This window comes from Lactuca sativa, chromosome 5 (genome assembly GCF_002870075.4).
Source record: "Lactuca sativa cultivar Salinas chromosome 5, Lsat_Salinas_v11, whole genome shotgun sequence".
Lineage (NCBI taxonomy): Eukaryota > Viridiplantae > Streptophyta > Magnoliopsida > Asterales > Asteraceae > Lactuca > Lactuca sativa.
The window spans coordinates 71,635,714-71,703,386 of NC_056627.2; the positions used below are offsets into that span (position 1 = coordinate 71,635,714).

Here is a 67,673-nt window from a genome sequence, read left to right on the forward strand (position 1 = left end):
GATTCACCAACTTCCACCACGAAAACCGAAATATTTAAGTATTAGGTTTTTGATTGGTTCTTAGAAATTACTAGATTCTTTGAGATTCAATGAACTTTTCAAAGGCATGTTTCAATCTCGAGTGTGCCCTCCAAGTTTTGTGACTGGGACGCCGAGGATCACAAAACGAGGTGTGAAGTAACCATGCAAATCACTTGGTACCGTTAAAGTTTATCACTCAATCGATGTGCCGGTAAACCACACGCACTCCATCGATACTATAATAAACCTTAAGTCACCCTTTACATACCTTGTTAAGTCCAAGTTAGTGTGCCGGTTAACCACACACGCTCCACCAACGACTTAAACAAAGTGTAAAGTGTAATTTCATGGATTAGCACCTTATTCACATTTTTCCTAAAGTAACTAAGATTGGAAATTTAATTAAAACATTTAGTTACATTATAATATTCATCATACTTTGAATGAGAATTTATAAGTCCTTGTCTTACCCGTTCGGCTAACGACCCTCCACCAGTGAAGCAAGCGGTGGGTGAGAGTGGACACCCATTAAGTTGCCATTTTATAGGCAACAACCTTATACCCACCTTATAGACCGGCTTTGTGAATGAGGCGTACTAGCGGTAAGACGACTTTGTTCTTATACATACATATATATATATATACATATATATATATATATATATATATATATATATATATATATATAATTATTAAATTATAATAATATAAGTATAAGGGTTGAATTTTAACTTTTAAAATTCTATGGGTTGGAACTAAAGTTTTAACTTGACTTTACTTGTTCCAAAACTTGAGGGCAAGTTTTGTAAACTTTCAAAACTTTTCATATCTTGTAACTTATGAGTTTAATAGAGTAATAAAATGAAGACTCTTCACTTTTCTAACTCTTGTGTTCTTTTAATGGTTTTTCAATCCAAGAGACTTTTGGTTTTCCATAACTTGAGGACAAGTTATGGACTCCATGAAATCACATTATGATCAAGAATTAATCTACCACATAGGTTACAAATAATTCCTATGATCATCTAAACATCATAAGAACAGGATCATGAACATGAAGACTTTCATATATCAAAATCACACTTAATCTTTGTAATTTTGATAACTAGTTGTTGTAAATGAGTTAGAAAAGACATTACACCTTCTAAAACAAGTTTTCAAGTACCAAAACAGTTTAGGGTAATGTTTCTAATCCATTTCCAGCAACTAAAGTCGAAAAACTGCACTCTGTCGACCCTACTCGCCGAGTGCATGAACCTACTCGGCGAGTAGGTTGAAGATACAAGTGGACTCGGCGAGTCCCCCCATGGACTCGGCGAGTCCAGCAGTCAGACAGCAAGATTTCGACTTTTTCAAGCATATTGCAACAAGTATCAAACAAACAAGCCTAGGCTCTGATACCACTGATGGGTTTTGAGCATTCTAACACTTCCTAAGTGTACATGCAACCCTAATAAACCTTGGATCTATGTTTGTCTAAGATACATGCAAATAATTATTTTTCCAAGGCTTATATCCTAACTAGCATGGCATGGGGAACTTGAATCAAATAAAGCTAGTAGAAACACTTACCTTGTAGTTGTAGTTGATTGCTTGGAGTTTTAGAGCCTAGCACCAATAGTGTGGATGCCTCAAATGAAAGTCACAAATCACCACAAACTTGGAACTTTGAGAGAATAGTCACACTTCTCTTGAAATCGGCCCTCACCTCAACATGTGTCAACTAGTAATGATTTCAAGAGCCAAAGCCTCCTTTATATAGTGTGGTGGATTAGGGTTACACCCATGTAAACCCTAATACCCATGTCTCTTCATTTCCATGAGATCCATGGGTTAAAGCTCCATGGAGTGTCCATGGACTTCTCCATCGAAGCCTAGCCCATTCCAAATAAGCATAAGCCCACACTATATAAATATAGAAGCCCATATTTAATTAGTAATATCTTTGATCACTAAATTAATCCTAGATTAATTATAGATCACTACTAATTCAATAACATGATCTTATATTAATATATTAGAACTTATAATATATTAATAAATCATAACTTGTACTATTCTCAAATATTATCCATAAATTGTTCGGGTGAAGTGCAACCCAAATGGACCATGCCGGGTCGGGTCAAGTACATACCAAATATAGTTATGGACTTAGACACTATATCCAACAGATTCGTCAAATTTTGTTACATTTTAGTGCCAGTTGGCTCCTCTGCACGAATGTTGCTTGCTTTGTGCTTTGTAGAACTCATGCGTGATCTGGGTTAGCCATTAAGTGATTATGTCAAGTCGCATGTGAAAAAGGTTGAATAGTCTCGGAGTCACGGATTTGGCCCTACTGTGCAACTCTTGTCTAAGTCCAACCATTGTAGGGATGAGTCTGTTACTCGAAGGATTATTTGTGCTTTGTTACATGTGATTGTATTCATGTAATGGCTACTTGAAGTTGTGAAGAATTCTTTAAAAGCTGATGGTAGATAAGTATGCAACCTTAGGATAGCCTAAGGAGTATTTTAGTGTAGTTATTCTGATGTGGGCAGGTTCTAGGGGGTATTTTTTGAGTAGGTCTTATAGGACCCGAGATAATTCTTGCGGAAAGCATGGATATGTGTAGAAGGTAGTATTGGGCCCGCAATATCTTGTGTATGTTATTCATTCCTTGGTCAAGTATGGTGGTACCTGGTTGGGCCATTTGGGTTATGTTTTGGTTTCACCACCAGTGATTGGTGGTGTATGTTCTAAGTGAGGGAGAATTAGGAATTCCCAAATTAAGTGTCAGTCATTGAGGAAAATTGTCAGCTCGCAGTTCGGATTACTGCTATCAGATTTGTTAGGCAGATGTTGACCGGTGAACCCTTTCCAGAAGCGGGTATGTTTACCTCCAGGTGGGTTTTTGGTCCTCTGATTTAGGTGTCAAGGTATTCTAGACCATTGGTCGTTGCATTCATTAATCAGCAGGAATTCTCCAAAGGATTCAAGTGGTGACAGTTAAAGATCAAGGAATATGTATCCTACCCTCCAGTGTAGTATTTTATGTTCCATTAGTCCTTGGGTATGTTTACCTACAATGATGAAGTGGAATTCTGATTCGTAGTAGACTCAGGTTTTGGTAACTTATAGGGTCATCTTGGAGGTCTTCTCGAGCTAGTGGTGTAGTGAAGGAATCCGCTATGTCTCAAACAAGTATAGGGTCATGTTTGACCAATCATGAGGATGTTTTTTGTATTGATTAAGGTGGCCTTTTGATTATCTCTGGTGTTTATTTTTCTCTTCGGATAAGAGTATGGATTTCTTAAGTATGTGTATGGGGGTTCTACGTAGGAGCTGGGTAAGAGAGCGTTGGAGCACATGGCTCAAATTATGTGAATGGTCCTTTTTAGGTTATAGTTTTCAAATTGGACCAAGAGTGTGACCGTTATCCAATCTGCGGATCGTGTGCGACTTTGTTTTCGTAATGTTTTGCTTGGTAGCCATTTTGTGGTGGTCAGTTGGCATTGTAAAGGAGTTGATTAGGTCCCTTCTAGGAAATGGATTAAAGTGGGTATCTTCAGGCCCGGAGTGTTAGGCGAATGATACGATGACGACAGTGTCGATAGGTTATTGGGAGGATTCCAGTCATGGGCTAAGGGTGAAGGAGGGCATACCAGACTCATGCTGTGAACTCAGAGGCAATCTGTACCTATGTTGACGACCTTGTAGTGTTATTCAAGTCATAGGCTGTGGGCCTAATGATCATGATGGTTCATTTCTACTGCTTGTAGTGCTTTCAGTATGAACACATTAACAGGGGTCGGGCGAGTCATAAATCTTTTGGATAGATAAGGGAAACATTAAGGATTGAGGGAAGCATCAGTCGGGTATCAGAAAGTCTCGGTGGGTTGTATGCATTACAATTCAAGTTATTTGCAAGTTGTTGTTAGATTTGTGATTCTCAAGTTGGAAATTGCTTATGCATTCATATATCATAAAGTTCTTGATGATTGTATTGAGTGGATGCCCAGGTGGGGGTGCACTGGAGTCGTTAAGGGTTGGATGTATCAAAAAAGTTCATGGTTTTATTGACGTTGCTCGTCGAAGAAGTGGTTGGTAATGGCATAGCAAATATTCAAGGGATGTTAATATTTTGGTTCATCATATGGTTTGGTTTTAGGTTAAGTTCGCAGTCGTTGTGTTTTGAGGATCATGCTTCATGGTTCTGGTAGTGCCCTAGTTATGGACTGGGGGTAGATTTAAATGGATATTCATAAGTTTTAGGGAAGGTTCCGTGAGGAAGCATCATGGGTAGCGATATTTGAATATGCTTTTGGTGGAAACTCGTGTTGGGAATTGCAAGTTGGTCCATGCAAGGTCCGTATCCATAGTGCAGAGGGTTAAGAAATCTGTATGTTAAAGGCATTAGTAGGAGGTTTCAGAATTTAGCTTATGTTTCTACGCTCCGGGATGGCTCCATCTTCATAATAACAAGCAAGTGATGAGGTTTCGGGCTCTTAGCAGTAGCGTATCGGCTCGACAGTTGAGGAAATCTGTATTTTGTATCTCTTGTGTGTTTATGGAATTGTTATCATCAAAGTTTGAATGGAATGTGCGACGGATAAGTGTCATGGTTTTAGCAATCAATTCAGTTTGGGAGGTCTGTCATGGAGTCAGACCAATTCGATACCCAAGTTCGAATATATAAGTTTGGGTCTTTACATGGGATTATGGGTTGTTCTCCTTCAGGTTGGCAGTTTCTGTTTGGGTTTGATTGTTTTGGGTAGCTCAACCCGGTGAGTTGAGGAATGTTTTGGCCGCAGGATTTAATGCAGCAACTCGACGAGTTGAGGAGCCTCAACTCGGCGAGTTGACAACTAGGAAGGAAAACCTAATTTTTAGGGTGTTGCATCCTATTTAAATGCCTTAAATCCCTTGGTTGTCCTCCTTATCAACCTCATTGTTATCAAAACCCTAAAACGAGTTGTAGCCTCCATTTTCAAGCATTTCAGCCTTGGAAGGAAGTTTGGTGTCCATTTTGTGCATTACAAAGGAGTTAGAAGATCTTCAAGTTTCTAAGCTTGGACGAGAGGCCTTGAATCCAAAATCATTATCCATTTTTCAATGATTTTGAGGTATCAAGTTCTTATACTGATGGATAGATGTTTAGATATTTCTTTTTGGGTTAATTGTTACGTTTAAGTTATGAGGTTGATGGATGTTGGGATTAGGACATCCCAAAGCCATACTCTTTTAGATCTGGGGTTTTCATGGAAACTTTTGGCATAAAGGTGCCAACTTTATGGATTCAAGGGCTTCATGCATTCTTTAAGTCCCTTATTAAGCCCTTTTTGAGCATTTGAGCCTCTCCTAGTCATGCATGAGCATAAAGTTGGAAACTTTACATGGTCTTACAGCCCCAGGGTATCAGATCTGCAATTTGGGGCTTTATCTTTGAGTATTAAGTGGTTAATGGTTAATCCCTCATTCTTTTAAGTTTAGGGTTTCGGCTTGGACCCATTTCGGTGGTTCCTAGCTATAAAGTTGGAAACATCACAATTCTAAATCTCATAATTGGTCGTGATTTGAGTTGTGAAGCTCTTAGAGTCAATAATGTCAGCTGAATGTATTAAGATGTGGGTTTTTGGAGAACTCAACCAGTTTATAGATAAACTCAGCGAGTTGGCTCATTTTTCCCCGACTTTGCAGTTAAATGGTAAAACACGACGTGTTGAAGGAACAACTCGGCGAGTTGGGTCAACTTGGGCTGTTGGCCTTTTGACATTTTGACTTTTGTCTTTGACCAAGTTGTCCTAAGGGGTACTTGAGGTAATCAGAAGTGTAATGAAGAAAATTATGGGCTTAAGATAAGACCCATAACGGGTCGGGCCCAATTTCGAAAATCGAGCCATTAGTGGGCCTTTGTGGATCTTTTGGTTTTCGACCTTTTGGTTAATGGAATTGGGCTTCAGTTTTAGTTCATGTTGGGTCAGGGGTAAAATGGTCATTTTACCCCATGTATGGATGGTGGGCCTATGAATGAAACCAAATTGCTAATTGGGTGTTATTTTGATCTGATAGATCGGAGGTGTCGTCGAGTCAGCAACTAATGATTCTTGCAGTGAGCTTCATTATTCGAGGTGAGTTTTCCTCACTATACTTATGGGTCGAAGGCACCAAGGCCGACCCTTTGGATTCGATATCCTAGTATGTATGCTCTTTTTTCAGTATTGATTTGTTAGATAGGTATCCTGGTTAATAAGATGATGTTATAAGTAGTGATCTATAGATCTGCCGATTTGCATGTAGACTGTTTATACGTTTATCTCATATATGTCAACATGTTGTGTTGGGTTGAGGTTGTATTGCTCCGTGTTGTAGCCAACAAACCCAGGAGCATTCCAGATACGATTTGAGGACCGGGTGGTAAGCCAGACTCATACTGAGGGCTTGAGGGTATTCCATCCCGAGGATAACTAGACCCGTTGTGTATTTGCATTCCAACCTGAGGGTTGATTGGGCCTGGGGTATTCGAATCCGATGGTTGATTGGACCCGATCTGATAGTATGGATTGTGGTGAGACTGGACTGCTTTGTATGCCAATTAATAGGCTTAGGGTATTCCAACCCAATGATTGAATGGACCCAACACATTTGGTATTCCAACCTGAGGGTTGATTGGACCAAACCACTTATGATACGAGGGTATTCCATCCTGGGGATGACTAGGCCCATTGTAGACATGCCTGGTATTCCAGCCCGACGCTGATTGGACTAGGCATGAGTATTTGAGCATGTTGTTATTTGTATACGGTATCTGTTTGGATGTTGGTACTTTGGAGGAACTCACTAAGCTTCGTGCTTAGAGTTTTGGTTTATGGTTTCAGGCACTTAATTAGATCTTGTCAGGGTGAAGGTGTGACCGTACACATCCTTGTGTTTTTGGATTTATGATTTCTGGGATACTTTGATAATGTCAAGTTTTGAAAGCTATGTTGAGAACGATTCTAGTTTTAAATAATGTTTTGGAAACAATGGGTTTTGCGAACACTTCTATAGAAAAATGGTTGTTTTGAAAATTTTTAATTTTATGAAATTTTTGGATGTTACATGGGCCACCACATTCATGGGATTGACGAAGGTTGCAGCCCGATTTGGGACCAGTTGTAATGTAAGACTATGGTTGGTCTGGTAGCATTCACCTAGAGCGGAATGGATTATCTTACGTTCATGTGTTGGTCAGTTATATCACCCCATGAGGACTATTGGAACCATGATGGTGAGAAGGATAGGATAGCTTTTATCAAATAGACTCTAGGATGGAGTCTCATTGTACGGTCGGGTGAGTGGCTATCAGCTTCAACAACTGGTTGGAAATCCTGTACTTCTGTAAAAATGGTGGGTCAGTACGAGACCAGGGAGAAATCAGCTCAAATAAAAAATATGAATGTACATCATTATGATTAGACTTAGATGTTTGTATGACACTAATGATCGAGACTTGTGGTGGGAGCCACCTTTGTTTTCAAGTGAAGGGTTCAGTAGAAATGGATGGTCAGGAATTTTGTTTTCTAGTTGTAAGCAAGATAACGTAGAGTCTGTAACGCCCATAGATTCGGGCTAGTCAACTTAAAGACAATGAGCATTAAAAATGAATTTTTGATAAAAGGTTATCTAGAGTAAACGATCTTAACCAAGTTATAGTATATGTCTCAAGGGCTCCATACATATAAAGAAAACCAAAATCCGAGTTACAACGAAGAAGTTATGACATGTGGAAGTTTCGCGACAAAGTCGGCACGACGCTGTGTGACGTGAAATGTGATTTGACGATAAATTTCTTTTTAGCCTTATAGATCTAAACGATATTCATAGCATACATTAAATCGAGAGCGTGCATAAAAAGAACGTCCAAATCTGACTTCATATGAGAAAGTTATGAATTTTCTAAGATTTTGGATAGTAGTGTGCAGCCCGGAGTACGAATTTTAGATCGAGCGAATTTTCGCCGACACAACCTAAATGAGAATTGAAGATCTCATTAATTGGATTTCAACGATAAAAAGACAGTCAAAAATGAAGTCCGAATGTAGAAGTTATGAATTCTACACGGTCGTTTAGCAGTGTAATCTTCTCATACTGTTAAATTTAAAATCGGTCGTGAATTAGCCGATGATATCTAAACAAAAGTTGTAGATCATGTTCCCACCTACACGTGGATATAAAGAACGTCAAAAATGGAGTTCGTATGTGAAAGTTACGGGGTGTAGAAGTTAGCAGGGTGATGCAGCGAAATGGATGACGTAGTGCAATCTGAGCCATTGCTTTCTCAATACCAGATTACGAAACATGGCACCAACTCGATGAGTTAGGGGTTAAAAACTTGACGATTTGGGCCAGAAACTCAACGAGTTCACCCCTTTTTTAGCCTATAAATACCACTTGAAGTAAGCCCCGGAGCCCTAGAAGGCTCCGAGAAAAAGTGTTTTTCGGTGTAGAAACTCTGCCCCCGTAGAGCCCGGTTTTCCAGCAAACCTCCCGGTTTCGTCGAAGCGAAGCGTTGTCCAAGTTGGAATCACCACCTTATAAAGTGAGTGAATAGTTAGTTTTATCATACACATAGATATGAAGTATTTTTTATAATTTACATGCTATGTGTGCATATTATCTGTTTATTTGAGATATATGCTAGCTGAAATATTTAAACTTGGTTTTTAAGATCTAAGTTGTATATGTATTTATACTTTGAGATCTATGTTGGATGAAAGATCTAAACTTTTTTCTTTTCAGATCTGAACTTTCTCTTTAGATCTAAACCGTATATGTATTTTAAACCTTGATATCTACGTTGGATGAAAGATTGAAACTTGGTTTTTCAGATCTAAGTTGTATATGTATTTTATACTTTGAGATCTATGTTGGATGAAAGATCTAAACTTCTTTCTTTTCAGATCTAAACTTTTTCTTCAGAACTAAACTGTATATGTATTTTAAACCTTGATATCTATGTTGGATGAAAGATTTAAACTTTGTTTTTCAAATCTAAGCTGTATATGTATTTTATACTTTGAGATCTATGTTAGATGAAATATCTAAACTTCTTTCTTTTCAGATCTGAATTTTTTTCCATATCTAAACTGTATATACGTATTTTATACCTTGATATCTATGCTTGATGAAACATTTAAACTTTGATTTTCAAATCTAAGTTGTATATGTATATCTTCAGATCTATCCTGGATGAAAGATTTAGACTTTATATCAGATCTGAACTGTATTTTTTTATCTATGAATATGTAAGGTAGAACATGGGAAGATAAGTGATGCGGGATGAAAGATGGTATAGATGAATATTGGCAGCTGCGCCACAACCTGTAGATGTTTTTTTGAAATACGATATACTCTAAACATCTTAGCTGTTGTGCCTATAGGATAATAGCGACATTTGTGCCTAATAGAAAACATCATAATCCTGGCAGCTGCGCCCAATAGATGTTATTGGCAGCTACGCCTAGTTGAGAACAACACAATCCTGGCAGGTGCGCCTAAAGGATAATATTGGCAGTTGTGCCTAATAGATGACATTAGCAGTAATGGACTTCATGTGTATTCCCTAGGATAAACCTTAGGAATGAATGAATGAAGGATAACTGATTCTTAGGTAGATCCTTAAGAATAAAGAAGATAGTGAGGACGGGTAATTGGGTTGATTGTTGATGATTAAACATAATAATTATATTATTATGAGTTGAAAAACAGATGTGCTCACTAGGTTTCCTAACCTGACCCACTCATTTTATTTGTGTCACAGGTTTCGATACGAAGTCGAATTACACTGACAGATTAGAGAAGATTCAAATCACTAGTGTAAATGAATGTAAAGTCTGTTTATGCTTATGTGTCTGTATTAACGATGATATCCCAATGTTTTAAAATGAATAAAAAATACATTTCTTCGGAAATGGTTTGATAACATATTTATCATGTTTCTTAGGAACAATTTCCGCAACATATTTCTTTAAAAGATACCCTAATTTTCAAAATAAAGCATAAACGGTCTTTTCTGGCCATGAAAATCGGGATGTCACAGCTGGTATCAAAGCATTAGTTTAAGCGAACTAGGAATTGGTAGGCTTTCTAAACTTAAACTTAGAATGCTAAGCGATGATTGTGAGATGAGTATCTTCTAAAATTTAGACATGATCTCTAGTTTATTTTCGGAAAGATGTCTAAAATGCTTTTATGTGCTAAATGCTTTATGTTATAGCTATAGAGATGCCTTATATGCTATCATTTGATCGGATCTATGGTTTGTTGCCGACCGGATCTGGAAATTTTATGTGTTTAAATTTTTAAATGTTTAATTACAATATTAGATCTAGCATGTAAGTTTTCAGAGTGATAAGGAGAATTTAAACGTCTATCATAAATAAAGATCTAAATACACCTACTTTTGTGTATAGATCGACATGGAAAGAACCCGAAGTGGAGTCAGAAACATAGATGGGAACATGAATCAGCATCCTCAACCCTAAAGGATTGAGCAGGCGCCAATAGTAGAAGCTACACCTGAGCCAGTCACAATGGCTGGAGTACAAGCCATGATTCGAACTATGATGGCCAAACAGAGGGAAGAAATGAGGCAACTATTACTGAATAGCTGGGATGAACCTTCGATGCATGTTGAACAACCCGAGATGATCGTTGAACAGTTAGAGGAAGGAAATTACAGTCACATTGTGCATCAAGCTGGACCCTAAGGAGCAAGGAGTAATGACCCAGAGATGGGGAATCAATAGTGATGGGTGTATGTATAAGAACTTTTTCGGTGCCAAGCCACCAAGTATTTCTGGAAGCCTGAAACCAGTAGAGATTATGGATTGGATCTCCGAAATGGAAATGGTATTTGAAAGCTGCAACTGTAGCGACAAGCAGAAAACCGTCTTTGTGGTCAGACAACTACAAACCAAAGTATTAAGCTGGTGGAAATTATTGGAAAATATGATGCCACGAGGAGAAGCCTTGAAGATGTCTCCGGAAGCATTCATGAAGTAGTTAAAAGTGCAGTACTGCTCGGAAATCGATGTGATAGATCTAAACAATGAGTTCCAGAACTTGAAGAAGGCGAGAATGAGCATTGATGACTATGCTACTGCATTAACCTAAAAGATGAAGCAGTTTCCAAACTTGGTGTCGATTGAACTCGCCTAGATAGAGAAGTTTGCTAACGGGTTGCCGTCAGGCCCAACTGTCAAAATCGCAAGCACGTTGAAGGCAATCGTTAGAGCAGCAAAAAATGTTGACACCCAGTTAAGGGAAAGGGGTCTGGAGAGAGCCGAGGTTAGTGAGAAAAGGAAGTTCGATGGATCGTAAAAATCCAAAAAGAAGATCAATTATGGTTCAAGGTCCGAAGGAGGAAGAGGTGAGGCAAGATGGTGCGATAAGTGCAAGAAGAAACACGTAGGAAAATGTGGCGCGGAGGTGACATGTTTCAAATGTGGAAAGTCCAGGCATTAAACCAATGAGTGTACATTCAATAAAAGGGTGTGTTACGAATTTAATGAAGAAGGGAACTACAAGCAAGACCGCCCAAAAAGGGAAGGAGCTGCAAGGCCAAATGTACCACCAAATCCAAAGGCAAGGGCATTCCAGATGATTCTTAATGAAGGAGGCAAGGATGCAAGGGATCAAGAGTGAGGATCCATATATCCAAATATCAGGATATGAAGCAGCCATGCAGAAAGTATCTTGTAGTGTAGCCTATTAGGGGCATAACGTAGGTTAAACTTGAACATATGTGTAATCGTTTCAAGAAGTCATATAAAACTTTGTATTGTTATCTGGTGTGTTAGTTGTTATGTGATTTTCTTGTATGGTGACTTTGAAAACTGCAAGACAATACTTGGGGAAAGTATGAGAAGGTGTGAATGGTAGTAGAGGCCTATACTACCGGAAGCACATGACTCACACTTGGATCCGGGATAGTCACAAGGTTACCAAGGCACTAGTAATTGATTCTGTTTTGTTCATATATGTTGTTACCATCGCTCTGGTAATAACTAAGTAGATGATTGTTAATATTCCCCTAGTGGTCATATCAAATCGAGTCCATCTAAGATGAGTATGTTACGTGGCTCAGAGAACCAAGATCGATGTAGCATCTGACATAAGCTAGGCGATTAAAGTAAATGATAATCAAAGTGATCAATACAAGTTATACATGCTAGAATGTGATTATATTGCATTAGAACATGAATGAAGGAAACTTCCATTGTGGAATCTGACTCAAATAAACCTGAGTTTGAGCATTACATCATACGCTGAGAGGTCATTAGAACATGACCCGTCAGTCCATTATAGTAATCGCAGGAAAGAACTTATCTTAATCATGTAAGAAGAAAAAGGAGTTTTCAATGAGAACCAAGATTGTGACTCAAAGGTTACAACTGAAAGTCCGACATAATACACGGAGCATCCGCAGGATTGAGCACCGCCTGCGGTCGAGAAGTCCAAGAGTTAGATACTCGTTCGAAGGAACAAATAAGTTTTGATTATTAACCAGGATGAAGAGATAACATAAGGAGTCGTTATACAAGCCCTTTCTCATTGATGATTCTAGGACATAATTATCCTAAGGGGGAGATAATTGTAACACCCGCAGATTCAGGCTAGTCAATTTAAAGACAATGAGCATTAAAATGAAGTTTTGATAGAAGTTTATTTAGATTAGATAATCTTAACCAAGTTATTGTATATGTCCCAATCGTTCCGTACATATAACGAACGCCGAAATCCGAGTTAGAACAAAGAAGTTATGACATGTCGAAGCTTCGCGAAAAAACCGACACGACGCTGTGTGACATAAACATTGAGTTTACGATAAAGTTATTTTTAGCCTTAGTTATATAAATGAAAGTCATACTATACGTTAAACCGAGAGCGTGCATAAAAAGAACGTCCAAATCTGACTTCGTATGAGGAAGTTATGAATTTTCTAAGATTTGGCATAAAAATGTGTAGCCCGGGGTTCGAATTTTAGACCGAGTCATTTTTACCCGACACAACCTAAATGAGAATTGAAGATCTCATTAATAGGAGTTCAACGATAAAGAGACAGTCGAAAACGGAGTCCGTATGTAGAAGTTAGGAATTCTACACGGCCGTTTAGCAGTGTAATCTTCTCATACTGTTAAATTTAAAATCGGTCGATAATTAGCCAATGATGTCTAAACATACGTTGTAGCGTATGTTTCCACCTACGTGTGGATATAAAAAACGTCAAAAATGGAGCTCCTATACGAAAGTTACGGGGTGTAGAAATCGGCAGGGTGCTACAGCGAAATGGGTGACGTGGCACAATCTGAGCCATTGTTTTCTCATCACCAGATTACAAAACATGGCACCAACGCGATGAGTTTGACCAGCAACTCGACGAGTTGCGGGTCAGAAAATCGACGAGTTGGGCCAGAAATTCGACGAGTTCACCCCTTTTTAGGCCAATAAATATTACTCAAGAGTTCCTTCATTCTTCATACCAAAATCCACTTCTTCTTCTCTCTACTCATTCTCTAAACCTCCCAAAACACCCCCAAAAGCCTAGGAAAATTCCCTAGAAATTGAAGAAAGCCCAAGAGTGCCAGAAGGCTCCGAGAAAAAGAGTTTTTCACTTCTGAAACTCTGCCCCCGCAGAGCCCGGTTTTCCAGCAAGCCTCCCGGTTTCGTCGAAGCGAAGCACTGTCCAAGTCAGAATCACCACCTTATCAAGTGAGTGCATAGTTACTTTCATCTTACACATAGATATGAAGTATTTTATACAATTTACGTGCTATGTGTGCATATTATCTATTTACTTAAGATCTGTGGTAGATGAAAGATTTAAACTTGGTTTTTTCAGATCTAAGCTGTATATGTATTTTATACTTTGAGATTTTTGTTGGATGAAAGATCTAAACTTCTTTCTTTTCAAATATGAACTTTTACTTCAGATCTAAACTGTATGTATGTATTTTAAACCTTGATATCTACGCTGGATGAAAGATTTAAACTTGGATTTTCAAATCCAAGCTTTATATGTATTTTATACATTGAGATCTATGTTGGATGAAAGATCTAAACTTCTTTCTTTTCATATCTGAACTTTTTCTTCAGATCTAAACTATATATGTATTTTATGCCTTAATATCTACATGGACGAAAGATTTAAACTTTGTTTTTCAGATCCAAGTTGTATATGTATATATATATATTTAGATCTATCCTGGATGAAATATTTGGACATTATTTCAGATCTAAACTGTATTTTTTTATCTACGAATATGTTGGGTAGAACATGGGTAGATAAGTGATGAGGATTGAAAGATGATATAGACAATATTGGCAGCTATGTCACAACCTATAGATGTTTTTTTGAAATACGATGTACTCTAAATATCCTAGCAGTTGTGCCTATAGGATAATATCGACAGTTGCGCCTAATAGAGAACATCATAATCCTGGCAGTTGCGCCTAATAGATGATATTGGCAGTTACGCCTAGTTGTGAACAACACAATCCTGATAGCTGCGCTTAAAGGATAATTTTGGCAGTTGTGCCTAATAGATGACATTAGCAGTAATGGACTTCACGCGTATTCCCTAAGATAAACCTTAGGAATGAATGAATGAAGGATAACTGATTCTTAGGTAGATCCTTAAAATTAAAGAAGATAATGGGGATGGGTAACTGGGTTGATTGTTGATGATTAAACATAATAATTATATTATTATGGGTTGAAAACCCTATGTGCTCACCAGGTTTCCCAACCTGACCCACTCAGTTTATTTGTATCACAGGTTTCGATACAAAGTCGTTTTACACTGAGAGATTAGAGACGATTCAAATCACTAGTGTAATTGAATGTAAGGTATGTTTATGCTTATGTTTCTGTATTGACGATGACATCCGAATGTTTTCAAATGAATAAAAAATACATTTATTCGGAAATGGTTTGATAACATATTTATCATGTTTTCTAGGAACAATTTCCGCAACATATTTCTTTAAAAGATACCCGATTTTCAAAATAAAGCATAAACAAATCGGTCTTTTCTGGCCATGAAAATAGGGATGTCACAGAGTTGGAAAGGTTTCATTCAATTCGGTTTATGAAGTGGAGTCATATTGACAGTGTTTCGGAATGGTTTTGTTTGTCGGGAAGTCAGAAAAGGTATTTGATTTCCAAATTTCGGACAGAGTAGTGATGGTTACTCTTCATTTGTTAAAGATAGTAGGTCATGGATTCATTCTTCGTTAGGGAATGTGATCTCTTCTAAGAATGAGGATTTGATAACAGTAATATAATAAAGTCGATTGATGAGGAAGACTGGACAACCCTAATTGTTATCCAGGAAGTTCTAGTAGGGTTGTCGTGTATGGCATATTATGTTGTAAGGAATGATTTCGAGGATGCAATCTAATTTAAGTGGAGGAGAGTTGTAACACCTGAGTCCCGAATTGGTTAAACTTACTTTTATCAAGGAACAAAGATGAAGTTTTGTAGGAAACATTGTGCCACGATGTGGTGTTGGGATGCCCATGACGTGGCATTGATTATAAGGAACGCATGTTTTATGTGGATCGCCATGACATGACAAAGGGTTTCACGGTGTGGCAACTATTCTGGCCCAATCCCATGATTTTTTGGGGTTTGATTCATATTTAAACCCCTCTAAGTCATTTCTAGAGTTTATTTCCCGTCTCCAACACCCTTATACTTCAGAGAAACTCTAGTTCTCCTTCCCTTGGTCTTGTCGCCTTTTTGTAGCATTGTTGGCTTGGAGAAGAAGAGAAGAAGGAGAAGAAGGTACTCCATTGGTGGAGCTTGCAAGAAACCAACATCATTAACATCTCATATTGCTTCTGGACCTTTGTAAGTGTCAAAGGCTCAAAATTTATGGCTTGGAGTGGTTAGATTTAAGATATTGTCCCATTTTGTTCATGTTTAAGCAAGTTTGAAAGGAATGAACACATAAAGTTGGCAACTTTATGAGTCTCGTGCGTTCCATGAGCAATATATGTTGTAGATCTAGACTTCGGTTGGACTTCTTATTATTTGCTTGAGTTTTGGTCTTTTTAGCTCATTTTGACCTAAAATGGATTCTATAAATATGTTGGACATACATGTCCATAAATCCTTCATCTTTATGTTAGATCTGGTAATGGAAATGCTTGTGGAGTGGTTGGGTTGAGGACTTTTCAGATTAAGGGCTTAATGGTTAAGACATTATGGTAGGGATGAGCAAAAGGACTGGGGAACCGGCCGGAACCGGAACCGAAACCGGAACCGGTACTGGAACCGGCACCCGATGGAACCGGTCGGGCCGGGACGTATACTATAATTTCGTGATTTTTTGGAACCGGGACCCGGTAAGAACCGGCCGTTGGAACCGGCCCAAAACCGAGAACCGGACCGGATAAAAAAACCCCATGCATTTGGCTTTGTCGCTTGAACTTCTGCCTTACACTTCGGACGTAACAAAAAAAAAACACAATCGACCAAAAAAACGATCGTCGATCCCAACTCCCAAAGTCACGAAGATAAGAACTTCTGCCTTACACTTTGGGCATCATTTACTCCTACTCGAATCTACCGAAAGCAGCAACAGGTTCATTTAATGATGACTATCACTGTTAACTATTAAGTCTATTATTTGGGTTTTCAAATAAGCATTCGAGAAAGACAAAGTTAAAATTAATAGAAAAATACGCAGGTTATACCATTACTCTCACAGATATCGTATAACTACTGCTGATCAACAAATTTGGCCCAAATTATTTGGGTTCTCTCAAAATATCGTTTCAAAAGAAGATATATCTCAGTTTTAGACATTTGAAAATAAGAAGTGTTATAAATTATTTAGAATCGAAAGTAGCCGTAAATAGTTTATATAATAAATAGAATATGAACTAAACGTTGTAAACTTTGTATATGAAAGACATGTAATATACTTCTAGTAATAGTTGTTAAGTGATACTTCTATAAAAATGAAAACGAATTGATATGACATGGATATAAAGTTAAAAACTAGTCCAGGGATGAGTGGTAGTGGTACCATTATTATACCGTAATAGTGATTTGAAAAGTCACTAAAACCTTTATTTATGTTGAAGTTAGATGTTTGATTATTAAAATGTTGATTATTTACTAGTATTTAAATATCCATTTCTTCACAAACAACCAATAAATCGCAAAGTAATTTAGTCATTGGATACATCAAAATTTAGCCGGGTCCAAAATCGAAAACCGGCAAAAACCGGACCCGGAACCGGAACCGGTAGAACCGCCGGGCCGGTTCGGTTCTTCATTTTGGCCGAAGCCGGTTCCCCGGTCCGGTTCGGTTCCGGCCGGTTCCGGCCGGTTCGGTTCTTTTGCTCATCCCTACATTATGGTATGTGGCTTCATTTGGACCTAGGGTTGGAGATCTTGATCTTTTTGTGTGTCTTAATAAATAATGATGGAAACTTTATCCTCTTAGACCATAGAATGGACCAGATCTGAGCTTTGGAGCTCTTGGAATCGAAGAAAGCAGTTTAATCCATTGAGCTGCTAGAATCCCAGCACCCACAACATGGCCATAAATCGCCACGGTGTGACGATTGGGAAGTTACCTTTTGTTCGATCGTATAATGGCCACGACATGGCCAAGGAGGGCCACCACGTGGTGGTTGACTGAAGTCGATGTTGACCGTTGACTTTTGGCATGGGTTGACTTTTGGTCAAATTTCTACTTTTAGAAGATAGGCATAAGGTTTGCCTTGCTTGGATTGTTAGGAGGTGTTTAGCACCCATCTTTTAGTGTTGAGAGATATTTGTTGTGGTTGGTGCAAATTTGAGCTGGGTTTTAGTCGGTCCTGTGATTCAAGTGAGTCTACTCACTATACTTGTGGGTCGAAGACATCAATGCTAGCCCACTGGATTACATATATGGGAAGACCAAGTGGTGTCCCTTGGAAAATGCATGTAAGACCTAGAGGTGGCACTTGTCAAATTATATGCAAGACCAAGGTCTAGACCCTCGCACTTATATGTAGGATGCTAGTTGTCTTTGTGATACTTACATGGAAGAACACGGTGGCTCTTGGCACTTGACCTAGGTTTTGGCCCCGGATTAGCAAGGAAAGACCATGATATGGCTCATGGCATGAAAGTAACTGTATGACTATGGTTGACACATAACAATCTCTATTATATGTACTATATGGGGTATTTTGGGGAACTCACTAAGCTTTGTGCTTATGGTTTCATGTTTATGGTTTCAGGTACTTTAGGTTTTAAAAGGAAGGGCCCAACATGATTGCACAGCATCCCCAAAGTTTCTGCATTGGCTACTTATGCTTTTTTCTCTGATTTTTAAATGTTATAATCACTCTGATTGGTTTTTGAACAACTCATTTGTATGGGTTATTGTTTTAAAAATGGAAATGTTACTATGAATTTTTGGGTCGTTGAAAATAGTATATTATGAAATATTAATAAGTAATATTTGAAGTGTGAACTAATTAAAGACTATTAATGTGGTTTTAGGTGTTCACAGAGCTGAGAATCCATCTTAACCACTTCAGTAGCATATTTTGTGTTTTTCTGCTTCAGGTGAGTTTTCTCACTATACTTTGTATTGCAGTATGTGTCCTTGTGTGTAGGATGTTGTTATACTATAGTGTTCTATTAGACTGGTTGATCTTCTATCATTACATGTGTTTGTTTGTTTTTTTTTATGTATATCTAGACATAATATGTTTGAGTTGAGGTGGTACTGCTTTATGTTGTAAGCCAAAAAAAATTAGGCGCAATTCAGTCATAAGCTGAAGGACCGGGAGGGGCAATCTAGTCTTATGTTGTGGGTTTGGGAGCCAGCCAGTAATGAGCTGAGGTCCCGAGAAGGGCCAATCCTATCTTATGTTGTGGGCTCGGGGGCAATCGAGTCTTATGTTGTGGGCCCAATGTGCATGCATTGTATGTGTATTGTTTTATGAGTATTTTGGGGAACTAACTAAGCTTTGACTTACAGTTGTGGATTCAAAAGTTTTTCAGGTACTTATCAGATTGCAAAGGCAAGACTATACACTCGCACATCAACAGTTTTATGATTCGAGATTCCATTATTCTCCTTATAGCTTTGATTTTGAATTATGGTTTATAACCAAATGGTTTGACTTTAATGTAACCTTATAAAATTGAGTGTTTATTCTATTTTAAAAATGAAACAAATGATTCTGAAATTAGATTATGTTTTATGTAATTTTACGTTAGACTTTGTATGACATATAACTTTATAAGACTTTTATATTTTATTTGTAATGCATGTTGTATTATTAATTTTTTGATGTTTGGATTAGTTTTTCTACAATTAATGTTTCGTATCAGTTTTTGATATCTCGTATTTGTTTTTCTATATGTAAAAGGACCTGTTTTAAAATAACATATTAGCGGCGACACTTTTATAAGGAATGTATGTATTAGTGACACTTTAGAGGGAACGTATGTACCAGGGTCGAAAAGTAGTATAGTGGCGACCAAATTATTAGCAACGGAAAATTATATTAATTATTATTCTGTAACTAATAACGGTGATTTTTCGTTGTTATTATCTTACCGTTTTATCTACGCCTCCAAGGTGCTGTTTGTTTTTTGAAGCTAAAATGTTTGCAGTTTGCGGACCACATCTGCAAGCCTTTACGGTAAAAGAGACGGACCAAATGTCTGCAGTCTGCAATAAGAAAAATGTTTGTTTTTAACGTCTGCAGCTTTTGAAATAAATTGATTTTTCAAACTTAATTTCATATTATAAACATTAAAAATATACTTTCAGCAAAATAAATAAATAAATAAATAAATAAATAAAAACTATAATATGGCCCATGTTTTTTTTGTTTAGGTTATAATAGGGTTTGAAGACCTTTGAATACAGTGGTCTATGTATGTGCTAAGAAGACCTTGTGCAGATATTTTTTGATCAGCGCATTTCAAAAAAACAAAGACTATGCGATATGTCTGCGCGTTGTCTGGTTGCACATTTTCTACACGATACAGACAAAAGTGATTGCACAGGTGTTCATAAAAAACAAACAAACAAACAACGATTTCTATAGTGTGCAAGCAATTAAGCATCTACTCAAAGTTACCACGTGGCTTCATCACTACAATGACATCTACCCATACGACTAAGTTAAGGTTGCTGTGTGGCTTCATGGTTACAGTGACACCTACTCATTGAACATGAATGACATAAGAAATATAAATAAAGTAAGACCGTTTAAAAAGATAAATCAATAAAATAAAAAATAGTGACAAATGCCTTGAGCATTATCAGATTTTGGATGAGAAAAATCAAATGATCATTGATTAAAAAGAGAATTTCGGATGGTTACAAGCTTTGCACCACCCGATCACAATTGTTGACGGAATATGATCTATGGTCGTGATTATTTATTATATTTTTTTTATAAATGTTTAGGTTTTATTTAAATTACAATTCCCAATTAACTATAAAACAATATTTACGCATTGAAAATATTAATATTAATTTATTATACACAATAATTTTTCTCCATACATAATAATTTATGTTTTATAAAAATATACAATACAACGTTTTAAAACACAAATTATTATATATGAAAAAAAGTTGTTATCTATGAATCAAATCATATAAATGTTTCAAACTAAGCAGGTAAGATACCATTATGCAGAAAAAAAAAAATTAAAACACAATGATCAAGAAGATTAAACCCAGGTAAAAGAGTAAGGGCATCTTAACAAACAAGCTAAACGTTCTAGTAAACGACGTAAAACGACATAATATAGATTATTAAGTGATAAATTAATGTTTATTATTCTGTCTCAGTCCATAGTTATTTGTTGTACTTTGACTTATCCCTTAGCATAGTTGCACGTGCCCTACTGTTTAGCTTTTCTTGTTACTCCTTTCTTTGTATATATATCATTGTATGTTTGCCAAAGGATATAATAAAAACATACAAATTGTTTCTCTCTCTCGTTTTTATGGTATCAGAGCCCTAATTTTTTATTCCCCTTTTCTTCTAGCTGTTACTTACAAACTATCATGGCTACTCCACCTACCAGTCAACAACTTCTTGCTGCAGCCAACATCGCCTCTACAAATCTTAATTTCCAGATTCCTTCCATTAGCATCAAGCTTGATAGGGAAAATTACTCTCTATGGCGCACCACTATCATTTCTCCCCTTGAAACCTTTGATTTAGAATCATTTATCCTCAATCCTATGCCGCCTCCGGCAACACTTTCCACCACCGAGGCATCTGGTACAAGCACTACCACTTCGAATCCGGAGTTCACTACCTGGAAGAAGAGGGACAACTTTGTTCTCCTTTGGATCAAATCCACTTTATCGGAGCGTTGTCTTGCCACAGTTGCCCGATCCTCCTCTTCACAACATGCTTGGCAAGCCTTAGAACGTACCTTCCAGACCCAAACTCGTGCTCGGCGTATGGCAATGAAGACTCAACTGCAGACTATCTCGAAGGGTGCTCTCTCCATGCTAGAGTATATAGAGCGCAAGCGTCCTATTGCTGATTCTCTGGCAGAAGATCTCACCCCTGTGTCTGACGAAGATCTCATAAATTATATTCTCAACGGACTTGATGCTTCTTATGGTGCCTTCACCTCTGCCTTTCTGATGAAGTCTGATAATGCTACTGTTGATGATCTGGTGGGACATCTACTTCAGGAAGAGGCTCAATTGGAACTCGAAACTGCTCGCCAGGCGTCACTACAAGTTCCTCCTGTCTCCATGCCTTCTTTACAAGCAAATGTTGCTTCTCGATCCCACCACCGGTCCATTCCATATTCTCGCTCCTCTGGAAATTCATCTACCAACTACAAAGTTCCTACTCAACAATCCGATCAACGCCGCAGACGGGTTCAGTGTCAGATTTGTAACAAGCAAGGTCATGAAGCTATCGATTGTTGGCAGCGGGGCAATCAAGCCGATTATCCATCCAGACGTCTGAATCCTAAAGACCCAACCAAGCAAGCTTACACAACAAATTATAGCAGTCCTTCTGCTGTAATAGACCCAAACTGGTACTTTGATACAGGTGCAACGGACCATGTGTCACCTGACCTCAACAAGCTCCAGGTTTCTGATCCTTACACAGGCGAGGAAAAACTTCAAGTCGGGAATGGTAACCAACTCTCAATTTCACATTATGGCTCATCTTCTCTCTCTAATTTACATTTACCAAGTGTGTTTATTGTTCCAAAATTAACCAAAAATCTGCTCAGTGTTTCAAAACTCACAAATGATAATCAAGTTTTCATGGAATTTTGGCCTAATCATTGTACTGTTAAGACCTTTCAGGGAAAACCGGTACTTCACGACCATGTTGCTAATGGGATCTATCGTCTTACTCCACCAACCAACATAAATCATTCTTATATGGCTCTTTCTGGTGTTCGTACTTCCATGAATGGCTGGCACAACAGACTTGCACATCCACATGAAACTATTCTCAAATGTCTCGTGTCCTGCTTTCAACTTCCTACTACATCAAATAAATTATCACATGTGTGTGAACCGTGTCAGTTAGGCAAAAGTCATCGACTGCCTTTATTGCATTCTCATATTTCTTCTACTAAACCTTTTGAGTTATTGTACTCTGATGTATGGGGGCCTTCTCCTCTATTTTCAATTAATTGAAATCGCTATTTTATTCTCTTTGTTGATGACTTCATAAAATTTGTTTGGATTTATTTTGTATCTCAAAAATCGCAGGTTCTTTCAGTTTTTATTAACTTTCGGAACATGATTAAAACACAATTCGGGTCTGACATCAAAAACCTTCAAACAGATTGGGGTGGGGAATTTCGTTCTGTCTCCTCGTATCTCCAAACCTATGGCATCAATCATCATGTTTCATGTCCCTACACTTCAGCACAAAATGGTGCTGTTGAACGTCGGAATAGGGTGATCATTGAAAAAGGCTTGTCCCTCCTAGCTCAGTCTTCCCTTTCTCAAGAATTCTGGGAACATGCTTTTAAAACAGCTACCTATATCCATAACCGCACCATCACTCCCAAGCTCAACTATCAATCGCCTTATTCCAAACTTTACAACAAAACTCCTGACTACGTTTTTCTTCGAACCTTTGGTTGCTTGTGATATCCCTTCTTACGTCCCTACAATGCTCACAAAATGGATTTCCTCTCTCTTCCTTGTATATTTATTGGGTATAGTGCATCCCATAAAGGGTACTTATGTTTCCATCAACCCACATCTAGAATCTATATCTCACGACATGTTGCTTTCAATGAAGAAGTTTATCCTTCCGCAAACTTGCAAAATCAATCTACTTCTACTACCTCCTTACAGCCGGTCGCTTCCACTCTTCTCGATCATGCTTCCACACTACAGTCTTTATCAAACAACCACAAACCCGTATCACAATGTTCTCCAGCCCCATCACAATCTACTTCTCCTACTCTACCGTGTCCTTTCATACTTCATCACCTCCTTCACATACTTCATCACCTCCTTCACACCAACGTTCTACCATCAGTTCCCAAGCTAAACAGTCTATTCCCAGTCACTACCGTCCAGCTAAACAAAATCAGCACACTATGGTTACAAGAGCTTGTACAAACTCTCTCAAGCCTAAATCAATCCATACTTCTACTATTGATTATACTTCAATTGAACCTCGTCATACTTTTCAAGCTTTAAACATACTTGTTGGTTAAATGCAATGAAGTTAGAATATGATGCCTTGATGCGAAATAAGACTTGGTCTCTTGTCCCTCGTCCCACTAATGCCAATCTTGTTACTTGTAAGTGGATTTTCAGGATCAAGCGAAACTCGGATGGATTAATCGAGCGTTATAAAGCTCCTCTTATAGCACGTGGATTCAACCAAGAGGATGGAGTAAATTTCTTTGATACTTTTAGTCCGGTGATTAAGCCAACTACCATCCGTCTAGTTCTTTCAGTGGCTCTTTCTCGTGGTTGGGAAATTCGGCCGCTAGACATAAATAACGCTTTCTTGAATGGTGATTTATCGGAGGAGGTTTATATGGAACAACCTAAGGGGTTTGAAGATCCATCCCGACCACATCATGTGTGTCATCTACATAAGGCTATTTATGGATTGAAACAGGCACCTCGAGCTTGGTTTATTAAGCTAAAAGACCATCTTACCACTAAGGGATTTCGAGCTTGTCACTCCGACAACTCACTCTTCGTATACTCCTCTCACCTAGCCACTGTTTATATCCTTGTTTATGTGGATGACCTCATTATCACAGGTGACAACATCAATTTTATGGAATGCTTTATCAGTGACTTGCATAAAACCTTTGCTCTCAAAGACCTTGGAAATCTGCACTATTTCCTTGGAGTGAAAATTATCCGAAACCATACTGGTCTCATTATGTCTCAAAAGGGATACATTGAAGATGTTCTTACTCGTAGTAAAATGACAAACTCGAAGCCCATCTCGACTCCTACAGATACTTCTACTCCACTACAAAAAGACGGTGAACCCTTCTTTGATTCCAAACTTTATCGACAGGTTGTTGGCTCTCTGCAATATGCAACCATAACCCGACCTGACATCGCATATGTAGTTAATCGTGTTTGTCAGTATATGCATTCCCCTAAAACTCAACATTGGCAAGCTGTAAAGCGCATCTTGAGGTATTTGAATGGCACTTTAGATCATTGCCTTCACTTTGAACCAACCAAAGCTTCTTCTCTCTTGGCCTATTCGGATGTCGGCTGGATCTCCGACAAGGATGATAGTAGATCCCAATACGGATTTGCAGTGTTTCATGGCAACAATTTGATTAGCTGGACTTCCAGAAAACAGAGAGTGGTTGCTCGGTCCAGCACAAAAGCAGAATATCGTGCACTTGCGTATACTTCCGCTGAAATATTATGGATAAATCAACTGATGCGCGATTTATAAGTCAGTCTTCAACAGCCTCCTATAATTCTATGTGACAACATTGGTGCAACTTTCATGTGCATAAATCCAATAATTAGTTCAAGGTCAAAGCATATCAATCTGGAATTTCACTTTGTCAGAGAGCAAGTAGAAACAGGAGCTCTAAAAATCTGTCATGTTTCTTCTTCTGATCAGCTAGCTGATATATTTACAAAGCCCCTGAATAAAGAAATATTCAGCAATCTTCGTTTCAAGCTTCAAGTCAAACCTGCCCTTCAGCTTGCAGGGGGGGTGATAAATTAATGTTTATTATTCTGACTCAATTCATAGTTGTTTGTTGTACTTTGACTTATCCCTTAGCATAGTTGCACGTGCCCTACTGTTTAGCTTTTCTTGTTACTCCTTTCTTTATATATATATCACTGTATGTTTGCCAAAGGATATATTAAAAAGATACAAATTGTTTCTCTCTCTCTCTCGTTTTTATTAAGGAAAACAATAATGGGGAAAAAGATTAAAAAAAACAAACAAAAAAATAGCAAAAAACAAAAAACAAAAAAATACAAAAAAAAAAACAAAACAAAAAAACAAAAGAAAAAACAAAAAAAACTACTTCGATCAAACCCAGGTAAACTAGTTACGAGGACTTCTTAGCAAGCAGTTGAGACCCTTTTCATTAATAACAACAAATGACTTTATTATTAAACTAGTTTATAACCCATGATAACCACAATTATAAAATTAATTAAACTTTCGTATTAAAAAATCAAAATCAATAATAAATTATTTTAAATAATTTATTACTTAAGAGATATTTTTTAGTTATATAAAATTATAATCGTTGATTTAAATAAATACGTGGAGTTATATCATTTTATAAATTATATTTATTTTATTTTATTTTTTAATCTAACGTTATTAATTTAATATAATTAAAGGGAGAAATTTTAAAATTTGAAATTTAAAATGAAGAATCAATTATTAATTTAATATAATTAAAGTGGCATGATATATGATATATAACATTAATGAGGGGTTCTAATTGCATGACACTTGTCAATATGAGATTAAACCTATTATTTTATTAGAAAAGGGAAACGTCGATGATACGAACACACATTGACTTGGTCGTGCCTAGCTAGTTTATTAATTTGTTGATTTAGTCATTCCTTATTTTTAGTGGTAGTTGCATGATAGTAGTCCACATAGACTTGCATGCCTAAGGTCCATGACCATTTGTTTCCTAGTTTTTAGCTAAGTAGTGCATATTTATATGAGTTGTAATCTGCATTACCAGGATATGAAAACAGAAAATTGCTTCACGTTTGTATTGTTGTTTTATTCTTTTGGAGATTGACCTCCTCGAATTGGTCACTATCAATTGGTGCTTTCATCATCGTCTCAATGCCTTTAAAAATCGAGTCCGGCTCCACCTCTGACAATCCCAAGATGAACCCCGACAAACCCAATGTCGCCCTCAATGATCAACTACAGGTTTTAATCCACCTCACCACCGCCACCAACAACCGCCTAAACACCATCACAACTCATCTTGTTGCACAATCCGACACCATGAAGAACATTGTCAAACTCCTCACCGTCAACAACAATAATCGGGCACCGCCTCCGCCACCGCCACCTCCACCCAATCACCAACCACGACCACCCAAGATACAACTTCCCAACTTTGATGGCTCCAACCCACTCGATTGGATTTTCCAAGCTGAGAATTACTTCACATACTACGTCATTCCTCCTCCTCAACGGCTTTCTTTGTCTGTTTTCTATTTCACCAGTGATGCCTTGAGTTGGTATAAATATCTCGCCAACAATCACTTACTTGGAACGTGGTAGGAGTTTTCACGAGCTCTTGAGCTCCGTTTCGGCCCCTCCACATATGAGAATCACCAGGCTACATTGTTTAAACTCCAATAAACCACAACTGTCTCGGTGTACCAATCGGAATTTGAGAACACTACAAGAAAAATGACTTACAGTCACCAAAAAAGTATGACCATATGTGTATAGTGACATTTTATTTTTTCACTGAAAGTGTGACGGAAGGTGACGCCATTGTATGGGTCTTATGGTTACCTTAAAATATAGTGTTCGTATGATATGAAAACATGTGGCCGTATATAAAAGTGTGGCAAATGTATACGAAATTTTGTTCCTTAAATATCCAATATTGTAGCGTTAAACCTTCAATAGACACATTTATTTAGTAACTGTGGTGACTGTATATCACCAACGTGCGACATTCATGATGTTTTAGTGTAGTTGTTTTCTTTTATATTGTTTTAGTGTAGTTGTTTTCTTTTATATTGTCACACAGTTTAAATTTTATTAAGACTATTGTGAATCTTTTGTAAACATGTAATCACGGTGATCATGACCATGTTTGCTAAATGGCCACATGTAATTAATTCCATAAGTGGCGAATTGCTAATAATTAGTCACAAAAAACAATCAATTTTTATGACTATAGCCTATCGTATAGAGACACACAATTAAGTGAAATACTATCATAAGTATTATAAAGACACATTTTGTTAAAATTAAGGACTATTCGGTTTCGTATTAAGACTATTGGGTATATTTTAAACATATATAATTACGGTGAACATGTCCATGTTCGGTAAATGGACACATATAATTAATGATGTAAGTGACGATTTGCTAGTATTTAGTCTCAACAACAATCAATTATGATATTTATTTGCCACATAAATTGTTTTTCATGTTGTTATTGTTTAACTTAGTCACAAAAACTATAGAATAAACATCATTTTAAAATAGCTGTAGACTCATAATTCTTTTATATTATGACTATTGTTAACCATTTAGCCACACGTTAAAAAGTGATGTTAAGTAACCATTGTATAATTTTAGAGACATTGAAAACCTATAAAACTTGACCAAATTTATATTAAAGCCACAATCATTCAATTTTTATTATTACTTTTTCTACATTGTAGACACATCAAACTATTTTAATTAAAGTAACCAAACCCAACAATATGAAACCATATCAAAATTCATATTTTGATATTAATAATAATTGAAATCGAAATTCGTACATTAAATTACTAACTAAAATACCAAAAAAAGAAAATTGTACTAATTGCAAGTATTTAAATTATGGTAAAAAAAAGCAAACACATCATAAAACAAAACCTAGACATAACTAGGCATCCGTCTTTTTGGTATTGCTCATTGTCTTCTTGAGAAGGGTACCAGATGATATGTAAGTTGGTTTCCTTTTCTTTGAGTTTTGAAGTTGATGGTCTTGATGTGATATAATATCTAGTACCTATACCAACAACATTGAAACAAAAAAACGAGTTCATTAAAAACTTAGCATACTAGTTTATGAAGAAAAAAAAAGTTTAATGTACAAAGAAGTTAACATAAACATACCTTTGAATCGGCTTGCACAGGGTATTTTATTCATGGAACAAAAATTTATATGCCTCCTCAATTGTTGTGAATTCTCCAGTTTTCATATACAATCTTTCAACCTAGTTTGATCTTTATCACAGCAAACAAATGCACAAAAATGATGTAATTTGTTTTCTAACCCTATCAAATGATGCTCCGTTAGCATACACTTACAAAAACCCAAAAAAATAGTGGATTAATTTATAAACTATAAACATAGACCAACCTATGAAAAAGATGGTCTTGATAGTTCATTCGTCTGTTCAAGAAAGATGGATAAGTTGGTTTTGAATCATTAGTTTAAGGAAGAATGATTAAATTAGAGTAATTGTAATTAGTAATTACCATATCAGATATAGGTCCTGAGAAGAAACTTTAATGAAATCACCAACACAAATGATTCAAGCTCAATGATAGCATAAGAAAAAAAAGCATATAAGACAATGAAAGAAAACTATACCTTTTGATGCCTCTAAAACCTCAGAATAAAACCTAAAACAACATATAAGAAAATCGAAGAGTCTAACTCCTAAAACACACAAACAAATAAACTAAACAAAAATTAGAAATTGGAATGAGAAAAAAAAAAAGACAAAAAAGGGACCAAAAATCAGATAAAAAAACAGAAAAGAGATACAACCTGAATTCGATGACCAGTAGCTTGTTATTCACTATTCAGAAATCAAAAAATATCAACTTCTTTGACTTTGGTCTACAAGTTACCTGTTATTCAGAAATTAGATAAAAAAACAAACTCAATATCAAAATTCAGAACTCAGAACTCAGAAAATAGAATGAGAAGTACAGAAAATGAGAAAAGAAAACAGAATTATTGAAACTATGAAGCTAAGAAATCGACAAGATCATAAATTATGAAGTAAAGAATGAAAATTTAGAACTCATAACTTACCCAAAACCAAACTGGAACTCAGAAACACCAAAATTCTTCAGATTTTTGGTGATCCTATCACTTTATTCTTCAGAAATCACATTACCAGGAAGTTTATAGTAGAGAAATCCCATATTAGTATGCAAAGTAAAGAAATCAGCTGGAATTAACAACTAGGTTTAGAAGAGTTACAGAAAAGTATAGAAATTATAATGAGAGATCGAGAATGATTAATTTACCCAATACTTCAGACAATCAGAAGTGATCGATTAGAGAGGCATCGGCGTCTCCAGTTTCCTCGATCTCGCTAGTCGACGATTGGTTTCTCAAGGCGTTAGCGCCCATGATTTTTGTTTCCTCGGTCCATCTCATTCGTAGGCGTCTGAAGATGGCGATGAACATGGCGACAACGAGAAGGATGACGGGAAGAGGAGACATTAGGATTTATAGTCCATTATAGTGCAGTTTAATGCCGGAGATGGCGGCAGTAGATGGCCGATGATGGCGACGACAACAAGCATGGAACGAGAAAATGAATGGCGGTACGATGAGAGGTGTGTTCGTGAATATAAGATTGAGACAATAAAAGTCTGTTGGGCTTTAGGTAATTAGGGCTAAATACTTAAATGTTTAAAGGGGGGAAATGAAATTTTATACAAGTTCAAATTTTGGGAAAAATAAACATGGAGGGAAAATGATTTTGTAAAAATGTATAGAAAAATATAATTTCAAGTAAATATATTGATATATCTATCTATTTGTAATTATGTTTTTTTTTAACTGTGAAATTTTATAAAAGCAATGCTAGAAGATTACACAATATAATTAAAATATCTAAGAGAACAACACCAATCATACTAATACAAATATTTACAGTTGGATCTATGTGGGGGTATAGGGTGTGGATGTAGGGTGAGGTAGGTATAGGTATGAGGAAGGTTGTTTGGGGGCACGGTTTATGTTGTAAAGGTGGGGTAGAGTAAGTGATGGTGTCGGCTTATGGTAATGGGCGGATAGGTGTAGGTATAGGGTTGGGTAAATATAGGGTGGGCTAGGGTGATCATGTTGGTGTGGGGTAGGTGTGTCTATGTGTAGGTCATATAGGTTATATGGAGTGAGAGTGAGTAGGCATAGGAGTATGGTTATAGATGTAGGGCAAGGGGGTGGTATAAGTCTTGGTGGGTATGGGGTGTAGGGTAGGGTAAGTATCAACATGGGTTTGTGGGAATGGGATTTAAGCATTAAACATTAAGCCATAAGTTATAAGTTATATACCCTAAGTGTTAGGCCTTAAATCATAATATGTATGACTTAAGCTCTAAGTCGTTAGCAATAACCCCCTAAGCCTTAAGCCCTAAACTATAACATGTAAACCCTACTCTTTAAATCATGGGCCTAATGCTTTAATCCATAAGACCTAGTATCTAAACTATAACCCATAAGCCATAAAACCTAAGTCTAAGCCCTAAATTCGAATAAATAAACCCGAAGCCCAGGCCATATGCCTTATGTCATGAGCCCTGAGTTATAATCCTTAAGACATAAGCCATAAGGCATTAACCATAAGCTTTAAAACTTAAGGCTTTTACATTAGGGCTTAGGGTTTATAGATTAGGGCTTAAGGCATATAGCTTATGGATTATGGCACATAACCTATGGCTTAGGGATTAAGGCTAAAGGTTTAACCCTTATAGCTTATGGATAATCGCTTAGGGATTTGGGATTAAGGATTAGAGCTTATGGCTTAAAGCTTAAGGCTTAGGGTTTAGGGATTATAACTTATGTCATATGCCTCAAGGCTTAGATCTTAAGACTTAGGGTTTGGGGATTCCTGCTTAGGTCTTAAAACATTGATGTAAGCCTTATACCATGAGAAATAAGGCTTATGGATTATGGTTTAAGGCTTATTGCTTATGTCTAATGGCTTCTGGTTTAAGGCTTATGTATTATGTCTTATAGTTTAGTGCTTAAGGCTTAGTGCTTACATAGAGAGAGACATAGATACAAATATAAATTCACATTCATATACACATACACATACATACACACACACACACACACACATATATATATATATATATATATATATATATATATAACAATAATAATAATAATAATAATAATAATAATAATAATAATAATAGAAATGATGTTAATTATAATAATAACAAGAATTTTAAAAATGAAAAATTTGACATTTGTTTTTAATTTTGTTGGTCATTACAGTATACCTCACAATTCAATAAATTTAGATTTCAAATTTCCCCCGACTTGTCACCCTACTGAAACCACAAGATGGTCATTACAGTATATCTCACAATTCAATAAATAAAAATTAAAAAAAAATGTATATTTACCCTAAATGAAATTTTTGTTTCCCCCTAAAATATTTTCTTAATTAATCTTAGTTTCCCTCTTACTATAATTATTTTTTATTTAAATTTCCCTCCGATAAACAAAATAATTTGATCTCCCTCTACTCAAACTACATATTTTCCAATTTTGACCTTTCATTCAACTACATATGAATAAGCAGTCATCGACAACAAAACAACTCCTCTGTCTTCTTGCCTCTAACTTCTTCGACATCTCCAAATGTCAGTCCTCTTGGACTTTGCTCGCCATCGGCACGAGCATGACCCGACGTCGCACACACCTATCTGCCACCACCGCAATTTCGATTTTTTGCTTATCACTTTAAACATCAATTTTCTTTGTTTTGTTATGAACACTCGACGTATGGTGTGATGATTGTTTGTTTGTCCAAATTGAAGAGGGGCAACCTCCAAATCAATTTCGTGTATGTGATTGATCATTATGAATGTAACCTTTTGAACCCTAACAAATTTCATATTTGGATTGGGTTTTAATTTTTGAAATATGTATAAATTTTGATAAAACTTGTTATTAGGAGCACCATTTTCAGTTTCTTTGCCTATAACCTGAGTTGAACAAACTTTTTATTTGTAGCTTCACATGCACCCTATGTGTTTGATAAAATGCTTGTATGAAATCATGAAACAAGAACAATAAGAAATTAATATGTACTTATCTGGTAATCTTCTCTCTTAAAATGTTCGTTGTGGGTGAATCATCAATTTCAGTTTCTTAGCCTATAACCTGATGTAGAAATTATATGCTTAAAATCTGATCTAATATTCTGGAAACTTGATATGAAATCTGATGTGTTTGAAAATCTAATGTTAAAATCATATGATTGAAAATCTGATGCTGAATTAGTATGCTTAAAATCTGGTCTGATTTGCTGAAAGTCTACATTTGTTTTTCTCAAGGAATTTCATGGAAAGGTTTCAAGTTTTGATTTATTTAATTAATTTGCCTTTATTGTTATTGTAGCTATTGCGGATTAGCAAATGGTTAACCAAGAGAGGTACACAAAGAAACATATTTTGTTATAGAGTATGACATGGAGTGGTTTGTTTTGTGTTAAATGTGTGTGCTAGTTATACTACTTGGAAAAGTACATATTCTAATTGTCCATAATAAATACTTTGGTACTTGTGTCCTAGGCTCTACAAAAAAGACCATATTACACCATTAGCATATGTAGTTTTTCAAGTATTATAACAAGCAGACACACTTAACACAAAACAAACGACTCCATGTCATACTCTACAACAAAATATGTTTCTTTGTGTACCTCTCTTGGTAAACCATTTGCTGATCAGCAAAAGCTACAATAACAATAAAGGTAAATTAATTAAATAAATCAAAATTTGAAACCATCAAACTATTTTGGTGTAATATTGTTATAACACAAAGTTATTTTTTTCAGTTTTCATTTATTTATCATACTATTCTGTTAAAGTAAATTGTATTCTTTTCATTTTTAATGATGTATTATCTGGTGCAATTAAAAGAATAAATGAAAAAAAGGGCAATTTGGTCCTTTCTTATAGTTCTAATTTAATACAACTATATTGTTATTTGTTTTTGTTTTTATTATTTTTAGTTTTTTTTTTTTGGTTTTTTCATAAATTGTTTATAACTTTACAAAACTGCATTCAATTTTTTCATTAATTTATACAACCCTTTAATTGCAAAAAGCAATGTACTTTTGTAAAATGCCATGATTAAACTTTTTGTTAATTTTTTATTCTGCCAAATGATATCAAAGATAAAAATGATCAAATTTATGAGTCTTCCAAAAAGTCTAAAATTGTCATTTTTTTGTATAATAACTTAACCAGGAAACAATTTCAGTTTTACAGCAACACATTTTCATTTTATAAAGAATATTCTATAAATTACAAATACAATAGTACAACTAGAATGAACATTACATAATTATAGTGATATGTTCAATGAACGACCTCTAATTATGACGATAAGACATTATTATTCTTTTATAACTATATTTACATATAGACACATATAATAGCTGTAATCATAACTAAATGCTACCTACATGCAAAATATTTGTTTCTTCTCAAAGCAATTTCATCATATTTTGACACACATAATAAAAGGTACATGACCATAAATAACCAATACTAACTTGTTTTCTTTTCTTGCGTTAACTAAGTACAACTAGTACAAAACTGCCCTATGGACACACAAATATTTAGTGTGACCATATGTATCACCTTGTAGCTACTTTGTCTATTATGTGGCTAAAAAGGCACCAGGTTATATACACACATACAACCGACTCATATCACAATACGTTTATCTACTGTCTCTCATAAAAATGTATGACAATCTTAATCGATACCCGTGGCTGATTGTGAGCTATAACCTCAGTGTTCAAGTGTGACTAATATTTGTCACATTTGGTATTATTAAGTGTGATTAAAGTTTTGATTATCTATATAATGGCCACACAAACTAATTTAAATGTATCCTAAAACAGTCTCTAAATTTTTTTAGTGACCTTTGGCCAAGCTTTTTAAAAAAAGTGTCACATGCTGTTTTTTCGAAAACTGTGACCGTAGGTCTTTTTTGTACTAGTGGAAGCTTAGTAATCGGGTGACGGATCTTGGACCCGAAGCTTTGTTGAATTACTTCCTATCTGGTCTCTGTGCAGACATCCAAAATGAGATCACATTGCACCACCCCACGCCTCTCCATCAAGTATACGATCTTGTCAAACTAGTTGAAGACAAGCTTCATCACCAATTTCAGTCTTCTAATCTTATCCCCAACTCTCCACCAACGAACACACCTTTGCTGGCTGCCCCTCCTCCTACTACTCCACCACTTCCGATCAAGAGGTTGAGCCCCACTGAAATGCAAAAGCGTCGAGCTGAAGGCCTTTGTTACAAATGTCCCGCCAAATATCAACCGGGCCACCAATGCAACCCACCAAAATTCCTTCTTCTTCAATCAGCGAACGAACCACCATGGCCATACATGACACAAAATGATTTTGGCCTTCAGGACAAGGCCCTTTTCAGGGAGGAAGTATTGATACGAACACACACTGACTTGGTTGTGCCTAGCTAGTTTATTAATTAGTTGATTTAGTCATTCCTTATTCTTAGTGGTAGTTGCATGATAGTAGTCCACGTAGTCTTGCATGCCTAAGGTCCATGACCAATTGTTTCCTAGTTTTTAGCTAAGTAGTGCATATTTATATGAGTTGTAATATGCATTAGTAGGATATGAAAACAGAAAATTGCTTCACGTTTGTATTCTCATTTTATTCTTTTGGAGATTGACCTCCTCGAATTGGTCACTATCAATTGACATAATTAAAACTGGGTCTCTAGATGGAATGGGCCCTAGCGGTCCCCAACGTGCCCCCACGTCTTATGCAATGCAGATGAGTCATATGTGAATGTCTAATAAAACCCCGTTATATAACATGGTACTACCATAAGCAACCCGTACCTAGTGGCGGAGCTATATGGGGTGTTCGGGGTACTACAATACCCCCAAAAAATTGTTATATATATATATATATATATATATATATATATATATATATATATAATATTATTTGTAAACATGTTTCATGTTATTGTAGCCCTAAATAAACAGATTATAACATGGTTTTTAATGTCCGATATTAGATAACTACATATAATATATTGACAATGTTTGTATCCTATAGCAAAATTTCTGGTTCCGCCATTGCCCGTACCTATTAGTAAAATAGAATCCAAAAAATACCTTTCGTCTTTCAATGTTCCTCACAACCAATGTTTTGACAGACCATGTATCTAATCAACCGTCTTATTGGTTTGATGGTTCAAATGGTTCTACTAATTAAATCAATCCTGAAAACCGAATGAATTGGATGACATCATATATATATATATATATATATATATATATATATATATATATATATATATATGGGAAAAGGGAATATACATTATAGCCCCACCTAAGCTTAGGTACAAAACCCTCTAAAATGACGTCGTTTTAAAACTTAAATACCATCCCGTCGCATTTTCTTCCTCTGAATAGTAATAACCATTATTTCATCTGTTCCCAACATCAAGAACACAATCAGCCCTTCCTTCTTTCATATCAAGATTACAACATTAATCGTGAATCCCCAGCTTAAACCGTTAATCGAGAATTCCCATATCGTCATCTTTACCAATCAAACATCTTCCCTCTTTCTCTTCATTGACTGATAGTTTTAGTTGATTAAAATCAAATCACTCAATTTTTTCATTTCATTTGGTGTTCGTTAACCTAATTGCACCACCATGGATGAAGAATACGATGTGATAGTACTCGGCACCGGTCTCAAGGAATGCATCCTCAGTGGTCTCCTCTCCGTCGATGGCCTCAAAGTACGTCTTTCTCCAAATCATTTGTTGTGTGTATATATCTTGGAATGTATGTATGTATGTATATGTGTTCAATTTCTCATACTGAGATGCATTTTGTGATTGAAATGATCAAATCAATTTCATTAATCTCGATCCTGCTATTCGTTGTTTGAAATTTTGATTCCGATTATTTAGATCGTACTTTTTACTGCTGCAAATTGATGTTGTGTTCTGGTGCTCCAGTCCATGGTATGAATTCATTTTTGGCTCCGATAAATTTTATTCTGTAATTGCTTTCAGCTGCAATTAGTATGTATATCGAGATTCAGCCTATTTTGATTACGTTCCTGTTCATGAACACGTCTTTTCTGGAAGTTCGTCTTAACATAATAACGATGGTAACAAAATTAGACACAACGAAATCTAATGGCAAAACTAAAAGCTCATAATATACGAGCCTACTTGTTCCTCAAGCTCTTCATGTTGAAAGTCGTGCTAACCAGTAATTAGACTCCCATTGGATCCTGTTTTGAGGTGTGACCTAACAAATAGCTAAAAGTTGGTCTTGTATGATCATTGCTTGTCTATTTGTACAACTACTTCACATGGATAGAAATGATTACTATGGAGGCGAATCAACTTCACTTAACCTAAACCAGGTATTATTAATATTATAAGTTTATAACTAAATAATTCATTCAAAACTTTTACTATTGTTTTTGTTATTCGTTTGACGTTAATAGATTAATATGTATACTCTATAGCCCTGGAAGCGATTCAAGGGTGGTGATTCACCTCCTGCAGAATTAGGCCAAAGCAAGTTTAAAATGTTGATATGGTCCCCAAGGCATGTGTAATTTTTTGAAAAATAATGAATACTTATTATGAGCAACCATCTTAAACTTATGTCAAATTGGTCTTTTTTGCAGTTTATGATGGCTAATGGTGCCTTAGTTCGTGTTCTAATTCACACTAATGTCACAAAATACCTTAATTTCAAGGCTGTTGATGGAAGCTATGTGTACAACAAAGGAAAGGTATATGAAAACCCCTTTAGCCTCTACAAATTGTAAATCATTCTAACTTGTAATCTTTTCAAAACTGAGAATTCTTTTCTTTCAGGTTCACAAAGTTCCAGCAACTGATGTTGAAGCACTTAAATCCCCTCTCATGGGATTATTTGAAAAACATCGTGCTAGAAAGTTCTTCATTTATGTTCGAGACTACGATGATAATGATCCAAAATCAAAAGAAGGGTTGGCTCTTAATAAAGTTCCAGCAAAAGATGTTATTTCGTATGATCTTAACCTCACCCTTTTTTCATTTATTCAATTATCTAACTTCATTGCTACTGTTTTATGATGTTTGACTTATTGTTTTATGTAGGAAAAAATATGGACTAGATGATAATACAGTTGATTTTATTGGACATGCATTGGCACTTTATAGGGATGACTCTTATTTGGATCAATCAGCTATAGATTTTATCAAGAGAGTTAAGGTGAAACTTTTTTTGTTTTTTCACAGAACTAAAAGATAACTTTATTATCTTTCATAATTTAAATTATGTTGTTTTAATGTACTATGAATAAGATTGTTTTTATTTTCTAATTGTCTAATAGTATTTTATATTTCACAAATAGCTATATGCAGAGTCATTAGCTAGGTTTGCAGGAGGTTCTCCATATATCTACCCTCTCTATGGACTAGGAGAATTACCTCAGGTATAATCAATAAAAAATGATTTGTTTATTTAATTATTTAATTTGCTATTTGTATCTATTTAACTTTATCTGATAAATATTTTCAGGCATTTGCTCGTTTGAGTGCAGTCTATGGTGGCACCTACATGCTCAACAAACCAGAATGCAAGGTAATCCACAGAACTGGAATTCCAGATTCCATTCCTTTCCATGGATGGAATTCAATTTTGTTATATTCCTTCAAATCCCATGTTTCATGAGTGAAGGGAATTCAATTTCATTTACCATTCCATTCCATTCTTCCTTTTTCTTCAAAAAGACCAAAATACCCTTTGTCATATTCCAATTCCATTGACAGATTCCATTGCTTTCAATAAACAGGTAGAGTTTGAAGATGGGAAAGCAATTGGTGTGACATCAGAAGGAGAAACTGCAAAATGCAAAAAAGTAGTATGTGATCCCTCATATTTACCCGATAAGGTAGAAAATTTAATTTTAATAAACTTTTAATATTACCTTTTTCAATATAAATTAAAAGAAAAAAAATCTCATTTCTTGAAACAGGTAAAAGCAGTTGGCAAAGTAGCACGTGCTATTTGCATCATGAGTCACCCCATCCCACACACTAATGATGCCCATTCAACTCAAGTCATCCTACCCCAAAAACAACTAGGCCGCAAATCAGACATGTAATAATTACTTTTTTACTCCTCAATAATAACATATATACAAATTTTCAAATGACTCTGTAAGTTTGTTTTTTTAGGTATTTGTTTTGCTGTTCATATTCTCACAATGTAGCAATTCTCCGGTATAAGCTAATTTTGGGTATCTATTCATTTGAGCTACTGATCCTACATTTTTCACTTGCATTATGTAGATACCAAATCAATAACATTTTGACTGGATAATATCTGGTGCAGTTGTGAGAATGCAAGGTGGTATAAATTCAGTAAGGAATGTTTGGGAAGAACCGGTGGCTTATGATGTTCCAATATCAACATTTTTGTTGGAGGTAGTCTTTCGGCCTTTAATTTCTTTTACCCTTTTTTTATAATGCTAATACATTTTGTGAAGGCCTTCTTGCCTATATTTACTCATGTTTGACACATTGTATATTCTTCATCTGGAGCTAGGTGCACTACTTTACATTTTACACACCAACCTAACACTCATGAGCAAGAGGGACAGTAGGGGTAATTTGGGGACTACTGTGAAAGTTGAGGCAGGATCACAAATAGCAACAAGATGGACTACTCTACAAGCCTCTTTGTATACTCATCACTCGTGTTTAGTATATTTAAAACCTCATTGTCATTATCTGTAATTAGTTGAAACAATTCGTTAACTTTATCTATGGTGCTGTCATATTTTTGACATCTTTGTTTCAGTTTGTAATATGTACATTCCCAACCATTAGTTGGGTTTTTGTTATAATAAAATTCTTATTTTGAAATATCAAAATGATTGTTGTTTACTAGAAGTTCTCTACTTTATTTTCAATCTATAATAGCATCGTACTTTCATTTTTAACACATAAAAGCATTGTACTTTCAATTTTTACACATAATACCCCCTTACTTACATTTTTAACATATAATAGCATTGTACTTTCATTTTTACAAATAACAACATCGTGCTTTCATTTTTTACACATAATACCCCCGTACTTACATTTTTAACATATAATAGCATCTTACTTTTATTTTTTACACACATCACCCCCATATTTTCATTTTTTAGACATAGCATTAACCATTCAAATTTTGCATTTCAAAACAGCAACTTAGATGATTTATGTACAAAACTGGAAAAAAGACAATTAAACTAAACTAGAAAAAAGGAAAATTAACCAAAACTTGAAAAAAAGGACAATTAACTAAAACAAAAATGTCATCAACCATATGGATTTTTCACTTTCTCACATCAACTACATATTTGATTATTGTCTCTCTTGCAACGATTCATCTACCTGTTACATGAAAATATAAATAGATTATCATATAAATATAAGAACTCTAAAATGATGACATAGTAAGTTAATACTATAAGTACCTTTCTTTTAGAACAACTAGTAGCATAATGACCTAATCCTTGACAGTAAGAGCATGTTCGTTTTTTTGGCCCTTCAACAGAAGACTTGATTCTACTAGCAATTTTAGGACGCCCTTTCGCGTTAGTTGGACCAACAGGATCCCGAACAGATATCTGAGGCGTCATATCGAATTGTGAAATTCTCACACAAGAACCTTGAGATACATTCTCAACTGGTATAGGTTTTTTCCGAATTTCTTGTTCTTGTAAGAGCTTTATCAATATGTTATTGACGTTTTCTATTTCTGAAGGAGAGTCTTTTGCTTGTTCAATAACTTTGTTAAAATTTGAACGAACACACCATAAAGTGTAAGCACTGACGCCATTTTTGTTATTCATTTCTTCGAGTCCGATGCTACGCTTACCCACCTTGTACCTAGCATTAAGGGTCCATCGAGGTAAAATGTAGTGACTCGGAAGTGTGTCAACATGCCTCTTCTTCATTACATACAAGATATGTTTGCATAAAATCCCACATGTCTCATACTTAGCACAAGAACATGTCACATGCATCTTTTTTAACAAACAAAAGCTAACAATCCGCCAATATTTTTTGTCAACATTCAATTGTCCAACTCGATACTTGATTTCTTTTGTACTTTTGCTTAGAGTCTCATGCGTTAAATTGTTGGTAGCTTCTATCCATTCTTTTTTGAAAATCTCAAAAACCTTTCTAGTATAACACTCACCTGCTTTTGCTTCAATTGGATGTATTGAGGAAAGAACCGGCCTCGAGTTCATAGTCTTGAAATCTTCATCTTCTTCGGCAGCCCTTCGTGACACAACTGCTTTATCATATTGTACTAAAAAATCATTCAACATGGTACTCGAGTTAACAAAATCATCAAAAAAAGAATTAATACTCTCACTTCGTCCACTTGTTGTCATACCGGCCAAGAAAATATCTTTTAAGAAAGCTTTAGCCCAATGTATTCGTTGGTTATACATATCAGTTATCCAACAATTATTTTCAAGTTTATACTTATCACGTATAACTTCCCACATAGTTTCAAATTCTTCAATTGTATCACTCATTACCCATTCTTTATATGATTCTTGAAAATCACTATAACGGGAAATGTATGGTCGAAGGTGCTCCAATTCATGCTTTTTTATATGCCATGCACAAAAGCGATGTCGAGCGTCCGGAAACACTTTTTTTATTGCATTACCCATAGCCTTGTCTTGATCAGTAATAATAGCATTTGGATACTTGCTAAACATACATTTTAGGAAATGCTCAAACAACCATACAAAAGTTTCTTCCTTTTCATTTTCTAACAACGCTCCACCAAATAGTATAGATTGTCCATGATGGTTCACCCCGGTAAATGGAGCAAAAGGCATCTTGAATTTGTTTGTCATATACGTGACATAAAACACAACAACATCTCCAAATTTAGTAAAATCGTCTCTTGATCTTCCATCAGCCCAAAAAATATTTCTAGGACACCCATCACTACACAAATCCACAACATAATACTGATCATTATCCACCAATGCTTTATCCTGTAAATGTTTAATTAGTCCATAGAACTCTCTTCCTCTATTGTGTTTTCGTTGCTCAGATAATACATCAACGCATTGTTTTGAAGTTACATCAGGTTCATTTGAGGTTTTCATTGCATTAATAGTCTTTTTAATCTGAGAAGGTTTCAACCCTAATTGATTAAGTTGCACCATGAGAGATTTGCATTCCATTGTACGATGAAACTTCGCATGAGAACGATGCTTCATCACCTTCGTTGGTGTGATGCTCAATTCGTGATTATATGTGCCATCAAACAAGTCCACAAACCATTTCCCATCCTTCCTTTTTGAAATTCGGAGCATTCCTTTGCATCCGATTCTAACTTCTCTACGACGTTTTTTTTCATGTCCACTTGAAGTATTACCATCCTCCCGTTTAAAACCTTCTTTGTCGCATACAAGTGTCTTTCGATAAGGTTCATTTGTTCCCTTATTTTTGCATGTAGTATGAATACGTATACCAAATCCATGTACAAATGCATAATCATTATAAAAGGCATACGCATCATCGGTTGTATCGAAAACCTTTCCCAAAATGTTTTCACCATTAACTTCATCTTTATCACTTTCGACATTTGCATCAACGCAATTTATTTTTTCAGATTCATATGTGGCTATTGACAAATCCTCTGCGTCAACTTCTTCAGTTATTTGTGTATTTATAGGGTGCACATCAGCTTCACTTTCATTCATTATGTACTGCACAAAAGGAAACAATGTATGATTTAGCATTAAAATTATCATGATCAAGATTATACCAATGTTTGATTTGACGGTAGGCAATCAATCAAATTGACAATCTAGAAAAATCCAATAGAGTATAGGGTATCATTGAAATAATCAAGTACAATCAAACAAAAAATAAGGAACAACTTTAATATGGACAACAAATCAAGAAAAATCGATCACCCGAGTAACTCCAACAATTATAATAACAAACCAGATGAGTTCCTGATCTCTGCTCAGAATTTTACTGTGATTTTGTGAGCTTGTATGTTTATTTTCTCTTGTTTCCTATAATTATTTGCTTGTCATTCAATACTATCGTTGATTAAGTCAGTTTGAGTTTGAATTGAGGATAATCACATAATGGAATTCGACACTTACATAATCAAACTTGCTCACAAACCACAACAAAATCAAAAACAGAAAATCGAGTTGATGATCATAAAATGAAGATAAATAACTTCCTTAATTAAGCATGTATTTTGATTACCATGGTAAAAGATAATTTAACTAAACTCTCAAAAGTAATCTCTCAATAACTCAGTGATAGTAGCCAATCTTAATTGGAACCAAGTGATGAATAGAAAGTCATTGAATACCTGTAATGTTTTTTCAAGGAGAAGACAACTTCTAAGAAACCAATCTTAATTGGAACTAATAGAAATCCTGTCAAATTAAAAAAAAATTGAAATTACAAGCTAATTATTTGATAACACAAATCAATCACACATATGCAAAAAAAAATGTTTATATGAACTCCCAATATCTTAAAAGTGAAAAAGCAAGTTAATATTTTTTTATAATGACATGAAAATAATTAAGTGTAATCTCTTAATTTTGATGGTTTGTTAGTTGGACCTAAATGAGCATAATTTTATTTCATCGTTGATTAACCTGACGACAAAAGTGCCAATTTGCTTCTTAATTACATAAAGTGTACGTCAAATTATCAATAGATCAAATTGTGAACTATAATGATCTTTGGAAGTCGAAACCAATTATTAAAAAGGAGTTCATAATTGAATGCGTGCATATGACTTTGGTTTCATAAACAAATTACACTAAATAAGTGAGGAAGATGAGTACCTTGCGATTAAGAAAAAAAAGCGATGAAGGAAAAAAAATGATTATGAGATTGCGATTATAACAGAATTAGGGAAAATCTTTTAGTTCAATTGAGAAGCTCGTGAATTTCGTTCCAAAACATGGTATTGGTATTTACGTTTTAAAACGACGTCATTTTAGAGGGTTTTGTACCTAAGCTTAGGTAGGGCTATAATGTATATTCCCTATCCCCTATATATATATATATATATATATATATATATATATATATATATATATATATATATATATATATATATGAAAAATGAATATGTGGTTGTTATGTACCTAAGATTACGCATAGAACATTTTAAACGACGTAGTTTTAAACGAAACAAATTCAATTTTAACAGAATACTATTGAAACAAGTTAAATTATTGAATGGAAAAGATCAATTATAAATCTTGTTAATGAAAAAAAAACCATTGAAGTTTTTTAGAGAAAGTAAAATACCAATATTTTTTAACGAATAGAACTCAAACATTTTGTCATTCAACTGAAAAAATACATCAAATGATTTATGAAAATCCTGATTGAGTTATTGCATGTTCTTCATTTATCTTTTATTCTGTTAGTTTCATTAGAATTTAGTAGAGCTGATCAAATGGTCATGATTTTTAATGCTTTAAGTTCGTAGACAATGAATAAAATGAACATAAATTTAATCGGTTTGGTAAGTCACTTGATTGAGGAAGAATAGTAAAAGAGATATCATGATTAGTTTGGATATATATGGATCAAAACTACATAGTCTGGAGGGTTCAATATATAAGCTTAGGTTATATATATATATATATATATATATATATATATATATATATATATATATATATATATATATATATATATATATAGGGTGATGATCAAATGAGAACTTAAATATGTTAAAAACCATAAAAACCATTTTTTAAATGTTTCATTAAATGTATTTTAGACAAATCAAACATTAATATTTAATAAATCAAACTCTTCATTCCTTCTGTTTTAACCGGCCGCCACCGGAACAACGTTGGATCGCCTCCGGAAGGTCGCCATATCGTAACCAGATTAACACCGAATTTAATGACATCTTTTGATCATATTCACAGTTTAATAAAACAAACATTTTATATCTCATTTAAAAAGACTATATTTATAACTATTTTTACAAAAAATTTAATCTATGAAATAGAACTATTAATTGACAAATTCATTTTTTCTCTTGTTCTTCTACAATGCACCAAAAATCACTCTACAGGTCCAAAACAAACTTTCAAGGGTTAGAGTTTCGAAATGAGGGAACGAGGGAGTGGAGGGTGAGGGTAAGGAGGGTTTCAAGGCTTAATGTTGTTTAAATAGGGTTCAAACCCTAAAAATTAGGTTTTGTGACTTTTGTGAGCACGCCCTGGATACCAATGGAGTATGCCCCAACGTACTCAATAGAGCCTCGTCATCCAATTCATGAGTTACGCATGGCGTACCTATGGGGTACGTCCTACGTAAGGATCAAAATGCAACTTTTTAAAAATTTATGCCGAAATTGAATATTTACTTAGAACACGGATGTTACGTATGTTCTCTTATGTTTTTGTTGTTGACCGGTTTAGACATCAATTGCAACATTCCAACGACCATGCGGTCGACCAAGAAAGATTTTTTTTTGTAAACTTGTCATATTTGCTACCTTTTATGATGTTAGATATTGATAAAATATAAAACCATGATATTAAAATGACACTATTTAATGAAAATATTAGCATCACAAATTTTCAACTTACTTTTTTAACCACTATAAACTTTCAGCTTATTTTTTAACAACTATCAAACGCCTTATGAAATGAAATAATCTTTTAACCTTGTCATGTTAAATAATTTTAATGAGTTTTAGTATATAATCGTAAGTCTTAATGGTTAGGTTGGGCTACAATGAAGAAAAAAAAGGAGAGATGGGACTGAGAAGAAATCAGAACTTTGAATTTTGGTATGTAACACTATAATAGAGTATACTTTTGCTTGATCATTAGATCGGAGGCTGTACATGTAACGTCTGCAAATCTACGCTAGATATTTAAGGTATAATAATAATTATTATTATACATTGTATTGACCAATTAAAATCATTGAATAGAGTAAATGTTCTTCATACGCGTTTGTAACGTCCCAAAATTTAAGACCAAAAATTTCATTTTTATAGCAATAAATCTGATGAGTTTTTGGGGTTACAAGGTCAATGTCATAAGTGGAAAATAATAAAAAACAATTTCAATTAATTAGGGCACATGAAACCTAGTTTGATTTATATCTTTCAGGTAAAGCAACATACTATGAACCCTAGACTACAAAACTTTTCCTATGAACTAACAAACTCATATGAGCAATAAATACTAACATTGAAGATTATTGTAATGAATAACCTTCATTTCTTCTTCCAAACTTTTGGTAGCATGCGCTACATGTGTCGCGCCTCTAATGGTTCACACCCAAGGCAAACAACTTAGGATTATGGAGAGAGGATAATGGAATTTCAGCCACATCTTTCTTAGGGTTAGGAGTACCGAACATGTGAAGGCCCAGGCTCCTTATATTGGTGAGGTAGCTTAGAGCCAAAGCTAGGGTTTAAGGGTTGAAACCCTAATCCCTTTGCTTGGTGACAAAGCAGCCCACATGCCTCCATCCTAGAGCCTTTGGACGAAATTTCTAAGCTTTCTGCAAAAGATTTCGTCCAACCTCTCTTAAGGTGGTTCTATAGCCTTTTCCTCAACTATCAACAAATTTCCAAACAACCCCTACACTATTTAATTAATTCTGATTAATTTCTTATCAATTATCAATTAAATATTATGATTTGTATTTAATATACTATTCTCATAATATATTAACAAATCATTTATTCTAATTTATTAATCAAATAATAAATCAAACATCTCTCCTAAAACATCAAGCTACTGATGATTTTACGCATTATCAACGCATAACTGACTTGTAAACAACAACGCATGTATCTCCATTTCATGAATATAAGATATTATTGTCTCAAAATTACTCGTGATAAAATCCATGAAGTAATTCTTTAAGCGTGGCTTTATCCAATACTCAAAATCCCAATTTTCTAATTACTCGTGAACATTGCAACAAAGCTATTCTATGTCTAATCCCCATAGACAACCTACAATCCTATTCATGATAGTCTTAATTCACTACTTACTTCCAAAAGTACGAGCAACTGTGGATGTTTAAATAATCCAATTATTCAGGAAGTAAAACATGCAATGTGAAACTATAACCTAATTAGCTATTGTCTCAAAACTATTGAATATAAATACAACTCATATTATTTAATCACAATATTAATTATGACTTTATCCATTGTATAATGTTTCAAGTAATCAACTATCCACTTGAACATATCGACTGGATACTATTCCAATGATGCTCATTTCACAATTCCAAATTCTTGTTACTACTAAAACGTGTCAGAATTCAAGCTTTACATGTAATGTCCTACTATGATGTCGAGGCTTCAGGTTCATAGAGACTTAGCTAACGATATTACAAAACATTCCATTGGAACTTTTTTTACTAAAAACAATTCCATGGTAATGAAGTTTCAAATTCAAGGTACACTCCAAATGAAAACAATGTTTCTAGACATTTCCTAAGTAATCCATTAAATTATCCTAACTTCCAAGTAGCAGCTCCATGTTGTGATCATCAAACCATGTGACCAAAATCCATCTCTCACAATCAGAATCAACTCATTCTTCTTAAGCATCCTTCTTTTTCTTAGATCCTACAATAACATCAAAATGTAATCATCATATCATGTACTAAGAATCTATGAATAGATACTTGTTAAAAAAATAATGGACTTAGATAATGGATTTACCAAAAGTAGAGTCAAACGACTTGACTTTACCATCTCAAGGATCTTTCAAGTAGTATGGGCAACTTCGAAACCAATGTCCCTTCAATTGACAATAGAAATATATGGAATCTTTAGGGTTAGCACATGAAACTATCTTAAAACTAGCTTTTCTCTTTACTATACGATCAAACAGTTTGACCTTGGCCGATCCCTTTCCATTAGGAAGAGAAATTTTTTTCTAGATCACCATTGCCGCGTTTTTCCATGTCCATAGAAACTTTCGAATGTGATCCTTCAAACACTTTTGCTTATCTTGTGCTCTTAAGCATTCTGGCTTCAACAAAAACCAACATATGTGTCAGATCAATTAGGGTCACGTCGATGTTACTCATGTAAAAGTTCTCGATGAACTGACTATATGACTTAGGAAGTAAAAGGAGAACCCAATCAATGGCTTGCTCCCTATATAAAACGACACCCGATCTTTCCAATTTGTCAATGTACAATTTCATTTTCAGAACATGCATACACACAAAATTTCCATCTTTATGTTTGCATGCCAATAGGGATTGAGTAGTTTCATATCTTTCAACTCGTGACATGGGGAAAGTTATTAGAGGAGGAGGAGGAAGAGTTGGAGAAGCATCATGTCCATTTCCACCATTTCTCGAGGAATGGAACATACTTTCACCTTGATCAGAATGTGGAAGATCATCCTTAGATGGCAGAGGAAAACCATTTCCAAAAGAATTAGGAAGACCACTGTTGTCTTGACTTGACATCTATAATAGGAGAAAAGAGAATTCAAGTTAGTTGATTTTAAATCCTTAATTATTAACCTATAAATTTAAAATAAGGCTAGGATCAATATTTTCGATTCGAACTCTAAAGAAGGACGTCGTAATCAAATTCGAATCTACTTTAGGTAAGTAATGATTTTACCAATTTTAATCATATGAAATTCCTAGATCTTTTGAGATTCATTGAATCTAATCAATGGCACGTTTAATGTCTATTATGCTCTCAGTTTTGTCACTGGGATGCCAAGGATCACAAACGAGATGTGAATAACCATATAATTTAGCTTGGTACTCTTGATGTCATTGACCCTCTCGTTTTAATGTGACGGTTAGCCACACATGCTCCATTAGTCAATGATAATTTTCAAGACACCCATTACATCCCTTTATTTGTACCAGCCCCAATCCAGCAGACCAAGAAAGGAAAGTAAAACCCTAAGTCAAGGAGTCAACTCGTCGAGTCCAAGGAAGAACTCGGGAAGTAGGAGCAACTTCCGTGTCGCGGATTAAGTGGCTGACTCGGCAAGTCGAGGGACTGACTCGGTGAGTCTGGACTGGGTTGGGAAACCCTAATTTCGGAACTTGGTGCCCTATTTAAGCCTCACATTCTCATCCCCTCAGCCTCATCTTAAGCCGCTAGACCTCAAAACCTCACCCACGAAACCCTAGTGCCTTTTTTGTAATTGTGAGCCATTTTTTGAGTGTGTCTAGTCTACTTGGAAGCTTGAAGAAGGAGAAAATTAAGCATGGAGGAATAAAAAAGGGGATTGTAGATCCAGAAGTAGCTTCTCGATCTCATCACTTTCTGGTAATCAAGTCTTAACCTTGCTCATCAACCTCTTAGAAACTCCTCACGTTGCTTTTGTTTGTGTTTTAGTTCAAAAGCTAGATCTATGGGGACAAGGACGTCCTAAGCTTAGATCCATTCAGATCGGGAGCCCCAAGGTGTGGATAAGGCATAAAGCTGCAAGATTTATGCCATTAGGATGTCCCATGCAAGCTTAAAGAGAGTATCATGGCCTTTTGGAGCCCTAAAAGCCATGCAAGGAAGTAAAGTCTAGGACTTTACGCGATTATTGGATGTCAAGAGCCTAGATCTTGATTTCCCCTATTTTGGTTTGGTGTAATAAGGGTTTTGTTTCATGGAGTAATGTATTAATGAGCTAGGGTTTTGTCTAAACCCATTAAGAAGGACTTAGGATAGGTAAAGTTGGAAACTTTATCCTTGATAAGTCATTTTTAGAGTGTTTATGAAGATTGGAGTTCAGATCTAGAGTACAAGGGCTTAATCCTTTAAGATTTTCCAACAAGCCGAGGAGCTCGATGAGTCCAGGGAGGGACTCGTTGAGTTTAAGCGAGTTGCCTCATTTTCCGATTATGGGTGAACTCGGCAAGTCAGGGGGATGACTCGACGGGTTGACTCGGTTTTTCATGAGTTTAGTTAGCCAAGGAACTCGGAGAGTCAGGGGCTGACTCAATGAGTTGGTTCGCGATTGCAAAATTCTGAGATATTAAACTCGGCGAGCTGATGGAGCAACTCAGCGAGTCAGGTCAACCTAGAAGTGTTGACTTTGACCATGGACCGTTAACTTTTACTTTAACTAGAATTGACTTAGTTTGACTATTGGAGGATATTTTAGGACTAAGTATTATGTTGGTATTGGTAGCTCGAGGAGCTAGGAGAGCAGCAGTTCAGGGAATTGTCAAATAGCAGCCAGAGGCTTCAGCCAGTCTTTAGTTGTGCGAGGTGATTTTCCTTCCAGTAAGAGCAGGTCTATGGCCACAATGTCGGCTTGTTTAGATGATAGTAGTTCCGGACATGGGTTCGATGCTTGGGTAGTCCCGCGAAGTAGTTTGTATGCTTGATGTCTTTGTAATTCATGCATGTATACATGATTATGTTATATGTTACGATCATGTTTATGCTATGTCCAGTTTATTTCGGACTTCAGTCCAATGTAGCGGGCAAGGTCCTAGTTATTCCAGACTTCACTCTGATGCAGAGGGGAAGCCCTAGTTAGTCCGGACTTCGGTCCGATGTAGCGGGCAAGGCCCTAGTTATTCTGGACTTCGGTCCGATACAGTGGGCAACGCTCAGTATTTTCTTTATATATTATTGTATGGTATGTGGTAGTTTGGGGCAACTCACTAAGCTTTTTGCTTATAGTTTTCAGTTTTGGTTTCAGGTTCTTCCACTAACAAAGGGAAGGGCTCGGGATGATCGCATGGAACACACCGCAGTCTTCAGCCTGGGAGTTTTACTCTAATATTTTGATATGACATTTGACATGAGATTTGATATGTGATAGATATTGTGAGATTTTGAAACACATGTTTTATGATTTTATAGTTTGGTGATCAAATGATGGTTTTAATGATGTTTTAAAAACGAAATTTTTGGGTTGTATTTTTGAGACATTTCAAGTTGGTATCAGAGCCTTGGTTTGAGGGATTCGGGCACACTTTCGGGTGTGTCTGAACTCAAACTAAGGAATTGGTTTAGAAATTTTCAAAAGAAAATCATTTTTACAAAAAGGATTTTGAAAAAGAACTTTGAAAAAAGAAAAGAGTGTAGTGCATGCAATCAACCAAGCTCAAGTAAGTACTCCTAAATTACCCATACAAGTTATGTTATAATTATCAGCTTTATTAGAACAAAATGCTAGATTAGGACTAAGGATCTAGGGAGGATGCCTTATGTGCCTGCTATATGTGTTTCAGCTTTATGAGAACTACATGCTAGTACCGATTAGTCAGGATGATAGCATGCGTAGTATATGCTTGATTATGTGTGCTCGATGTCTGAATGCTGCTTGCTTGGTGCTTTTAGGAGTTCTAGTTTTCTTTCACTAACTAGTAAATGAATATGTTAGGTTATATATTGCAAGGACTAAATAATTCCAGAAGGTTAGGCTTAGCTCTATTTCGCAGCTCTCGTCTGATTCCAACCGTTGTAGGGTAGGATCTTTCATTTGAAGAATTATCTGGTTTGAGTAATATGTAATAGTATTCGTAAGTTCGTTAGGGGAAGAAAGCAGGAAATTCTTATGCATCTGACGGTGGAGAGTGGGATGGTGATTACCATAGGGTAAGCCTAGGATGAGAGTAGCAGGGAGCAATAGTAGTAGTGAAAGGGACTCGGTGGAGTCGAGGTAGTTCTTAAGGAAAGTATGAATAGATGTGGGTGGTAGTATGGGCCCGTATTACTGAAAGCATAGGATCCGTAATCGATTCGAGAAGGGCTAAGATAAAACCGTGAAACTTGTAGTGAGTGTGTGATACCTCAGTAGTATTGAGTATTTTGATGATAGTTATGTTATGACTCATGCGGTATGGTGACGCTACGGGGTAGGCCAGTGGGCAGTTCAGGTGCTAGTGTGGAGTCAGGCTCGAGTTCAGGAGCCAAACAACTCAGGGAGCAGATGAGAGACTTAGTATCATCAGAGATTACACGCAGTATTCTAGACCAGACTTCTGTGATCTTTGGTATGGTCAAGGAAGGTATTCAAGAGATTTTGGATGAAAGGCTGGGAGCCTTCCACACTGAGATGGTGGCCATGTTAGTAGCTCCTCTGGGGCCCAATGTCTATGGATCTCTGGGATCCCTCGGAAGGGAGGGTCCCGTTATTAGCTCTTGTCATCAGGGATTGGAGGTGGGTTACACACCTTGTCTTCAGAAGAGTCCACTAAATGATTGTATCGATGCGGAGGTTTCGCTAGATGTACATGAGGAGTTACCCGACATTATCGAGCGAGTTACAGATAGAGTAACCGCTAGGTTCCAGGGTTAGACAGTGTCTGTTCAGACGATTGATAGGGTAGTCGGAGTAGCTTGGGAATAAGATATTGGGTTAGATGGGCAGTTAGGGAAGAGGAAGCGGACCCCCTAGTCAGGCTCAACAAGTTGAGCAGGGACACTGCAATAGCTGATGTCAGAGACCCGAATGGTCGTAGTGAATGCAAAAGGGGTAAAGGGACACATGAGAAAATTCATATCAGATCTAAGTGTGGTAGGTGTGGATGGAAGGGTCACAATCGTCAGGAATGCACAATAGAGGTATAGTTGTGTCATCGTTGTCATCAGCCCAGACATATCAAGGCAGGTTGCCCCTGTGTAGTGGTTAAGGCAGCTAAGTTTCCTTCACAGATACTACAGCGAAGGGAGGGAGTTCAGGTCTCAATGCCCATGGTTTCGCAGGAAGTCAAGATTGAACCGCAATAGACCGCTGGTATGTATTTCAAATTCAGCTTTTGTTTATGATTTTATTGTTATGGTACTACATCAATATTAGTAAGTGTATTTCGGAGTGTTATGTTTCCTGCTTGTGATTAAGTCATATGCCATCTGCATACCTTGGATGTTAGATTAGTAGTTCGAAGGTGTTTCCTTTTGAGCAGGTTCTCAGGATGCAGTCACTGTAGCAAGTGTGAGAAGGGATCAGGAGGTATTATGTTAGTCTTTCAGAGTGGTTCGGATTCGGTATTAGTCAGTTTTGGAGCACTAGCAATAGTAAGTATTGGTTGTCAGCAGATCGACCATTAGATGGAGAAAAGGATTGATAATCCTTATCAAGCTGTAAGTTGTAAGGAGCTAGTGGAATCAACGTGAAGGAGACCACCCGAGTGGTCAGAAGCAGAAGTAAGTGTGAGATTGGATTGGGTTCGCATCATTGTTAAGGAGAAAAGCAGCCCAAACTTGCTGTTTAGATGGAGGAGCACGTGAGCGGGGAGTTGGGGAAAACTTCCCAAAGTTGAGTTCATATATGCACGATTAGCTGATGACTGGTTAGGAAACCACGCTAGAGATTTTTCCGTCAGAACGAGAGACAGTCAAGTGGTAGTCTTGATTAAGGATTGGATGAGTGGAGAGTTCAGAAAACATTCCAACAATCGGTTTATGCTTCTCCTAGGCTTTGGAAAGTAGGTTTCAAGAACCAGGTTAGAGTCCCAGTTAAGACTAAAGTGCAGTTGAGTGTTAGGCCTAGAGTGTTGTAAGTCTGCGGATGTAGCCGTAGCATTCACTAACAGCCCAATAGTGTTAGAATGTTGTAAGTCTACAGATGTAGCCATAGCATTCACCAATAGGTAAAAAGTGTGGGAAGTGTAGTGAGGCGATGGGATGACCGTAGTATTCATGTTAGTTGATGGCTTGTTTGGGAAAACCAGGTTAGAGGATCTCCAGTAGGACTCGAGTTAGTCAGGATGCAGATTGAGGGAATGTCCGGTTGGGATGTTTTCGGATTAGTAGTCAGTGTAGAGACAGCATGGGGAGTGTGGTAAGACTGCGGGATATGTGCAACATTTTTTAGTAGCTAGTTAGAGGAGTATGGGCGGGGGCCCGTATCTGTAACAGCTCGGATTTCCAGGTATCTTTTATGATTATATTTTTGGTGTTTTGTGTGGGGACTCGGCGAGTTGGAGCTCAAACTCGCCGAGTAGGATCGCGGTTCTGGACGCGGGTTCGCGCTTGCACTCGGTGAGTCCAAGGGATGGACTCGGCGAGTCCACGCTGTTTAATGAAACCCTAATTTCTCGGGTTTGGGACCTATTTAAAGGGCCTTAAGGCCGTCATTTGTGCTCACCAGTCCCCTGAGTGAAACCCTAGCGAGCTTGAGCGTTTGGAGTAAATCAAGGAGCCATTATTGACCTTGGAGGTGTTATCTAGCAAGGGAAAGGAAGCAATAGCCAAGGGGAAACAAGAGGAGCAACTTCCTGAAGATTTGAGGTCCAGAACATCACATTTGAGGTACTACCTTCGAGCCATTATCTGTTATGTTGACGTTTATGTTGATTTAGGGCTTATTGAGCCCTTTTGTGGCTAGATCTAGTGCTTCCTTGGTCCCTTAAGCGAGTTAGGTTCTAGATCTGGACCCTTGGAGATCCAGAGTGTCCCTTTGCCCAAGCTTTTTATGAATCCATGGGGGTTTTGGATTGGGGTCTTTGTGCTTGAGGTCAAAACACCATTTATGAGTCATGGGGTGTGTTATGAGCACCAAGACATGGACTTTACGTGATGAATAAGCTTAGGAGGGCCAGATCTATGAGTTGTTGGAGCGGATCTGACCTCAGAAGCAAGTTTGAGTTGATGCATGGCATGGAATCGCCGAGTCTGAAGAACAGACTCGGCGAGTAGCATGAAGATTGTCCTTAACCACTCAGTGAGTGGTCCTGCCGAGTTATGGGTTGACTCAGTGAGTCAGGGAGAGTTAGAGAGGGTTGACAGGTGGACTGAGTCGAACTGGAACTCGCCGAGTTGTTCTTGAGACTCGGCGAGTTGAGTCGGGGTGGCCCCGCGATTCATACCAGGTGGAACTCGTCGAGTCAGGGGAATACTCGACGTGTCAAAAAGGGAATCCTAGAGAGTTGGTGAAAGCGCTTAGACTCGCCGAGTCGCCCTAGTGCACTCGCCGAGTCCGGTCAAAGTTCACCGTTAACCGTTGACCGTTGACCAGAGTTGACCAGTGTTGACTTGATAGGGGTAGTCAACCTTAGTGGTAAAAGTGTTAATTAAAGACATATGATGTTATAGGAGGATTATAGCTCGGAGGATCGAGCACGAGTGATTTCCAGGATTCGCGAGTTATCGAGATACACGAGGTGAGTCTTCTCACTATAATTTACCTTGAGTAGGTAACCAGAGTTATGTGACAGAGTATTTGTATGCTATATGTATGTGATGTGTTGTACTGCATTATTTTTATGTGATTTATGCTGTGCATGTTTATAGAGTTGGAACCGGAAGGTTCATAGAGTTAGAACCTGAGGGTTCACAGAGTTTGGGTGCACGGACCCATTGAGTTATAGCCTCGAGTGGCTAATATGTGTTAGGTGTGGTATTTTGGGGAACTCACTAAGCTTTGTGCTTACAGTGTTAGTGTTGTTGTTTCAGGTACTAGCGATGACTGTAGGAAGGCGCCGGCTTGATCTGTACACACGCATGGGATTTTTGATATATATATGATCTTGGGATTTTGTATGATATGAATTGGGATTTTAAACTTGATGTTTTATGAAAATTAAATGAGAAATGTTTTTTTTATATTTGTGAAAAATTATTTTGAAATTCACGGTGTTACAAGTTGGTATCAGAGCCTTGGTTTGAGGGATTCGAGTACACCTTCGGGCGTATTTGAACTCAAACTGAGGATTTGAGAATTATTTTCAAAAAGAGTAAAAGATTTTTGAAAAACGTAGAGCAGAGTTGTGTGTACGATCAGTCCGCGCCCGAACGGTGATTTCCCAAAATACCTTTATGTTATGTGATATTGATATTGATATGATGTATTCGCATGCTAGAGTAGGCTAGGTATTGCTATTAGGACTAGAGTGGCCTGATTTGTGATGCGTTAGCCTAGGAAGAGGTGAGCTGCTATGAGATGCTTGAGAGTGAGTAGGTAGCAGCGAGGGGCTTATGAGAGATCTATTAGAGAGTGGTCTATGCATGATAGAGTACTTGGAATTTGGGATCCGAAGAGGAGGACTTGGGGTGTATTCTGATATGGTGCAGACAGTAGTATTGGGCCCCTACTACTGAAAGCACCGGAGCGGTGTACGGCCCATGTAACAATCTTTGGAATACCAAGGATCAAGGAGGAAACAGTTGTCGAGTGTGAGTATGCTCGAATGGGTTCTAATTTATCGTATGTTGTATTTCAGAGGTAGATAATGGTGAGGACACGTTTGATGCCTGAGAGCAGTGGTACCAGTGATGAGGAGATCCGTCGGATCATCCATGAGGAGGTGGCTGTGGGCATCAAGGCAGAGATACCGGAGATGTTTGGGTCTATTAAGACCACGCTGATTGAGACCTTTGACGAGCGTTATGTCGCTCTTTCTGAGGCTGCTGTTGCAGCGGCCACCGCAGCTATTGCTGCCGCGAGGCAGCAAGGTGGTGATGCGTTGCTGTTCCGGGAGTTCAGCAACACAAAACCACCAGAGTTTGATGGGACCCAGGACCCGGTGGCAGCTATGAGGTGGATTTCTGATATAGAGGGGTGTTTCTTCACTTGCTCATCTCCTGAGCATTTGAAGGTCCGGTTCACGCTGAACCAGCTTCGCTTAGGAGCGAAGGACTGGTGGAAGTTTGTGATGGCGCATTTCATGCCTGATGAGATTGCGGCAGTGACCTAGGAGAGGTTCACTGCCATGTTCCGAGATGAGTACGTTCCCCAGGTGGAGAGGGAGCGTCTGGCCCAGGAGTTTCTGACCCTCAAGTAGGGTACTGAGTCGGTTACGGTGATTATCAGGATGTTCCATGAGAGGGCGATGTTCTGCCCTGAGCACGTGTCTACGGAGCATGCACGTATGAGCCGCTATCTGAGTATCTTGAGGCGGGACATTTGGGAGTTCGTGGCAAACTCCTCGTACCGGACATTTGCCGAGTTTCAGGCAAATGCCCGAAAGAGGGAGATCGAGCTTGAGACTCAGGCCAGGGAGGAGACAGAGTCTCAGGGGAGGGATCGGCGAACGGCACAGTCTCAGCCGGCAGCCAAGCGGGCGAAGCCCGCTGATCCCAAACCAGGGAGCCAAAAGTGTCGCACTTATGGGAAGTGTGGCAAGGGTCATGATGGAGTCTGTCGAGCGGGATCTTGCTACAAATGTGGCAAGGAGGGGCATATGGCCAAGGACTGCCCCAAGGGGTTTGCAGTGTGTTTTCACTACAACGAGACCGGACACCGGAAGGCGGAGTGTCCGCAGTTGCGAGGAGCATCTCAGGGATCTGCCCCTGCCGCCATCAGAGCTACAGAGAGTTGGCCAGTGAAGGCCGAGGCGCCGAGAGCTCTAGGGAGAGCCTTTCAGCTGACCGCGGAGGAGGTCCGCGCTGCGCCCGATGTTGTGGCTGGTATGTTTTCTTTCGTGTATTTATTTTGATGCTGAGATATTATGCTTATATTATGTTATGGGTAGGTACTTTCCTTGTGAACTCTGTACCTGCTTTAGTGTTATTTGACTCGGGTGCGAGTCGGTCTTTTGTGTCTTTGGCCTTTAGTCAGCATATCAGTGTTAGTCGTGCGGCGTTGAGTTGGCCTCTGAGAGTTTCCATAGCTGACGAGAGAGTGATTTATGCCACGGAGGTTCTCCGGGGATGCGTGTTAGAGATTTTCGGTGTTGAGTTTCCGATTGATCTGGTTCCTATTGCGATGGGAGATGTCTGTGTCATTGTTAGCATGGACCGGTTGAGCAGATTCGGTGCAGTTATCGACTGCGGGCGTTAGCTGGTGACCGTACGAGACCATAGTTGGGAGTTCTTTCGGTGTTCGGCGAGGGTACACGTTCGGGATCAGCGTTTTGTTCGGCCGCTAGGGCGAGGCAGTGTCTACAGTAGGGCTGTAAGGGTTTTGTGGCGTATGTGATGGATACGCGGGTGGATTCCGAGAGGCCGAGTTCAGTTGAGGAGGTTCCGGTGGTGCGTGAGTTCTCAGATGTTTTTCCCGAGGAGTTGCCGGGTGTGCCTCCTGTGAGGCAAGTGGAGTTCAGTATCGATTTGGTTCCGGGGGCCGCGCCTATCGCTAAGGTGCCTTATCGCCTTGCACCTCCAGAGATGCAAGAGTTATCCTCGCAGCTTCAGGAGCTGCTGGGGAAGGGATTTATTTGGCCGAGCAGCTCGCCGTGGGGAGCGCCTATCCTATTCGTCAAGAAGAAGGATGGTTCACACCGGATATGCATTGATTACCGGGAGTTGAACAAGCTGACAGTCAAGAACCGTTACCCGTTACCGAGGATCGACGATTTGTTCGATCAGTTGCAGGAAGCATCTTGGTTCTCCAAGATCGATTTGAGATCTGGATATCATCAGGTGAGAGTGCGGGATGAGGACGTCCAAAAGACAGCGTTTAGGACGCGTTATGGGCATTATGAGTTTGTGGTGATGCCTTTTGGGCTCACCAATGCCCCGGCGGTGTTCATGGATCTCATGAACTGAGTATGTAGGCCGATGTTGGATCGGTCGGTGATTGTATTTATCGATGACATTCTGGTATATTCGAGATCTAGAGAGCAGCATGAGGAGCATTTGAGAGAGGTCCTTGGGGTTCTGAGATCGGAGAAGCTTTATGCTAAATTCTCCAAGTGTGATTTCTGGTTGCGGGAGGTCCAGTTCTTAGGACATCTTGTTAACCAGGAAGGGATATTGGTCGATCCGGCCAAGGTTGAGGCGGTGATGAGTTGGGAGGTGCCGAAGTCACCCTCTGAGATCAGGAGTTTCCTAGGGTTGGTAGGGTATTATCGGAGATTTATCAAGGATTTCTCCAAGATCGCAGTGCCACTCACCAGATTGACCCGAAAGGGTGTTGCTTTTTCATGGGGCCTCGAGCAGCAGGCCTCCTTTGAGACACTTCGCCAAAGGTTGTGCGAAGCCCCGATATTAGCGCTCCCAGAAGCGATGGAGGACTTTGTGGTATATTGTGATGCATCGATTTTGGGGTTGGGAGCGGTGCTGATGCAGAGAAGGCATGTGATAGCATATGCATCGAGGCAGCTGAAGCCTCATGAGACGAGATATCCCACCCATGATCTAGAGTTGGGGGCAGTGGTGTTCGCCCTCAAGATTTGGCGTCACTACTTGTATGGGGTTCGGTGTACGATATACACGGACCATAAGAGTTTGAGGTACTTGATGGACAGCCCAACCTAAATATGCGACAGAGAAGGTGGTTGGATGTGGTCAAGGATTATGATTGTGAGATCATGTACCACCCAGCCAAGGCTAATGTGGTAGCCGATGCGTTGAGCCGCAGGGCGGAGAGCACTCCACTGTGGGATGTATGTTTGAGATTGACCGTGATAGCTCCGGTATTGGACGCCATTCGTGAGGCACAAGCCAAGGCTCTGCAACCTGAGATGCAGAAGAGGGAACGGGTTGTTGGTTTGGTTTTAGAGTTTGTTACCGATGGTCGGGGGCTTATGACATTTCAGGGGCGTATCTGGGTGCCGTTTGTGGGAGGAACGCGTACCATTTTGATGGAGGAGGCTCATCGGTCGAAATTTTCGATCCATCCGGGGGCCACGAAGATGTATTTGGATTTGAGAAAGGAGTATTGGTGGCCCTGTATGAAGAGGGATGTTGCGTGGTTTGTTGAGAGGTGCTTGACCTACCGTAGGGTTAAGGCCGAGCACCAGAGGCCGCATGGCAAGTTGCAGCCATTGGAGGTTCCCGATTGGAAGTAGGAACAGATCACTATGGATTTTTATCACCAAATTTCCGAGGACTGCCAGAGGAGTTGATGCAATTTGGGTGATTGTGGACAGGTTGACGAAGAGCGCTCACTTCCTTGCCATCAGTGAGAGTACTTCAGCAGAGAAATTGGCGGAGGTGTATGTGAGGGAAGTGGTATCTCGGCACGGGGTGCCGATCTCGATTGTCTCAGACCGTGATGTGCGTTTGACTTCCAGATTCTGGAAGAAGTTTCATGAGGAGTTGGGTACTAGACTGCATTTTAGTACCGCATATCATCCCCAGACAGAAGGTCAGAGTGAGCGGACGATTCAGATGCTTGAGGAAATGCTCCGAGCATGTGTGTTGTATTTTGGGGGTAGCTGGGATGCGTATTTACCCTTGGCAGAGTTTTCCTAACCCAACAACCATCATTCGAGCATTGGTATGCCACCCTTTGAGTTGTTGTATGGGAGGAGGTGTCGGACCCCCATTTTCTGGGGAGAGGTTGGGCAGAGAGTGATGGGCAATACAGAGATCGTACTTCAGACGACCGAGCAGATTCAGCAGGTCAGACAGAGGTTGTTGACCGCTCAGAGCCGACAGAAGAGTTATGCAGACAGACACCGGTCCGAGCTTGAGTTTCAGGTCGGTGACTTTGTTCTCCTGAAGGTCTCTCCTTGGAAAGGAGTGATTCGATTCAGGAAGAGGGGCAAGTTGGGGCATCGATATATTGGTCCTTTCCGTGTGAACGCGAGGGTAGGCCGGGTAGCCTATCGTTTGGATTTGCCAGCAGAGTTGGGGCAGATTCACGACACTTTTCACATGTCGCAGCTGAGGAAGTGTATAGCCGATGAGTTGGCAGTGGTTCCATTAGAGGATATCCAGGTGGATGCGAGCCTGAATTATGCCGAGAGACCAGTGGCCATCAGAGATCGGAAAATCAAGGTTCTGAGGAACAAGGAGGTACCCCTGGTGTTGGTTCAGTGGCAACATCGGAAGGGATCAGAGATGACCTGGGAGCCGGAGCGTGAGATCCGTGAGCGGCATCCGGAGCTATTTTCAGAGCGAGACTTTGAGGGTCAAGTCTACTTCTAGTGGGGGAGAGTTGTAACAGCCCGGATTTCCAGCTATCTTTTATGCTTATATTTTTCGTGTTTTGTGAGGGGACTCGGCGAGTTGGAGCTCAAACTCGCCGACTAGGATCGCGGTTCTGGACGCGGGTTCGCGCCTAGACTCGGTGAGTCCAAGGGATGGACTCGGCGAGTCTGCGCTGTTTAATGAAACCCTAATTTCTCGGGTTTGGGACCTATTTAAAGGGCCTTAAGGCCGTCATTTGTGCTCACCAGTCCCCTGAGTGAAACCCTAGCGAGCTTGAGCGTTTGGAGTAAATCATGGAGCCATTATTGACCTTGGAGGTGTTATCTAGCAAGGGAAAGGAAGCAACAGCCAAGGGGAAACAAGAGGAGCAACTTCCTGAAGATTTGAGGTCAAAAACATCACATTTGAGGTACTACCTTCGAGCCATTCTCTGTTATGTTGACGTTTATGTTGATTTAGGGCTTATTGAGCCCTTTTGTGGCTAGATCTAGTGCTTCCTTGGTCCCTTAAGCGAGTTAGGTTCTAGATCTGGACCCTTGGAGGTCCAGAGTGTCCCTTTGCCCAAGCTTTTTATGAATCCATGGGGGTTTTGGATTGGGGTCTTTGTGCTTGAGGTCAAAACACCATTTATGAGTCATGGGGTGTGTTATGAGCACCAAGACGTGGACTTTACGTGATGAATAAGCTTAGGAGGGCCAGATCTATGAGTTGTTGGAGCGGATCTGACCTCAGAAGCAAGTTTGAGTTGATGCATGGCATGGAATCGCCGAGTCTGAAGAACAGACTCGGCGAGTAGCATGAAGATTGTCCTTAACCACTCAGTGAGTGGTCCTGCCGAGTTATGGGTTGACTCAGTGAGTCAGGGAGATTAGAGAGGGTTGACAGGTGGACTGAGTCGAACTGGAACTCGCCGAGTTGTTCTTGAGACTCGGCGAGTTGAGTCGGGGTGGCCCCGCGATTCATACCAGGTGGAACTCGTCGAGTCAGGGGAATACTCGACGTGTCAAAAAGGGAATCCTAGAGAGTTGGTGAAAACACTTAGACTCGCCGAGTTGCCCTAGTGCACTCACCGAGTCCGGTCAAATTTCACCGTTGACCGTTGATCGTTGACCAGAGTTGACCAGTGTTGACTTGATAGGGGTATTCAACCTTAGTGGTAAAAGTGTTAATTGGAGACATATGATGTTATTGGAGGATTATAGCTCGGAGGATCGAGCACGAGTGATTTCCAGGATTCGCGAGTTATCGAGATACACGAGGTGAGTCTTCTCACTCTACTTTACCTTGAGTAGGTAACCAAAGTTATGTGATAGAGTATTTGTATGCTATATGTATGTGATGTGTTGTACTGCATTATTTCTATGTGATTTATGTTGTGCATGTTTATAGAGTTGGAACCGGAAGGTTCACAGAGTTAGAACCTAAGGGTTCACAGAGTTTGGGTGCACGGACCCATAGAGTTATAGCCTCGAGTGGCTAATATGTGTTACGCGTGGTATTTTGGGGAACTCACTAAGCTTTGTGCTTACAGTGTTAGTGTTGTTGTTTCAGGTACTAGCGATGACCGTGGGAAGGCGTCGGCTTGATCTGTACACACGCATGGGATTTTTGATATATATATGATCTTGGGATTTTGTATGATGTGAATTGGGATTTTAAACTTGATGTTTTATGAAAATTAAATGAGAAATGTTTTTTTATATTTGTGAAAAATTATTTTGAAATTCACGGTGTTACAGTATCTCTTCGATAGAGGAGTGTGGGCGAGGCCCGTATCTCCTAGTCAGCCCGATGGAGATCGAGAAAGGATAGTTCATTGAGGATTTGTGATGGTTTAGGACCCGCGTAGCCCTAGATAGGAAAGGCCGGGGGAAGGTTCACTCAGTATTACGGTTTGGGTGAGACCCGTGGGCGAGGCCTGTGAGATATTAGCAACGCAGGCTGGACCTGCTAGAGACCTTAGAGTCATGATAGGGGATCAAGGATCCCCAGGACTTATGGAGCCAGAGTGGTAAGGTATATAGAGCAGTTTTAGTTAGCCGAAGTTTCCTTCGTAAGTCGCTGAGAGCGACTCAATGATTGAGCTTGGGTGTAGTAACCGGTGGGAGTCCGGTAACCCAGATTATGGTAGATTAGTTGGGATCAGGGTGGTCCCGGTTCTTCTGGAATGCGGATAGGAGATACACACACTTCTAAAATCGGCCTATCCCTCACTTTCCTTTGTGTAGCCGATTTTGGTGGAGAACATGTTCTTTATATAGTGTTGACACATCTACGATTACACCATGTAAACCCTAATGTGTCATGGCTCTTCATTTCCATGACCCATGGGTTTGTAACTCCCGTGGAGCATCCTATGGGTTTAACCCAACTTGATAATCCATAGAGCCTCTTAGCCCACTATACAAGTTATGGATGATTTACATAATCAACCCATATATTTAATTAGTTATCTTTTGATCACTTAATTAATTCCAACTTAATTCTTGATCAATACTAATCAAATAATACTATTAATATATTAGAACTTATAATATATTAATAAACCACAAGTGTTATTTCTCTCATTTAGTCTATCCAATTACATGGTGCCATGCAACCCAAATGGACCATGTCGGGTCGGGTCAAGTATATACCAGAAATAGTTATGGACTTAGACACCTTATCCAACATCAATAACCAATGGGAGTCCGGTAACCCAGATTATGGCACATTAGTTAGGATGAGGGTGGTCCCGGTTCATCTGGAATGTGGACAGGAGATAGCAGGACCTTCGGTCGGGGTCAGCGATAAGAGAATTCCAGGTGGAACAACTAGTTGACCGAGAGGTGGTACGCCACTCTCAGCAGGGTTGAATAATCTCAGAGGGAAGGGTTTGACCCTGTTTCGCAGCTCTATTATGAGTCTAACGTTGCAGGGATGAATCTTTTACTCAAAGGATTATCAGATCCATTCGTTGGGTTGGGTACTCATCAATGAGATATAGTAGGAGGAAGCATTGACTGGGTATCAATAAAGTGACCAGGACTGGGAGTGGTTGGAAATATACATACAGTGAAGAGTATGTCCTTCATAGAGATAGGAAAAAGAGTTGAATGGGTATCATTGCCTTAGGAAGGCTGTAGCGGCAAAGAGTAAAGGGGTGATCCCCTTGGATGCCAAGTGAAAGTACTCGGGGAGTATTGGAGGGGATGTCGGTTGGATGAGATCCATGTTCTCAAGATTGCTGGTGATCAAAGTACTCTCGAGGTTTTTATCTTCAAGGGTTTGTTTTGGCTGAATGACCGGGCTGAAGGTCAATGGAAGTGATCCTTCAATGATCTGACACAGTAAGAGATGTATTCAACGGGAAGAAATATTATGAGTAGATTACAGGATAGTTGTCCTTAGCGAACTTCGAGGACGAAGTCTAGTTTAAGTGGGGGAGAGTTGTAACACCCCCAATCCAGAAAACCAAGAAAGGAAAGGAAAACCCTAAGTCAAGGAGTCATCTCATCGAGTCCAAGGAAGAACTCGGCGAGTAGGAGCGACTTCCGTGTCGCGGATTAAGTGGCCGACTCGGCGAGTAGGGGGACTGACTCGGCGAGTCTGGTCTGGGTTAGGAAACCCTAAGTTTGGAACTTAGTGCCCAATTTAAACCTCATATTCTCATCCCTTTAGCCTCATCTTAAGCCTTTACACCCCAAACCCTCACCCATGAAACCCTAGTACCTTTTTTGTGATTATGAGCCATTTTTGGGGTGTGTGTGGTTTACATGGAAGCTTGAAGAAGGAGAAAAGCTTAGAGGAATCAAGAAGGGGATTGTAGATCCAGAAGTAGATTCTCAATCTCATCACTTTCTAGTAATCAAGTCCTAACCGTGCTCATCAACCTCTTAGAATGTCCTCATATGGCTTTTGTTTGAGTTTTGGTTCAAAAGCTTGATCTATTGGGACAAGGACCTCCCAAGCTTAGAACCATTCAGATCTGGAGCCCCTAGTTGTGATTAAGGGATAAAGGTGCTAGCTTTATGCCATTAGGATGTCCGATGCAAGCGTAAAGAGAGTATCATGGCCTTTTGGAGCCCAAAAGGCCATGTAAGGAAGTAAAGTCCAAGACTTTACGTCATTATTGGATGTCTTGAGCCTATATCTTGATTTCCACTATTTTTGTTTGGAGTAATAAGGGTTTTGGATCATGGAGTTATGTCTTAATGAGCTAGGGTTTTGTCTAAACCCATTAAGAAGGACTTAGGATAGGTAAAGTGGAAACTTTATCCTTGATAAGTCATTTTTAGAGTGTTTATGAAGATTGGAGTTCAAATCTGGAGTACAAGGGCGTAATCATTTAAGATTGTCCAACAGGGAGAGGAACTCGACGAGTCCAGGGAGGGACTTGACGAGTTTAAGTGAGTTGTCTCGTTTTCCGGTTATGGGTGAACTCGGCGAGTCAGGGGGATGACTCGGCGGGTTGACTCGGTTTGTCACGAGTCTGGTTAGCTAGGGAATTCGGCGAGTTAGGGTCTGACTCGACGAGTTGGTTCGCGATTGTAGGATTCTGAGATTTTGAACTCGGCGAGTTGATGGAGCTGCTCGGCGAGTCAGGTCAACCTGGAAGTGTTGACTTTGACCATGGACCGTTGACTTTGACTTTAACCAGAATTGTCTTAGTTTGACTCCTGGAGGGCATTTTGGGTCTAAGTATTATGTTTTTATTGGTAGCTCGCGAACCTAGGAGAGTAGCAGTTCGAGGAATTATCGAATAGCAGCCAGAGGCCTCAGTCAGTCTACAGTTGTTAGAAGTGAGTTTCCTTCCAGTAGGAGCGGGTCTACGGCCAGAATGCCGACCCGTTTAGATGATAGTAGTTCCGAACTTGGGTCCAATGTTGAGGTAGTGCTGAGAAATAGTTTGTATGCTTGATGTCTTTGTGAGTCATGCATGTATATGTGATTATGTTATATGTTACGATCATGTTTATGTTATGTTCAGTTTATTCTGGACTTCGGTCCGATGCAGCGGGAAAGGCCCTAGTTATTCTGGACTTCGGTCCAATGCAGGGGGCAAGGCCCTAATTAGTCTGAACTTCGGTCTGATGCAGCGGCCAATGCCCTAGTTATTTCAGAATTCAGTCCGATGCAGTGGGCGAGGCCCTAGTTAGTCCGGACTTCGGCCTGCTGCACCGGGAAAGGCCCCAGTTATTCCGGACATCGGTCCGATGTAGTGGGCGAGGCCCTAGTTAGTCCAGACTTCGGTCCGATGCAGTGGGAAAGGCCCAGTATTTGCTTTATATATTATAGTATGGTATGTGGTAGTTTGGGGGAGCTTACTAAGCTTCGTGCTTACAGTTTTCAGTTTTGGTTTTAAGTACTTCCACTTGCAAGGGGAAGGGCTCGGGATGATCACATGGCACACACCATAGTCTTCAGCCTGAGAGTTTTACTCTGATATTTAGATATGACATTTGACATGAGATTTGATATGTGATAAATATTGTGAGATTTTGAAACACATAGTTTATGATTTTATACTTTGGTGATGAAATGATGGTTTTAATGATGTTTTAAAAACGAAAATTTTGGGTTGTATTTTTGGGACGTTTCTTTATTAGTACCCGATTAGTGTGCCGGTTAATCACACACACTCCACTAACGACTTATAAAGTGTAATGTGCAATTTCATGGATTAACATACAAATTCACATTTTGCTAAAGTAACTAAGAGTGGGAATTTTAATAAAATGTTTAGTTACTTTATAATTCATTATACTTATTAATGAGAATTAATTTGTCCTATCAAACCCGTTTGGCTAACGACCCTCAACCTAATCAAGGAAACGGTAGGTGAGAGTGAACACCCATTCACCTACCATCTTATAGACAGTTTCATTATACCCCTCTAATAGACTAACTTCATGAATGAGGCGTATTAGCAGTTTAACTAACTATTCTTATACATTTAATATATATTAAACTTTTAATTATATATACATAGTGTAAGGTGTTTTTTAAAACATTTTAAAATTGCAAGGGTTTAATCTTTTAATAAATTAAACTTCTACTTTAATTAAATTTATTCCTTTTATGGATTTATTAATTATCTTTTAATTAATTACTTAACTAAATTAATAATAAGATGCATAAGGATGTATTTTAAACTTTTCAAAATACCATGTTTATGATAATCAATAAGACTTTTAATTTATCATGCTAGATATACCAAAAACGGATTCGGGGATAACATATGGCAAGTAGATATCACATAAACGCTGTTAAGGTAAATTGGCACTAGATTTTTGGATCTGGCATGGGTTCACGACATAAGAATGCAAGATCACGACGTGAGCTACGATAAATCATAAACAGGTTTCTTTGATGATTCACCAATGTTAAAATACATGAAAGACAACCCTAGGATCCAATACCACAAATGGGTTTTTGGAGTTACAAGTTTAATGCGATAAGCAAAAAATAATCAAAAACAATTTCAATGAATTAGGGCGCATGCAACCTAGTTTCATCTATGTATTTTAAGTAAATCAGCATACTATGAACCCTAGACTACAAAATTTTTCCTATGAACTAATAAACTCATAAGAGCAAGAAATAATATCCTTCAAGATTGATGTAATGAACAACCATGATTTCTTCTTCCAAACTTTTGGTAGTAAGCACCACAATTGTCGCACGTTTAATGGTTCACACCCAAGGAAAACAACTTAGGATTATGGAGAGAGGAGAATAGAATTTCGGCCATATCTTTCTTAGGGTTAGGAGTACCGAAAATGTGAAGGCCAAGGCTCTTTATATAGGTGAGATAGCTTAGAGCCAAAGCTAGGGTTTAAGGGTGGAAACCCTAATCCCTTTGCTTGGTGACCAAGTAGCCCACAGGCTTCCATCCAAGAGCCTTTGGACGAAATTTCTAGGCCTTCCCTAGAATATTAAGTCCAACCTCTCTTAAAGAGGGTCTAGAGCCTTTTCCTCAACTATCAACAAATTGCCAAATAGCCCCTGCACTGTTTAATTAATCTAATTAATCCTAAAATTAACTCTGACTAATATTTGATCAGTTATTAATTAAATATCATGATTTCTATTTAATATATTATTCTCATAATAAATTAACAAATCATTTATTCCAATTTATTAATCAAATAATAAATCAACCATCTCTCCAATATAATCATGTTCAACTGACAGCTTTAAGGGTAACCCAAAATGACTATGCTACTATCAATTCAAGTTAATACCAATTATATGTACGGGCTTAGACACCTAATCCATTAAAATCCATCATCGAAAACATTTTCATAAAAACCATAATGAAATTAGAGTATGTCAATAATAATCCAGTTACATCAGAGTCAAATAAAATGCGAAACAATATGGTGTGTGCGATGTGATCATCCCGAGCTCTTCCCCTTCGATCCGTAAGTACCTGAAACATAAATTGAAATTGTAGGCACGAAGCTTAGTAATTTCCCCAAAATACCTCAGATCGTACATATCAAACATACAAAGGGCCATGCTCAACAAAGATTGACCCCCCCGGCGGCGGGGCGGGGGGGGGGGGCATCAGGCGCTACCCGACATCGAGCCCCACTCGGAACAG

The 67,673-nt window shown here is 38.0% G+C and overlaps 1 protein-coding gene, 1 long non-coding RNA gene and 1 pseudogene across 3 annotated transcripts; 1 reads left to right on the forward strand and 2 right to left on the reverse strand.

Moving 5' to 3' along the window:
* Positions 1-27,972: 27,972 nt before the first annotated feature.
* Positions 27,973-29,868, reverse strand: LOC122198003 (uncharacterized). 2 transcript variants are annotated; one of them, XR_006191808.1, is made up of 3 exons: positions 29,521-29,868; positions 28,372-29,441; positions 27,973-28,264 (listed from the first exon to the last, which is right to left on the reverse strand). It is a non-coding gene; the product is annotated as an uncharacterized LOC122198003 (long non-coding RNA). The 2 variants fall into 2 exon arrangements; XR_006191807.1 differs by having other exon boundaries at positions 28,372-29,868.
* A 6,096-nt stretch (positions 29,869-35,964) lies between these two features.
* On the forward strand, positions 35,965-38,840 carry LOC111898409 (guanosine nucleotide diphosphate dissociation inhibitor At5g09550-like; annotated as a pseudogene).
* Positions 38,841-39,675: 835 nt separating this feature from the next.
* LOC128134139 (protein FAR1-RELATED SEQUENCE 5-like) lies at positions 39,676-42,050 on the reverse strand. Its single transcript, XM_052771588.1, has 2 exons — positions 39,789-42,050; positions 39,676-39,705 (listed from the first exon to the last, which is right to left on the reverse strand). Exons 1-2 carry the CDS (start codon positions 42,048-42,050, stop codon positions 39,676-39,678), a joined length of 2,292 nt encoding a protein of 763 aa, XP_052627548.1.
* Between the last annotated feature and the right edge of the window lie 25,623 nt (positions 42,051-67,673).

Bases quoted from the DNA above. Each gene is read 5' to 3' on its own strand.
- LOC128134139 (XM_052771588.1), bottom strand. From the start codon at position 42,050: ATGAATGAAAGTGAAGCTGATGTGCACCCTATAAATACACAAATAACT. The intron at 39,706-39,788 runs GTACTTATAGTA...TTCATGTAACAG, and splicing joins CTAGTTGTTCTAAAAGAAAG to GTAGATGAATCGTTGCAAGA.